This window comes from Anser brachyrhynchus (assembly GCF_964034855.1).
Source record: "Anser brachyrhynchus genome assembly, chromosome: 4".
Taxonomy (NCBI): Eukaryota; Metazoa; Chordata; class Aves; order Anseriformes; family Anatidae; genus Anser; species Anser brachyrhynchus.
In genome coordinates this window covers 75,928,175-76,000,056 of record NC_137698.1, presented here as the reverse complement: position 1 = coordinate 76,000,056, position 71,882 = coordinate 75,928,175, and the positions used below count along the sequence as shown (strand labels likewise).

Here is a 71,882-nt window from a genome sequence, read left to right as displayed (position 1 = left end):
AGCATAGTTTTATGATGTCTAAACAGTGGTTTTTTTTTCTTTTTCCAAAAATAAAAAATAGTTTGCAGGAAGAAGAGGACACGTGTTTAGCTGTTGCCTTATCTCCTTGCATTATCCATCTGTCTGGCCACTGGCCAAGGGCTCGAGCGAGGAGCGAAGTGATGAATGCGTCTGTTTTGGCATCTGTTGCCCCAGGAGAAGCATGCGTAGTCTCCTTGTGGTTTCCTACCACGCATCTGGGGTGGGAGTCACGTTGCTCAACTGCAGCTATTTAGGAGTGGGACGCCCACTTGATAAATGAGTTGCGGAGGCTCCTTCTAGGGTCAGCAGAGAGGGAAAAGGAGGGAAAGAAAAAAAACAACAACTCGTTAAGACGGTAAGCCAGCTCCTCCCAAGAGACAGTGGTCTGGAGAGGAGGTGCCTGCCCCCTCCAGCCTCAGCACCGAGGATGCCTTCCTGGCTGTGCTGGAGTCGGGAAGGGTCGCAGTGCGTCGGCTTTGGGATGCTTGTCCCCTGTTTTATCGCAGGAGCAAAACTCTTTTCGTGATGTTTCTGAGTTGCAGGAGTTGTGCTGCAAGGAAAGGCGAGCAGTGCTCTTGAATTGGAAGGAAGGAAAGGTGGAAAGTCTGTCCGGCTTCAGTCACTCGGCTTTTGCCAAGGGTTAGCCTCGAGGACCCAGAGCTGGGTTCCAGCAGCCCCAGCACAGTGGAAGCGGAGGAGAAAACGGAGTCCTTTGGGCTAAGAAACTGGAAAAGCCTCAGGACCGTTGCTTTCTCCTGTGGCTTCTTTATCCTGGGATATCCAAGAAAAGCTGCGATGCTGGTGGTCAGGGTTTCAAAGCTCCCTTCCGTGTGCAGACAACGTGATGATGGTGTCTGATTTTGCTAAATAGGCACATAAATAGGAAACCGCAATGGGATTCAAGCCACATTCAGAAGAAGTGTCCCAGGACCCTGGCTTTTAAGGAAGGGTTTTCTCTCCACACCTTATTTCTCCCAGGACCGTGTGCCTTTTAGCTCTGGGGTCTGGTGCTCGATGTTCACTGGTAAGGTGTGTGTGGGCAGATCAGTGAAGGAGGAGAGGTGAGGGATGAGGGATGAAGGCTGGGCTGAAGCGTCGCACCTCCCAGCGAGGTGCTTTTCATGCTCCCTTCAAACGAGGGCTTCTAATCCACATCTGCCGTCTTCTTCAGGAAAACCTAGCAGGGCGAGCCCACTTCGGCTCGTGTTTCTCCCCGAGACCCTAAATTTAGCAGCTGTTTACCAAGAGCCGCTTAAAATTAGCAGCCACTGCAGCAGCGAAGGCCGCCCTGCGGACGTGATGAGGAGAGGTGACCCTGCTCTCCCTTCTCCAGCCCCTGCAGCGTCCTGACTCCTGCTGTGTCCCCAAAACGCTCGTCAGTAGGGTGAAGGTTGGTGGGAAGAGGCTACGGGTGCCGCGATGGTGAGAGCCACCCAATTTCCTAGAAATAATTAATGAAAGCTCGTTCTGGTGGGGAAAGTGGATGGGGAAGGCAGCTTGTTGGGAGAGGTGTCTCAGCACCCTGATGGTGCCACGGGGACATGCGTGCCCGTCCCCGGCTGCCCATGTCCTGGCTGAGCCTTGCACTTGGTAGCAAGAAATATTTTAGATTGGGAATGGCTGGGAAAGATGAAACGAGTCCTCAAAGCTTCTCCTGCACCAGAAGGGTGGTGTTACGGCCAGCTCCTGGTTGGTGGCTTAGCATCATCCCTCCTGCAAGTCCCGATGTGCGGTGAGTGAGTGCACAACCCGGGTAGTGTCACTGGGGGGTTAGTGGTGCAACAGTGCAACCAGTGCAGTTTGGGGACCGGGAAACCACGCCGGTGCTGATTTGCACCGGCAAACACAGACCCAAAACCTCCGGGGAAAGGGGACTATGAGCCCCAGGGGAGATACGGAGGCTAAGAAGCAGGAATTAGGGGAGTGGACAAGAAGAAATAGTGAAGTGGGGAGAAGCCGGGAGTCCAAGCCCGGCTCGGAAGTCACCTTGGAGTTATTGCCCGAAAACTGGACAAATTCAGCAAACCAGGAGCGTGTTCAAGGGGTGGATGCCGAAACTGCAGATGGCTCGGGGATGACCAAGGCTCCCCCGGCTCTGCACCCTGGGGCTGGGTGTTTTCCTCCCGTGGCCATGCCTGGGGTCAGACCTCCGGGTTTTTGCACCCCTAAGGGTGGCCTCCTGCAACAGGAGGGCAAAGCGGCGAAATGTGGTTTTCTGCTGCCATCTTGTGGCCTAGAAAGACTTCCCGGGCCAGATTAAAAACCACCTGGTGTAAAGATTGCATGCACATACGTGCACCTAGGTGTGAATGATGGTAAATGGGAGGAAACACAGACGTGGGCGGAGGGGCCGGTTGCTTCTCGGTGGGCTCTGCTCCTGCTCCGTGCGGCTGAAGGGCTCCACAGCCCGAGATATCCTGGGGGTGCTGAGATTCCCCCGCGTCAGGCAGGAGCTGTGGAGCTGGGCGGAATAAGCTGGGCCGTTTCTCAGCCTCTCAGAGCCCACCCGTGTGAGGTTTTGGGCCACGCCGCAGGTCCCCTGGGGACCGGCTGCCTTTTCCGTGGTGTTTCGGGTGAGGGCGGCCCCCACCTGCTCGGCACAAACCCTCAGCATCGCGGCGTGGCCGCGGCAGCTGGCACACAGACTCCCTGGGGACTTTGGCTGTCCCCTTGCAGAAGTAATCGAAAAGTGACGCGAGTGCGAGAGCAGCAATAAAACGATTTTGTGTTGCTTTTCTCGCGGGCAGCGTGACCCCCCCCCGGCCAGGGCGGCTTCCAAGGGGCGGTTTGCGAAGCGTGCGGCAGACGAGCGGGGCCTAATGGAAAAGCGGCAGCGCAGGGAGTGATTCAGGGGCCGGAGGAATTGATTTACGGGGGGCAGAGATCGCCGAATAAATAAATTAGCGGAGCTGGCTGCAAGTGCCTCGCTCGGCTGGGCGGCGCTGCCGGGAGGGCGAGGGTGGGGAAGGGTTCGTGGCCCTCATGGGTGGCCCCGGGGGTGCAGGGGGGTGACGGCAGGGCCAGGGCAGGGGGCACGCGACAGGGACGTGCCAGCCGTCGGCGGTGCTCTGCTAAAAACCACCAGCTGAGGGCCGTAAATCTCCAGGAAAACTTTGGTTTGGGGAAATCGGTGCAAAAAAATTTCTCCTTCACGGTCCTTGTGTGGATGTGCTTGTGTACCGGCAAGCGAGCTTCAAAGTCCAAACTGGTGCATTCTCCCTGACCCGGGGATGTTCGTCCCCTCTGGATAACACTTGGATTTGCTTGTGCTCCTAAGTATGCCCAGCAATCATTGCTTATCCCACCCTGCATTTTCTTGGGTTTCCCAGGATAAAACACACCGGTTTCCTTCTTATCAGCAAGCCCCTTTGGTCTCATTTCATTACAAATATTTTATATCTCCTCGTATCTTGCAGCACAGCTCTGGCCTTCACACATACGCAGGTGGCACATGTCACCTGCGTCCTGAGCACAGCAGCCCTTCTGGATCCTAAAAATGCCCCCTCGCAACAAACTGGGGTTTGACCCAGCCCTCTAATTCCTGCCGCCCTTTCAATTAAAACACCAATTTAATTCCCGTGTAGCTGCCTTCTGATGGGACTGCTGGGCGATTTTCCGTGGCTGTTTCGTGATGCCAAGCCCAAGGAAACCTTCCTGCTCTGACTTTTAAACAGCAAAACTTTGCCATCCCCAAAGAATGGGAATATCAAGCCGCCTGCTGACACAATCGGCTCTAAATGGGCCAGGCTTTCAGCACAATCAGGACGGAGGAACGGTAACTTTTTCCTGTAATGCCTTTTCAGTCGAGGATTAATTTTAGGCTGCCTGGATCACCCTTCCAGACAACACGGCTGGCGTATTGTGTATGGCCCCCTCCTAAATCCGTCTTCTGCCCTGCACCTCACATCTGCCGATGGAAAAGCTGTGTTTGAAATAATGCCCATCCTTCTCAAAGCCCCACTTCACGGAAAGAAGTGCCGAGGTTTTCCCTCCTTCACAGCTCTCGGCTAACCTGTGCAGAAATGGGAAGCAGTGGGGTAAGAAGACAGCCAGAATGGGTAATGATGGGTCAGGCGCACGGGGTGGATTTGGATAAAAAGCCCCATAAATCATCTGGAGCGGGAGGCAGATTTCACCACAGCTGAATCACAGTTTTGTTTGCTTGAATTGAAAACTCTCGGTGTATATACACATAAATATATATATGTATATACGCACGCACTTTTGGTGAACACGCTCTTTATAAATACAGTTAGGGAGAGAATTACGACTGTCCCTCCCAGGGATCTCCTACGCAGACACTGCCGATGCAGTTGACTCTGCAGAGCAGCCGCACGACCCCGAGCTAATCCGCCTGGCTCTGAGCTCATTTCCCACCGAGATCCCTTCCCGAAGCTCTCCGGCCGTGCACTCTCCACCCTCCTTCCCGTCCCCTTGGCCCTTCGCAGTGTCATGTCCTTGCTATGCGCTGGCGTCACCGCAGCCACGCCTGCTGCTCCAGGACAAAGATTTCCGCTGGGAAACGCACGAGAGTGAAAGAAGGAGCCTTGCCGAGCCAAGCGAGGCTCCTCGCTGCTTACCCCTGCTCTGAGGACAGCTGGGATGTGTTCTTCGGGACCCAAAGCAACCCACCGCCGTCCCTCCTGGGATGGAGCTGGGTGCTGGAAGACGTGGGTTGGGGTGGATGCAGCCAGTCCATCGACCAGTCCTGGGGGCACAGAGAAGAGTTTTCCTCTGGGTAAGGAGAAAGAAAGAGAGACTAACAAGGTGGAGAAGGAGCAAAGACGTGATGCTGGGAGACGGATCTTCAAGAGAGAGATGCTCTGAAGATACTGGTTGTGGGATATAAATGACATCAGGAAATAATGCAAATTTTTATGCCCCTGGAAGTATTTGACGGGTCACTGCACTTCAAGTGAGACATGCTCAGTTTTTTTCTCTTCACCTGAAGGTGAAGCTGGCCGTGTCTTCTGCTCTGAAGAGTTTTCTTCTGCAGCATGTTCCTGACCCGGTGTTGGACGTACGGAGCCTTTTTGCTCGGGAAGATTGGTGTGTGGAGGAAGTTTTTTTATCAAGAAGTGGGATGGGGGGAGATACCCGAAGATACTTTGTTACTTTGGTTAAAAAATAATAATAACAAAAGGTGAACATCTCCATGTTTGTCCTGCTGCTGCATCCCAACGTGCTTTGCCTCCTGAGAGCAAGGGATGGCGTGGAGTTACCATGAACCAACATCCAGGGGAATTTTGTCTCCTGGGTTGGGACAGAGGAGAGCCTAGGGCTACTCAGAATATGTAGGGCTATTTATATGAGCAGGAAAATATCGAGTCTTGCAAGTTCAGCAGTCACAGGGAAGAGAGAATGACGGGCACGCTTGCTCTCATGTTCAGATGGGTCTTGTTTAGGGAGGATAAATTTCTGTAATGTTTAATCAGGCCCAAATACAATGTAAGCAAGGTAAACATGGGGTTTGCAGGGCTCTCTTCTTTTCTCCTTGGCTGAAATTTCTCCGCTATTTTTCAGGTCCCTTTGGGACCAGCACCTTGTGGCGTGACAGGTGGCTGGTCTCCACAACACCAGGACACAAAACCCTGATTTCCCTGCTCCCTTCTGCCCTCTCCCCATGCCTGCCACCACTGTGATCTTGCCCCTAACCCCTTGGTTGGATGCGGGTTGCTTCGGCCCATCTGGAAGGAGGGAAAGTCCAATGGAGCTGGAGGAGGAGAAGAGACAGAGGTGAGAACAAGAGCCCAGTATTAGGTGAAAATCCTCTGCAAGAAGATCTGCTGAAATTAAATTTATTTATTTATTTGTTTATTTTGGAGAGCAGATGGGTTTTGAGAGGTTCCCAGCAGCTCCTTCCCCTGGAGGCTTCTCCCTCCCCAGCTCTGCCCAGAGTCAAAGTGTCCCAGTGCTGGGCCAAGAGCACATCTGTAGGCAGGTGAGGAATGGCACGACATGAAACTGGGGACAGGAGGAGGGCAGGGACCGCTTAGAAACAGTAGTGAAATATTAAGGAATTTGGGAAGTTGACCAGCAAACTGGTACCATTGAGCAGAGTTGGCTGGGACTGATAACACCCCGAGCAGGGTGCCCAGCCTCACGTCCAGGCGGCTGCTGAAGCTCTCCAGGCTTTTCAACATCATGAGCAGCCAGATTTTGAATATCTAGGAGAGCCCTGCCAGTAATTTTAGGAAGAAGAGGTTAACCTCAGCCAAATCTGGATAGAGAGGGTGGGAGGCAGAAGGAAGGTTAAACGGTAGCGCAGTGGCACCGTGTTTCATGGCTATGGCACAAACTACAGCTTTGCTCCTGCAGTGCCCTCAAAAGTACATGCAAATGGGATGTTTTGTCTCCCGGGCTGGAGAATTCATGTCAGCTGGATGAGATACGAACGCCCTCACTTTCTGCAGTGGCCAGACGAGCCTGGCTGGCTGAGAGGCTCGGACGGCGCTTTGCTTGGGTCAAAGCAAGTGGTGACACATTGCTTTCTCTGCCCTCGCAAATGGTTTCAGACATCAGTCTTGGCTTTGGCTTCTCCTTGGCGTGCCGGGGAAGATTTGCATGATCACAGTTCATAGGTTGCTGTTGCTTAAAATCTCTTTGGAAACAAAACCAAGAAAAGAAGAATTAAAGATAAACTCACTGCCCACTACACAAAGTTTTTTAGATTTGTGTAAATCAGCGTGGATCCACCAAATTATACATAACTCTATCAGCTTTCCCCAGGTGTTGCCCGGAGGGAGAGTTTGAGTGTTGTGGACACACTCGTTGGGGTGCATTCACTGACACTCTAATGTACCACAACGTGCCTGAAAATGGGTAAAGCACTGAGGTTTTAATAGCTTTAAGAAAAACAAACAAACAAACAAGCAGGAAAATGTTGATGTTTTGCACTGGGACGCAAAGCAAAGAATCTGGGACTTCATCCAAAGCCCATTAATGATAAAAGAAGACTCATGGTGACATCAAGATATTGGAGGTAGCTGGTTGCCAATTGCTCTGCATCGTGTAGACACATAGGAGCTAATTTAGTGATTATCTGCCTTCTGTAATAAGGCACTATTTCCATCTCAGTCCAGCTGATTCTGATTTTTTACATATGTTCCATACAGCTTTATATAAAATGTTCCTTCTGCTTTACTTAGCCCTTCATATTTGCTGGGCAAAGACCCTATTGACACAAGGACATAGAAGATGAATTATTTATAGGGAGTACTTAAAGTTGAGCCCCAGATATAGAAATTGTTTCATTACAGAAGCTCACAGTAGTGCTCTTGATCCTGTTTCAGTATGGAAGGTGGAACACATAAAATACGAATATAAGCACATCAAAGACGTATATAAACTGAGAGGTTCCCCCCATGCTGAGGGTCCCTCTGAGGCAACTGAGAAGAGCAACTGGAGAGCACGTCTGTCTTAAAAATGGTTATGTGTTGGTGTGTGAGTGGGATGAGAAGGAAAACAACACTCAAAATGGTGCTTGCAGTCCCTTTCTAATCCCCCCCGAGGCACTATCAGCTGAAGTGCTGCCCCATGCTACTATTTCAGCATGATTGTCAGGCACGAGCTGCCTCACACTAGGGTCTCCCTCCCTGACAGACTTCGCAGTTTTGATTTTGGGGTAAAATATAGATGGGGCTGGCATGCCAGCCCTCTGGACCTCTAGACTTGCCTGCAGACCTCTGAAGAAAAACCCTGCCATGAACCTCAAATGTCCTTTGTCTTGTCTCAGAAGGCCTTTCCTGGGAGTCCAAAGCATCTTCTAAAGCGTTTGGAAGCAATTTAGATGAGGAGGCGACTGACTCATTAAGGACTGGGATATAGGGAAGAGGCTTCGCTTATATCCAAAAAGCCTTAAGGTGTGACTGGGGGAATCACAGGTCACCCCTCTTTACAGCTGTCCTGGGGAAATTAGTTTGAAGTGATGTTTATAAGCAGGATAATGACATGTCAGGGAGATAGCTTACGGCAGGAGAGCACGGACCCAACAGCTCATGGAGAAGAAAGACCCTCCTGAAGGAGCTATGGGGCCACAGGATTAGTGGGGAACTGTTGTTGTGGTCCTACAGCTGTCCTAGGAGAAAGCAGAAGGGGATTACATGGTCAGTTATGGCCAGAGGTCACAGTCTCATGCTTAGTCCCAGCCGTGGTGTGCTGGTTAATGGGCTGCTACATGGCTTGGAAATAGAGGCAGATGAATCCGCTGATGGCACAGAACTAATTTAGGTAGTCAAAAGCAAGGAGGAGCTCCAGAGATGCTGAAACAAGCCAAGGGAATTAGCAACAGCATAGCAGAGGAAATTAAGCACTGATAAAATGCAAGATAATGCAGAAGAGAGGAGAAAAAAATTGAGCAAACCCTGCTCTGGACAGGATTTTTGGATAATCTGTGCCCGCCTGAGAGTGACACCTCTGTATCAGGACAGACAGTTCAATACAAACCTCTTTTCACTCTATAATTGCAGTCAGGAAAGCAAACAAAACACCAAGATTTATAAATAGTGGGATGCTGACTAATACTGATAGCGCCTTCATATAAAAATCAATGTGCAGTCTTCAAAAAACCTAATGCCAAAGTCATGCAGGCGGTCGTGACTGGGACCCAGGACCTAGAGAAAGTTGAGTCACAGGGAGAGGCTAAAAACGTTTGTATTATTTACAGCTCAAATTAAGGGCAATTTTGCACAAGCATATGAAATAATATAGGCTGTTTCATGCCACGTGAGGCAGAAGACCACGGGTGTGTTGGGACTTGCTCTTCTGCAGGTTGGAAATACAAATTGTGTGCTCGTCACCCCAAAACATTGGGTGCACGTTGGTGGCGGCACCTCCCCGGCTCTCCGTGTTTGCTTTGACCAAACGAGCTTTTTAAGACGCTTCGTCATAAATGCTGGCCCTTTTCCAGAAAGTCAAAGCCCTGATAGCAGCAGCCATGTGACAAATTTGACAGCTTCCCTGCACATTTTGAGCCATTCGGAGAGGGGTAAATAGACACTTTGCTGGCTCTTTTTTACGCAGGCACTTGCTGGTAGGTCTGCTCTCATCTCAGTTTTGGCCATTTATGATTATTTGCCTTTCCTCACCTGTGAGTTTGGGCTCACGTGTATGACCAAAATGTTAATTTTGATGTAATCAAGTGTAATCTCTAATGTACTTGGCGGAGAAATCAACCCACTGGGGTGAGCTTGGCTCAGTCTGGTGGGTTTTTGTGTTGCCCGTGCCACATCAGGTATCCAGCAGGGCCTTCAGTGCCACGTCTACCCCGTAGGACAACATGGGTTGTGTGGGCTACAGTGCAAAGAGGGCTCCGAGTGTTATTCTTGTAGGTAATGATTTCCAGGTCATTAGTGTGGGTTTATTGGGCATATGGTAGCTAAAGCAGGTGTCCTTGCTGTGGTGGAGGTGAGGGTTAAATTGTGTGCAGGTGAAGAGGGTTTGGGAGGGAGGAGGTTTTAGAGGTTTTTTTGTTTTTTTTTTTTTTTTTTAGGGTATTCTGACCACAATCAAGATTTTTAAAGGGGGTAGAGAAAGAGAGATGCTGATGTGATTTGTAGCACTCCTTGTTCAGAAGGAGATCAGGGCCAGCCAGAACCATGAGATGCACAGCGTTAAGAGAGATCAGCGGCAGGATCAGCGGGCTTTAATAGGGGACTGCTTGTCGGCAACCCTCCCAGCAGATCAGAGTAACTCAAAGATTTATATCTATTTCCTTTCGAGTTGATTTTACCACCTCAGATCAGGGCATTTTGTGGTTAAAAGCCGCATTTTGGGCCTTTGTTGGAGTACAACTATTTCAGATCGGAGCAACACCCTTTCAGTAATTGCAACAATTTTCTTCTTCTTAGCTCAGTGTCATTAAGGAGGAGGATAAAGAGAAGGAGAAGAACACAGGGAATGAAGCCGAGCACCTCAGCTGTGCGAGGCAATCGGTGTCACACCGCTTGTGTCAGATTGTCACTCCAGGGAGAGGCAAATAATGGGAAACTAAACTCTGGCATCCCAAATCCCAGGTGAGGAGGGAACAGCCAAGGTGGCTGTGACACTGGAGCCCGCAGAAATGAGACAACTGATGGAAGGAGCAATATTTGCGAGTCAAGAGTGGCCCACGGGTCTGGAGCCAGCTCAGAGCATTGTGAAAGTGCAGCCCATTGTTAACGAGTTAGTACCACTAATGATATTATTTCTCAGGGCTGGGCTCGAACAGGGGCGAGGAAGGTGAAGGTGGTACCCAGGTGAGCTGTCCCCTGCCCTCATACAGCTGAGCAGATGATTTGTGTTCACCTTGCTTGAAAGCAGCACTTTGCAAAGAAAAAAGGCAGGGAGAATTTATGGAGGACTGAAAAGGAGAGGAAAAATAGGTTTTTCTAAATAGCTGTGTATGTACCTTTATGAGAGCTGGAGAATATGATAGCACTTTTATCATAAACTTCAGTTACAATAAATAGACCATTTTACGTATCCACCGGGGAGGCCTGATGAAGATGTATTAGCATAAAAGTGACTCAATCTCTCTAAGTCTAGGTTCTTTTGATTGCGCTCCATTTGTTTTCTGCTTTTAATGACAAACAACATTCAGTCATCAGCAATGTTAGCACACCATCTTTTTCCAGCTGATGATATTTACACGCCTTTTGTTTTTGGATGGGGTTTAGAGAAATCCAAACGAGACTGGTATTTTTTGGTTTAACTTTTGCCATTTTCTGGGCAAATTCTGTTTGTGGCCCCTGAAGGACCGCGGGTCCTGGCTCCCGGACCCTGCTGAGCTGGGATAGATGCTGGGGGAGATGTTATTGACCCCAAACATGTGGGCTCTCCTGGAGAAATGGGTCATAGCTAGCTCCTGTTGTGAGCTGCCGGTTCCCCTCTTCTGCCCTAGAATTCTCCATTTTGTGAGACTCAGCTAGCCAACACCGGGGTGTTAGGGTAGGAAGGCCCTTCCCTTGGACACGTATTGCGTGACCTCGCTGCCCTTGTTGTCACCAGCCCTCCTGATGACAGCGCAGATGTAATGAAGAGCTATGACCAGTCAGCACAAAGTCGGGTGATGAAAACCTAGGTCATTAGTGATTTAGCATCGCCGTCGGGGTTCGGGGTGTGCCGACCTTAGGAGTGCATCTGAACTGAAACAACAGGGACGCTGATTTCCCTTGATAGACACAAATCAAAAACAGCAGGGAAGGAGAGCATTTTTACTTTTTATTATGGATGTTTTTAATATTCTGGACAGCAGTCAATGTTTCTCGGTGCAGTATCTTCCAGAAATGTTCCTGGCCAACTCTGAGGCTGCCGGAGGAGTGTGATATGGCCACTCTGTAGCTTGACAGGAGCTGATTTTTCCAAGGCTTTTCGGAGCCTCTAAGCACGCCCTCCCATTGCTTCTCTCTGGAACAAAATGACTGCTGCAAAGTTCTGCACAAGGCGTTCGTGCAAAAAAGATGGCTTTTTGCACTGGAGCCTCAGAGGAGTTCAGCTCAACAGAAATGGCAGCCTACAGAAGAAGCCTCACCTAAAGGGAAGAGATAGATGTATGCACTCCATTTTCCAAAGAATTGTAGGCTTGAGGAATAAACGAGGTTGTGGGTCTCTATTTGAGACCCTGCTCGACCGTGGGATAGCCTCAAGGTCAGCTCAGGTTGCTCAGGGTCTTGTTCAGACCCTCTTTTCTCCAGCCTGGATGTACCCAGCTCCCATAACCTCTCCCTGTGTGCACGCTGCAAGCTCCTGACTGCTGCTGTGACCTCCTTGGGACCCACTCGTGAAGGTCCCTGTGCACAGCAGCCGGGTGTCTCGGCAAATCCACCCCCTCCCCAAAACGTCAAGTCCCAGGGGCACCGCCTGCAGCTCTGCTGATGCATCCTGATCAATACCAGACACCTCCCCACAGATTTCCTCCCTGCGTGGGGAAAGAGAATACTTAGTGAACTTTTCTTTTCTTTTCCTTGATTAATTATTTATGGTCTATGCAAATGTGAAGGCTGAATCTTTTTTTTTATTGTTTTTTACTTTTTTCCTCTTCAAACAGCTAGTGATGGTATTCTCACTGCTCTGTTTGATCTAAGGCTCTCAAAGCAGGAGGTTCATCCAGGTCCTCTTTCAACCTCCCTCACAGTGAGCCGCAGTGCACGAAGACTTTTCCTCCTTTGTTCTGCACTCAGCTGAGAGATTCCTAATTCATTTGAAGATATTTCCAAATCCTTCCTCGGTTCTTTTGATTTCTGATCCCTCCATTAGTTATTACCTCTCGAAGAGACCTAGGGGTTGGAATATTTTTAAGATACATTAGGTACTTGTTACCTAGTGCAGTTATGGATTTTTTTTATTTATTCTTATATTTACCTAAACCATTAATGGGAATAAAATTATTTATGCAAAGCCTGAGTTTTATCTGTTCACTGCCTGTGACTTTTGTTTCTCTGTTGCTAACAGTATTTTTAGGAATACATTGGCATAAGTACCGTTTCCTTGTTTAAAATAAATACGTGACCTTCTTACTTGGCAGTTGCCTGTCACATTGGCTTTGCTATAAGGCTGTCTGTTGCTCCCATGGAAAAAAGTATTTGATCTAGTGAAGCTGGCATGAGATGCACACTGTACGCAGTGTCCATACACTAGTGGCCTTTGCAAATTCCTCTGAAGTGGTGTCATCCAGCACTCTTCCCCTTCTCTTTCCCATAAGTCAATATTGTCGTCTTTCATGAAGGTTTCATAGTGTTTACGGTCCTGGGCATAATATTCAGCAGTCTACCTAACTTTTCTAGGCTGTCATAGGGTAAGATAAAAGGTCTTCTGCTTTAATAAATCATGGAATAAACAGAGAAGAAGAAGAAAAAATTATGATTAAATAGGCATCTTTCACAGTGGAGGAATTTTATTAGAAATTTCCTTAAGGTTGTGCTGGGACCCATACTAGTCAGTGTATTCCGAAAAGATCTGGGGAAAGATATAAATAGTTTGGTAGCAGTTTGCTGACAATGCTTCATTATACAGAGTAGTCAAAGTTAATTTTCAACACTTGTGGGAGAGGTTTCATGATATTGGATAGCCAGGTGATGAATTTGGTACTAATGAATGCAAAATAATGTAGATGAGGAAAAAACTATGCGTAAGTGGTCATGCACTTAAAAGTAGTCGTTAGCATTCAGGAGAGATGCTGGAACTTTGTGAACAGCTCAGCTCTGTGCCCAGCAAAGGTCAAAAGGGCCAATACAACGTTAGGAATTATTAGGAAAAGAACTGAGAATAAACGAAAAGTATCATCATGCCATGCGCATAATGATGTTATGCACTTAATGACATCCCTGGTGGAACTACAGCTGAAATAGTCATGTTAACTCTGGCCACAGATTCTGAAAAAAAAAAAATATAAAAGACCCAGAAAAGTTCAAGGGGAGAGAGAGAATTAATGATGAGAGTTTGGAAAAAGTTCATATTAAAATAGGATAAATAGGATAGGACTCCATTGGAAAACAGATGGTGAGGATGAACTGGATGGTCTATAAACCATAAGTGAAGTACACCCAACCACAGAAAGCAGAAAGGGAACAAATATTCATCTTGTGTCAGAGTTCAGAAGGTGGAAGCCCCAGGCAGCTTGGTGTAAAGAGAGGACAGAGAGATGCACCTCTCAGGCTGCCAGTCACTTTCCTTTCTCTTCTAATAAATCCCTCCAAAATAAATACCGAAATGAAAAAAATAAATAAAAAAAAAGGACTTGTCTAACTGTCTGGCCAATTTCCACCAGCTAAATATAGCTGCAGGGGCCCTTGATAGAAAAATGAAATGCAAAGAAAATGGTCACCAAAAATAAAGTAAGAAATAAACAAGTGCCTCGGCCTCTAAAGAGAAGGAGGAGAGGGGAAGGGAAGGGAAGGGGTCTTTGCACCCAGGTTCCTTTGGTCAGCAGCAGGAGGCTCGGCAGAATTTGTTTTCTCCTTTCACCAAAACAGGTGCAATCTTTTGGCAATATTTTAAACTCGGCAGGGCTTGCCAAGTCAGGCAGAAAAAACATTTTTAAAGCCAGACAGCATATTAAGACAATTTATCCTGACCTTCTGTATAGGAAGGGCAGGAGAGCAAATTTTTGCATCAAGCCCATTACTTCTTCCCGAGCTAGAGCATGCATTCTAAAATGATTTTCTTCTTCCCTCTCTCCAAAGCTTTGCATTTCAAAAACATCTCGCATCTTTGAGAGAATTTGCTCCAGTTTTTAATTACTCCCTGAGTTCACTTTGTTTTTCATTTGAATTTGCCTAACCCCAGGTTCCCGTCAGCAGCTTTATCAGTCTGTTACCTGCTGAATGGAAGAGTCCTGCTCTCCCAGACCATTGCTGTAGATGTGGTCTGCAGAGAGAGGAGCTCAGTTAAAGCACGTGTGTTTCTCAGGAATAGCGTTGTGCTAGAGGAAGGATGATTGTTTGGAGGCTTACAGGAGAAAGTGGAGACGGGAAAGGAAAGGGAAAACAGTAATTCTAGTAAATTAATCACCAGGAGAATGTTTATTCCTTTTACAGGCAACTTATTAGTGCAGTCCCTTGCTCGGTTTTGGCATCCTTGCAGGGGATTTCTGGGGACTGTTTGGTCCACACACACTTCCCCAGGCAGCCTGCGGCGAAGGCTGAGGGAGATTTTCACTGTTTCATTGCTGTCGTTGCATGTGGTCGGCCTCAGGACCAGGCCAAGTCCTAGGCACACACCAGTTGCTGGTACAGACATAGTCATAAAGGTAACAACTGATTTCAAATTGACATCAGGCAGATTTTTCTGGACCTTGCAAATTTTATCCACTGTGTGTTGTTGCTGGAGAACTTACTTTTTTTTTTTATTTTATTTTTTTTCTGGTATGGATTAATATCTTAGGCCCCAAAGTCCACTGACTTTGGCAACCCTTAGCAGAAGTCTTTACAAAGACAAACATCAGGCCTTCAGCTTTTTGTAAGTGCAGTTTCAAAGCAAGGAAAACTGAAGGAAGTAATCATATTCTTCCCACCAAAAGTGTTGAACTTTAAACTTATCATATCATGTCAAAGGGATCATATTTGTTTGAAGCCACTCCTTAAGTTTGCAAGGATCATTTGGATCCTGAATTTGAAACTAATCCTTTCCTCCATGAGCCATAAAATGTCTTCTACTTCATATTTTCTTTAATTTTCATAAACACGGTCTGTACTATATCATCTGTGACTTCCCTACGCAGAACCCAGATTTCCCTATAGAACCCAGATTTTAAAAAGTTGAGGTGGGGTTAATACCTGTAGAGCATTCTGCAGTGAATGACTGATTCACAAAATTAGAAAATATGTTTTTCTAGTTCCTTATATACGGGGTAGGGAGGAGAACATATGGAACAGCATCCACCATAGAACAATATGCCTCAAAGGGACCTCAGAAGGCTTAGATCGCCTCACCACCTGTAGCAGGATCCACCCTATCTAAAACATTGCCTAAGACAAATATTTGTCTAGAATCCAGTGATGCAGACTCCACATCCTTTCTGGGCAACTAATTTTAGTAATGGATTATTGAAAAACTCTTTACTCATTTTTGCATCACCTAAACGGTGGTTCAACAGCTGCTCTTTACGTACCATCTTTTGGGTAGTAGCTTTTGTCTTGTGACATGGGACACAGCCTGGGTTTGAAGCTAGTCATAGACAGAGGAGTGCTTTGGGCAAGAGAACGTGAATAAGTATTTGAAGTATAAAATATATAAATGTTCATATGTGTATCTAAGTAGACATATCTATTTAAACATATATAAATATATGCTGTCAAAACCCCCATACCCTAAAGCTTTGAGAAGCAACATTTACACTTGCAAGCCTAAAACAGGTTAGAAATGAAAGCGCAACAGCAGTCAAAGTTAAATTGGATTTGTGCTGTGAATCATTTGTTGAAAGCTGTAGTAATAAACATGCATAAAACAATGGCAATTTACTCACAGATTAGCATTAGCGCTGCCAAGGTAGCAAGCCTTTTAGACCCATAAAACTACCTTGCTGTGATCAAACACAGGGTTACCCAAGGGCATTCCCTTTTTCCAATAAATAGTTTAAAATTCCAATCTGTGCCAAGGCAACTGGTAAATGACAAAGAGCTCTTTGGATAACAATGTAACTGTAGTTTCCCTGTGCATGCGTGCATGCTCGAGTCAGTGTAATGCTGGTCTTTGGGCTTTTCAGGGTCTTTTTAAATTTTTTTTTTCTTCATTAATTTTAGGTTTTTGAAACACCTTTTGAGCTCTGGAAATGGAAACTCTCAATTTTACAAGGATAAACTCTCTTGTGATGGTATTCTTTGTGTAACCATGCCTTATGGCTCTGGACAGGACTAGGAACCTTCTCTTTCCAAAAACACCCTCCTGCCACAAAACAACTCAGATTTTTGGTCCATGGGCTTTACTGCGTGGCAACCACAGATCTGCTAGGAGACAGCAATGGGGTTTGAACAGGCAGTGCTGTATCTCTGAGCTGCTACTTAATTATGGTTAGATTTCAGTAAAATTTCAGAATCGATTATAATGTTTTGGGATTTTTATTTTTTATTATTTACTGATGTGATCCAGAAGATAGTAGCTGTGGAAGAAGTGTAAATATTGATCACAAAAGCTGGATTTGGCTTTTTTTTTTTTTTAATATCCAGATACTTTCTTTAAGGTCTCAGTAATATGTTAACAATGGTCATCTGAACCTACCATGGACTTTCTTCTGATTTTTTGAAGGTAAGGGTTATAAATCCAGCAATTCTCAAACTGTGTGAAATGTCCTGCTTGTGACTGCATTATGAAAATGAAATGGTAGAGCTGGGCATAATAAAAGGGAGATAATGTTTCCAGGAAAAGCACAAAAAATTATTTTTGATGCCTAGATCCCACCCTCCAAACCCCAAGACATCTATTATCCGCTGGGATTGCACAAAGGAAACCTTTAAAGTTAGATAAATATGGTTTATTGAACTGAATGGAACTGAACATTTTGCTCTAAGCCCTCTTTTTCTTGCCTCAAGGGACTTTTAGATAGGTTACTATCTCTGACTTCTTCCTACCCCCTCATAATTCTGCCTCCCAGGATGCCCAAGGGACTGGGCTGTGTGGTTCATCCTGCAAGTCAGAAGTTGGGCTAACTTTTGATAATACACTGAACCACAATAAATATCTTTGTCCTCTTTTCCCAAGGGAAAAGGGATCAGAACCTAACTTTCTGCCTTCTCTTTGCCCGACATCTACCCAGCTTAGAGATCGTTGACTTTTACTATGCCCCTCCATCAATTTTGCACAACAGGTTTTATGTCTTGTTTCCTAGCCATGTACAGATGTCTTAGATAGCCTCAGATGGTTCAAATGGCATGAAACACTTATCTTCAGACAACAGATTTTTTGCCCTAGTTCCCCATAATGGAATTTAATCATCTGGCTCATAAGTAGATGCCCTATTTTAATGGAGATGTCTTAATCCATGAGCAGAAGCTAGCTAGCTAGCTAAGTACAGAATATATACTTTTCCATGGTTTTATTGTCACTACATGTGGTCTGCATCTCCATGGAGGGATATTTAGATGTCCAAAACTGGAAAAGAAATGGAAACCATTGCACCAAATGGCTGAAATTTCTTTGGAAATATCTAGGTAACTCCCAGCCCCAGCTACAAGCCTGCCTTCTATGGGAAGGCCTTCAAAGTCAGTCTAGTCAGGGGCTGCTTTTTAATTTCTGAGTGGTATTCAGTAACAGAAATTTCCCAGTGGGAAACTGAACACAGGGATGGCAAAATAGTATGGCCTTGTTGACCTAATACACATTGAAGACTAACCTTGAGTTTTCAGTATATATGCCCATTTCAGCCTATTGGCAGAGAAATGAACAATTTAACCATGGGATGGGCTACCCAATGTCCAAATAAAGAATATTTACAAATTCCCGTACCAGTTCAGAGTCTGGGTCCTTCCATCTGAGTAGCTGCTTTCTAACGGTAGAAACTTCAGGAGGGATAGAGGGGAAGGAAAAGCCTTCAGTGATATCCCTTGAAATATTCTCCCAGCTGACAACAATCACTGCCTCGGGGACTTTTCAGCTCAGAGATTATATAAATGTTTCCAACAGCCCTTGATGGGCTTTTCTGTCATGGAGGCACCTAATTGCTCTTCTAACCCCTATACATTTTTGGCAGATGCAATATCTCGTGGTGATGAATTCTATGATTTAAGTATGTGCCATGTGAAGAATTACCTCGCTTTGTTCATTTTGATAATTGGATTTGATGTCATTTAGTTCTTGTATTATGAGAAACAGCAAACAATCATCTACTGTTTGTCTTCTCTCTGACACTCCTGATTTTATCGACCTCTACCATGTTACTCCTCAGTCATCTCTATTTTCCAGGAAAATGCACTTTGATTTAATTGTTCTTCATACAGAAACTACCCCATATCTTTGGTCATCTTTGTCAGCCTTTTCTGAACCTTTTCTAAATCCATTTTATTCTTTTTCAGTTGGGCTAATCAGAACAATAGGTGGTAGTCAAATTAGAGGTACATGATAGATTTATTCAGAGGTGCAAAGATGTTTTCCAAGTTATTTGCCATCTCTTTCCCAGAAAACCTTAACATTCAGTTTTCCCTGTTACTGCTATCAAATATTGACCCAATGAGATGAGATTGCTGAGCCAGACTGTGAGGGAAGCTGGACCAGCATCAGCCTGGCCCCTGACCCTCTCTTTGTTATGCAGGCCATACGATGTTCTCCATGGATTAAACTGGGGGTGAGGAAGGATGCCCACAGCAACGTGCCCAGGCTAGCACTGTTGTTCCAAAGGCTCATTCAGTGCTTGTGACCATGGCATGGGTCTTGCTTATCAAGCCCTAGAGAAAATGAACAGAGAAGCACCTAATTTTCCTCCTGGCATCCTAGCAGGGCAGCAGCCTGTCTTGTTAGTCCATTTAGAAAATTCTAAGTGGCATCAGTCAAGATCATCTTTTTCTGTGGGCTCACAAGAGGACACAGCATCCTCAGCATCAATCTGACTCAACCATGCACACACACAAAAAATACGTGGGGAGGCCAGGACAATCTTCTCCTGGAGCTGTGGAGCTGCAGTCAGTGACTGCTCACTTCTCCCCTGCCCAGAGCTGTCCCTGAAGAACAGACAGCCTTGGGCCACGTTCAGTCATTTGCACTGTAAAGAAATATTTCTGGGATACTGTAAAATGCTTTCAGAGCTCTGCTTCTCCCCTCATTGCATTTCAATCTCTGTTAGATGATGTTTCCCTAGGGTTCTGTGGGCTGGGTGTCTTGCCTTCTTTTCCTGTTGTCCCCTTTGGGCTTTCCAGCTCTGAGTTCTTGCCATGATCCCCAGCCCCGAGGCACCTCTGCCCGGTATCTAGATGTGCTGTCAGGCTGCGTTTTGGGAAATTGATTACCCGGAGTGAGCACAAGAAATGTTATTTCCATTTCACCATGGGTAGTATTTTTGTGATGATGGAATTTTGACTTTAGAAGAAAAATGATATTTTTTTCCATAGAAATCTTCAACAAATTAAAATTTCAGATTTCATTTAAAAATCCTACTCTGATGGAAATTCTTTCACTGGACCTGCTCCTGACCATAACTCACACAATAACCTTCCCTCCTCTTGCCCTTCTCCACTCCCGTGGCTCATGGCTGCATCCATATCCCTCCTGGTTGTATCTGGGAGAAGACACAGTTGGTGCAACCCCTTCACCCCTGTGTGGCATGAGGCAGAGAATATAATTTTCTGTTTTTTTTTTTTTTTTTTTGTCATAAATTATTGCACATGGGAATAATCCTTGTGTAATTAAAAAAAAAATCCTTTGAGAAAAACACAAGGGCTGATAATATGCAGGTTTTGCTTCCTCCCTCCCTCCCTCATCCCCTACAATCTCTGTTCAAAAAATCAGACACAGTTCATGGGAATGTTTTAGACGGGTTTGTGCATGTATTTGGTACAAATAAACAAAAATATGTGCATTCTGTTTCATAGAGCTTACATCAATCTGACATTACTTGAATCACAAAACAGAAATACTCCAGCTAATAAATACGTCTGTGGATGAAAAATAAAAATCTATACATAAAAAATTCCAATGTCTGCTAAAGGAAATGTACACTTATATACACACTGTAAACAATAGTAATGCAACCCAACTGCAGTCCAGCTCAGGCGGACGGGGACCTTCTTTCCTCCTCGGATGGGACTCGCGAGAGTCTCCTGGCATTGAAGCTGCTCTTCACCATCCTCAACACTCGGCTCGTCGAAGCAGCAAGGTCTGGCGATGCGATAGGGACACAAAGCCGGCGCGATGAGGTGAGAGCTGCTGGGTAACCAAGGGACGGGGGCTTTGGGAAATGGCCTGCTTGGTGAATTTGGAGAAATGGGGCCGTACCCTCCGTGGGTCACACACATAGCTGTCCAGAAAAGTCTACGGGGTCAGATCGAATTTGTTTCCTGAAGGTCTGAGCCTATTTTTCCAAAGTTGGGAGAGCTCAGAAATTATGGAATTCAGAGGGAAAAGCACAAGCTTAGATACTCAGGGTGTATTTCGTACAACACTGTCCTCCCCCTGCCAGCAAAGGCAGCCCCAATTCCCCTAAATGAAGCTCTGCATGTACAGATTCCAGTCCTGGCATGGACTCTTCAGATGCAAGGTGCTAAATGAAAGAAGGGCCCTGGCTTAGGTGAGAAGTAGGTATATAATATGCATGTGTGTGCTTAAACAGACTTTATCCTCATTTTCTCTCGTGTAGGTCTGTAAAGGATTGGGATGGAGAGGCAGAAAAACCCCGAACTAGTCTTTCTTTCCCTTCTTCATGATTTCAAGGGACTGGAGGTTGTAAATATAAATATTTCAAAATTGGAAAAAAGAAAGAAGGAAATTTAAAAGACCAGGGAGAAGTGTAAGAGGTAATTTCAGCTCATTCTTGGGAATGAGCGGCTTGCCAGCAATTGTTAAATTGAGCTGCCCTCTCCCCAGTGCCCAGTGCGGTGTAACCCATATGTCTTGGGGTTAACTGCTAGGAGGAAAATATTTGGACAAAATCTGTAGGTCTTTGTGCATCCAGTTCAGAGTCCATTGCACTGAGTAAAAGGCAGGAGGGTGTTATGGGTGCTGAGGTAGGGCCCACTCTGAATGTCTCAGCATGAAAGAAAGTAGAAAAGAAAAGAAGTATACATTTTCCTCGGTTTTGATTCCCTTTAAAACTAATGACCAGCAGAAAGAAAGTCACGTTCTCCATGCTGTGCCTAAGACCCTTCCATCTCCTTTGATAGCCACCCCTAAGAGGATTAGCTGGATGTGCAGTAGGCACATTCATGAATATGCCTAAGGGGCTTGGGGGACAGTGCTGGTGTGGACGAGTTTCCATCCAGGACATACTCAGCATCGTGTCTCCACCCTTGGGCTTCATGTTCCTATTCTTTATTTACCCTCAGACCCAGACCTCGCCTCCAACACCTGTGCATCTTGTTCCTCTGCCTGTGTCTAAATCTAATGAAAATTCTTTGTGGAAACTCTGGGGCTCATTGTCTGTCATTGATGGCAACTGTGCCCCAAACACGAGCCCAAGCATTGTTTGGGTGACCCGTTTTCTGAGCTGCAAAGCACGGGGGCTGTGAGCCTGGCTGGGGTGGGCTGTGCGGTCACAGCTCCAGCCTCCCTGCAGACCTGAGAGGAGGACACAATACTTTTTTAAGGGGACCCACACTTGGGGGCTGTGAGCAGGGAAAACAAACAGACAAAATTTATCAACACTGCTTTTGGTCACACTAACCAAGAGTAATTGCTGCTTGCCAACAAATGTGATTTGATGTGTCAGGAATGGGGGAAGCCACTTGGGAAAAGAGTTCTGAGTCTGGAATCACAGAATCCTTTAGGTTGGGGAAGAGCTTCAAGATCCTCCAGGCCAACCATCATCCTGACCTATTGAGTGCCATCACTAAACCACGTCCCTGAGTGCCACATCCACACGTCTCTTGAATGCCTCCAGGGATGGGGACCCCACCACTTCTTTGGGCAGCCCGTTCCAGTGCTTGATCACCCTCACTGTGAAGAAATTCCCCTTGATATCCAACCTAAACCTCCCCTGGTTCAATCTGAGACCGTTTCCTTGTGCCCTGGCTTGGCCCTGGCTGGGGAGAAGATGGATCCACTAGAGGGAGCGCCCACTGCACTTCAGCTCCGTTTAAGCTGTGGCTCTGTGAGTAATGGGAACAGGCCCAGCCTCACCCACCCCACCTTCCTCAGCCACAGCTAGGAATGCATCTTTTATTCCATGTTGTTTGAGAGAAACAGCAAGCGGGGATAAGAAGGGGAGAGAAAAAGACCGGGGATGGCCAACATCAAAAGGAGTTGCTGTGTCTCCACGTCACAGAGAGATGCAGGCCAAGAACAAGCTGGGTTGCAAATTTCTCACTGGAAAGTGAAATGAGAAACATGTCGCAGGTTGGAGTTAGAGAAGAGAGTCCTGCACACCCGTTGGCATCAGTGTATATGTCTGGACTGCTCTTCTGGCCTAAAACCAGGCTGCGTAGAAGTGGCAAAGCTGTGGGCACTGCAAACAGAATGGCTGAGAGCCGGGATCCCCCAGCTCTGCTCGGGAATACCACAGTCTGCTCACCCTTGAAAGCAAAGGCTTGGGCTACAGGTCCTGTTCAGCCCTGTAGCCCTACAAGCCCCCAGCCCACTGTCTAAAGGGTCAGCTGCCAGCTACTGCTCACAACATCCGTTCGGGATGCTGCCTCTGGGTGGAAATGTTATCATGTGTGCTAAGGCAGAGTTGGCACCTGTTGGGGTTCAATCCTTCCAGTAGCTTTTGTGGTGGTGTTTTTAAGGCAAAGGAGATGTCCTGGTTTCCCTTAACTGCACAGCTTCTTCCAAAGTCACAGAGAACCATCCCATGGGAGGAAACAGCTCTTTTCCTAAGGCCATATCCACCCCACACCTTCCCCTCTTGCCACAGCTCATTAAAATGGGATGTGCCATTGGCTCGTATTTGAGGAACCCATAACCCCATAGAAGGGGCTGACCTCCCCGTGGGGAAAGCTTGTACAACCTTTGGGCAACTGCATTTTATACCTGATTGCTGCTTCCAGTCTGCCTCACAGACCCACAGGTGGTATCCCTTCACGTTTCTGCTAGATACCGCTAAAGAAACCATTGAGAGCTGTCCCGGTGCCTTCAGATATCTGTCTCTCTCAGCCCACAGCAGTCTGTTAAGTCATAGGTTTGATAGTCAATGGTTTCCGTAAAGTCATGAGGGATCCCAATAGAGACAGACTCCACCTCCGTTTTGTAGGAGGCTGTCACCCCCCCTTTGCTGGAGCCGCCCCGGATTTTGTTAGAAAGGCTGTTCATCTTTTCCTTCAGCTGGGTGGACGCTGGCTTCTGGAAAGGAGTGAGCATTTTCCAGCCCTTGAAGCTGAGCGTTCGCCTCTTACCGGCCCTCTCCTGCAAGGAGGAGTTAAATAGGAATGAGCTGTGCAGGGTGCTGATCCTGGGCCTCAGGTCCGTCTCGGAGCCTCGCACGGAGCTGTTCATGGAGGCCCCTCGCCAGTGGTGGTCATAGACGCGCCAGATGGGACGTCTTCGCCGGTGGCATTGGCACTTGAGCAGCCTGATGAAGGCTCGCTTGAACTCCTTGCTGGAGCAGGGGTAGATGATGGGGTTCACGCAGCTGTTGAAGTATCCCAGCCAGAAGATGACCTTGAAGACCATTTCCGAGGGCTTCAGAGATGGGAAGAAAGAACCTTGGAAGAGATTAAAAGAAATAAGGTTAGAAGGGGGAGGACATGGTAGCACAGGGTAGCAAAGGTGGGGGAGAGCCCTGTCTGGAAGGCAGGCCCTGCAGAGAAGGCTGAAGGCATGATTTTATTAGGTCCTTGGCTTGCAATGCCATTGCGACCAGAGTGAAGATCTGGGCACTGCAGGACCGGAGAGCATGGAGCAAAAAAGATGGATAACACCATGCTCTTGGCAGGAGCATCCTAACCCCCCCACTTCAAAAGGGCTCAGAGCAACGGACCCAGCGCAGTTGTGAGCCATCAGGTCAAGCCCATAGAGCTTGGAGACAGGCTGTTAATTACGTTATGGAAGTAAACTATGTTATGAATGTTAATTATGTTAATTCCTGCTACTTGGAAAAGCTCTTTTGCCCACCCAAACCCCGATTTATACTTCTGTGCTGGAGGTTCCCGCTGGCTCTTGATGTAAAAGATGGGGAGTTTTTTTTTGCAGCCAGAAGATGTCAGTGTTGCTCCCACATGGCCCCATCACTTAGCATTCCTTACTCAGATCTGAAATAACTTTCTGACTCAGCCTTAATTTCTCTTAATTTTAGCTCTGGATGACAAATCATGCCACCATGTGACTGAGCGTTAATTTGTATTTTAGTAAATAACATTAGCTCTGGATATCATTATTATTTTCCCCATGCTCAAAAGCCTGGTGTCAAAACAGTAAAACAGGTGCCAGGAGCCAGAAATTCAGGACCGAGGCTCTGAACTTCTACAGACTGCATTAAAGCTCCCCAGTGTTTTTATTTTTTCCTTATTTTTTTTTTCCTTATTTATTTATTTATTTATTTGGAGAAAACCCATCATCCAGGAAACCCAAAGCTCTGATTTCAGCAAAGCTTTCCTACACCCGTTCCTAATCAGCCCAGAGTCTGCAGCCAGACTCAGTGTGTCAGGTACGTGGGCTACCCCATCGCAGACAGATCTCAGCATTTTCTGATGCTTAGGGAGGAAAAACACATATGCAGACGTGTGGCTTAAATATCTGCCGAAGGCCAACTCAAGTCAAAGGGCTGGAGCACATGCTGGTGTCAATATGTGCTGCAGGAGGCACTGAATAAGGACAGCCAGCAGGGCTGATGTCTCTGCATGGAAAAGACCCGGGGCCAGCACGGAGATGGATGGCGTTTGTGGAGTAATGAGCAGCCCCTGGTGTTGGAGCCCACAGTTTTGAACAGAGAAGTAGTGCCGGGGACATAGTGCCCCCGCTGTGGCTGTGTTTGCTTAAAGGGATTTATTCCTTCTGGGACAGGGCTCAGATTTATAGGTTGGTGCTAGGCTGCTTGAATCACCATGTTGAATTCCAACCACAGCAGAAACGCCACCCCCGAGTGTTTGGTTCGCCAGGAGCTAAAGACCCCAGGGGTGCTGGGGGCAATCTCCATTTCCTTAATGTCTCCTGTTCTCCACCCAGCCAAAGTTTTGAGACTTCTCCTTTCCTTGTGCAGCCCACAGCCCACCTCCAGGACACCCCCACACCATCCTGATACAATGTGGACCAGCGGTGGGTTCCTAGGACCAGCGGTGGGTTTCTAAGACCAGCATCAATTCCTCTTCTCAGTCTCAGGTCTCAGCAATAACAGCTGTGTGTGTTTTCCTGCCTGGGCTGCTCCATGCTCCATCCTAGTGGAAACCATCCTCCGAGGCCATGTGCTACCTGCAAGGGGCTCCCTGGCTCTCAGCTCCTCAGGGAGACCTTGTGTTGTCCTCAGTGTGAGCATCTGGGGCCAAGACAGGTGAAGGAGCCCATCAAGCATGTAATCCCACTCATACCTTTATTAGTGGAGAGGTTCTGTGCCTCAGTTTACCCACTGCAGAATGGGGTTTATTACCATCATCTCTTCTATGGTGTTGTTGTGGACCCTATTTGCAGTGCTTTTCGTTCCTAGAGGAGCTGTGGCTTTATGTAGCATGTATTTTAACTTGAGAGAGAGGAAAAGAAAAAGCTATGGTAACAAAGCAAATAAAAGAAGAAACTCTTTAGAAATGAAGCTAGTGATTACTGCTTGAGCCAGGCTACTTAAGAGATTGGTGCTTGCTTAAACAGCCTGTTGGCTGTTAAAATAATAATTTACATCTAGTGTTTAGTGCTTCATTGCACAATGCAGTTTCCGTACAACGTTCTTTGTTTTAGCATCCAGATAAAAAAGACATACTGGGAAAAAGCACAGCCATGACTTCCTTGAATTTCAGCTTTGGCTACATTTCACCCTCTAGAACCTCGTGTGCATCTGAAGACAAGGGGCTCATTACCATCCTCATTACCATGCAAATAAGCATGCCCCTTGGAAGAGACGTGTACGGAGTGCATCCATTGCTTCCTCATTCAATCACACTGGGATGAAAAAAGTGGGCAGGGAGTCCCCAGAATAGGTCACTGGCTGGTGACTTTGTACATGCTGGAACATCCAACTGTCTTGGTAGGCAATGGGAAGCAGATCTTAAGGGAGAGTTTGGGGGTCTTATTTAGGGAATGAGTAACGTATGAAAGGCATTAGCCCTTGCTTTCATACACACAAGCACACAATGACATTTTGATAGAGGGTTTATGAACTGGGTTATGTAGTGGTGATTCTGTAGGAACATGGATGATGTTGGGATGCCTGGAAGAAAGCACAGAGTAATGGGCACCTGAAGAGCTCAGGAAACAGATACTTCCAAGGTTCAGAAACAGAAAATGGGAATAAAACTTCAGATATAGAAATGGGGAGTGATACATCAGCACTTTAGCCTGATCAGTCAGTGTACGAGCACATTTTGATGATCCAGCCCGAAAAATATCAAAGACAGAACAGGGCATTATCAAAAGCAGAACACGGAGCCCAAATGTCATAGGACCTGTGCCACAGCACAGTTTTTGAAATCCCAGTTGTATCTTGGTGTAGGATGCTCCCAGGAAGAGCCTCATCTCTCATATTTGCCACTGCCTGGTCAAGAGAGGCTCTGGACACCCTGCTGAGAACTTTTCTTTCTCCTAATACATACATTTTTTATAACAATACTGCTGGGGGTTTAAAAGTTCTTTTTGAGATTTAGTCCATAGGGCATTTTATAAAAGGTCATTTCAAATCTTGCTGAGCCTTCATACTCATGTTGGAGATCTGAACAAGGACTGCAGGTCCTGCTCTAGCCCTTGGTAATTATCTGCAGGAGGATTAAGAAATTCAGAAAGATGAAGGTGAATTCTTAGGGAAAGCTTGTCCCTGCCATGCAAAGTGACCAGAGTCACAGTCTACATGTGATCAGATCAAATTTTACTTTTCTTTTTTTTTGGTGGTACAAAATTTGAGCCAATAAGGTATGCGCTGCGCTCTGAAGGCAAAAAATCAATTTATTTGGTTTTCTTACAGTGTATGTGTGCCTGTTTGCTGTGTATATGCCTACATATTTTTTTTTTCCTGTCACCCTGCTCATATCTGAGAAAAAAAACCATCTAACTACAAACCTCTGAGTCTGGGGCAAAAGTCCCCAAACCTGTAACAAGCTGACTAGTGGGTGCAATCTCCTCTTCATGCACCCAAACACATACCCCCCCTCCCCCCCTTTTTTTTTTTGGCTGTTTAAGCTAGCACAATCTCGTGATCTTTCCCTGTCTGCACTTCTCCACCCTGCCCTCTCCATGACTCAGTCGAAGGTGATATCACTGGATTGTTTGGAGAGTTGCTGGTCCCAGTGTTCTGCACACAAAAAAATAAAGCAAAACAAGAAAAAAAGACAAATGCACAAGTGAAAGTGGATCCAGTCCAATCTAAATTCTGGCCCTGGCTCCCAGTACGCAGCCAGAATCTGTGAGCAGGCTTGCTTTCTGCCGCAGTTGGCAGGAGCATCTTTGTTTTAAAAGGTCCCTGCTTTTACAGCATGTCCCGAATAGTCCAGGACACAAAACTGTTGCAGACGTGAGAGCAGGTGGGTGAGACAAAGAGCCAAAGAGATGCCCCAGTGCTCTGCCATCATGAATGGAAATTCAAGGACCAGCAGGAACACTCAGGCTGAGAAAGGGCCTTGCTGTTGCTTGGTGTGAACTTTGTATGAGGAATGGCTCTGGATACAAATAGCTTATGGAGAGTGCATGCATGTGTTAATAGAGAACTATTATTCACTACCTTTTCCGGTACAAGGGGTACCAATGAGGATGGAGGTTAGTGGGCAGTAGGCTGAAAATGAAGATAAGGGGGTGGTTCATCTCACAGCATGTTCCTGCAGCAGGAGGCTGTGGATGCTAAAAGCATTCGAAAAATGATTGGACAAACTCATGGTAAAGAAAAAAAAAAAATCTACCAAGGTGCAAACCCAACTATTCATGAGTTAGGAAGTTCCAGAAATTCATACATAGCATTAGGCCTGTGGGACAGCTGAATTTCTCCTGAATGTAGCCTCACAGTTCAGGAGGGAACTGAAATTCCCTCAGGATGTGTCAGAGCAGCAAGGCAAGAGAATTGCATCTGGTATAGAAAAAATAAAGGGTGGAAAGTAGTGTAGTTGCTGAAGCTCCTGGCCACAGAAACTGTCATAGCCTCTTGCTTATTTTCTTTCTGTCTCTCACAAAGTATATTAATTAAATTTCATCCAAAGCAACCATGAGCTGCCACTTTCCACCCATTACCCAGCTTGCACCCCACCTCGCCATCTCCTTGTTGGACCTCCATGAAGGATGCTATTTCTGACGTGGCTGCCAAGGGATGGGAAAAAGGGCTGGATATCAGCAAGGATTTCTGCCTACGTGTGGGACTGGGAGTCTCGATTTCTGGCCAGTTTTTCGTGACCTTCTCCTCCATCCACAATTGACAACTTCCTTTGGGCATCCGTGGGCAAGTCAGGGTCTCTAGAGGGTTAACGCCTCCCTGCAGCTAGCTGGTGGCATATCTTGGAGTGATGGGGGAGTTCACTGCCCTCCTAGGATGGATCCAAGAGCTGCTTGGCGTTGGGAGGAGGACAGCGTGTTCGCAGTGACTCCGGCATTTTCCCTGGAGGACGATGGCGCTGGGATATCGGGTGGAATTCCTCAGGCCTGCGAGCCTTCCAGCTGTGGCCCGACCCCATAAACAAGCTGCAGATAAGCCCCAGCTTCTGTCACGCCAACGAAAACCCTCCCGAGCTGCTTGTGTGCATCTCTGCATGTAGGCATGCCTGCTCGTACGAACTTCTGCACCCTGACCCTGCTGGGAAGAAAAGCACGGAGAAGCCACCCCTTCCCTGCCCACTGCTGCATTGCCTTGTCCCATGATGATGGTTAGCTCCTCCTGGAGAGCTCCAGCAACGCCAAAGCCCATGGTAGGGTGAATCTATCTGGTACCCAGTGTAAATGTGCTGGGGCCCAGGAAAGCATGGCATTAAGGCTGAGGACAGCTGGAAAGTTGCAAAGGCAGAAGATGCCAGCTTTGTGGGGGCTGAGGGCTCTGGAAAACATTGTTATTTTCAATAGCATCTCAAATTTGAGGACTGAGTGCAGTTTGCCCGTCAGCAAGAGAATCATAATGTGGCAGAGCCCTGTTCTGATATTTACTGGTCTAATTCACTAGTCCCCGAACATGCCCCCTAACCTCTTGGCAGTACAATCCTGGTGACGTCTCCATAGCTTTCCTCTAAATTACACCACATTGGTAGCAACTTGACTGAAATGTGCTTCATTCCCCTCAGTCTGCACTGGGGCTTTTCTCAAAACGGTGCTGTGAATCTGGACCACTAAGGGCCATCACCACCATGAGGATGTTTCCAAGGCATCAAATTGCCTGAAAATTGATTCATCTGACTAAGTTTAGTTATCTAAGCAGATAGTTTAGTTATCTAAGCAGGTCCCTGGTCTCTTCTTACACTCAGCGGCTTAGTCAGTACTGCCAATGGAAAGGATGAAGCAGTCCACTTCATCCTGAAGTGTAAACCCCTACTGGCCAGGTGAATCACACTCAGTCTCTGCTGTCTGGACCCAGACATCTGGTTCTTGGGAAGACACCATGTTATGGGCATACAACATTACTGTGGATGAATTTCACCCTTAATGCCACTGGAATCTGGTGGCCTCCTCCTGTTTTAGGAGGAGTCTTGAAATCTTTTCATGCGTCCCTCCTGTGCAGGATAGGGACTGCTTCATCAGTGAACCTCCCATGGTGGTGAAGGGTGGCACAGACAGTCACACAGGTACGTTGACATTGCTACCTCACAGAAACCCAACAAGCGTTTTCAAGTCTTAGATTGTGCAAAGTGCTAATTTGCTTAGCATGCTCCAGCTAGATCTGCCTGGACAAACTGTGTCCAGGGAACAGTTCACTCCAGGCACTGCTCTCAAAAGGCCACCAGGACTTGACTGTATATTCCCTGAACATTGCCCCAGCAGGTTCTGCACCCTTAATTACATTCATATGCCTTCGTGCCACATCACAGGGCATACAATGTAAAGCATCTCTTTAAGACTGAAGATCCACTCTGGTGAGCTGCCACACAACACCTCCTGCTCTACCAGAGACTCACAACTCCTGCAAGAGAGTAATTATTTTGTAGGACCACCGGGGCATTGCACGGGGCCAAGAGAGGCTTTGTGCCAGGGACTGTAAAGTACACAGTCTGCTCTAGTCTACGCTACAGCCCTTGCTCTGGGGGACCGTCGTCTGGGATTTGTAAACTTTTTTTAGCAGTGTGTCTGACTCCTGGTAGTTAGCTTTGTTCCTGAGAAAATTGTAGTGATTTGCTGGGAACCGTTGGGCAAACACCATGCAAAAAGCTTTGTTACCCTGAACTGAATATGCTGCTTTCCATCTTTTATTAAGGATCTATAAAGAAGAATGTCTTGCTCATAATAATGAAAAAATAATTAATTTACTATTAGGGACTGTAGACTGCCACTGAACAGTAGCTGACATACAGAGCCCTGGGTCTGTAGAAGATCCAAGAATGGATTCCCATGATTTCCAAATCTGTAGCCCTGTGGCATGATCATAAAGCCATCATTTTAAACCATGTTTGTTAGAAGGATGGGGACTGAGAGTTTTTCCCTGCTTCCTGATATTCAGGATGAGCTCTGTGGACCTGAATCAGGCAGGGCCAGGCAGAGCAAAGGGAGAGACACTTTGAAATAATAACTGGCCTTGAATACTGCAAACCAAGCTCACTGCTCCATATAACAAAGCTTTTGAAATTGTTAAGGTGATGATTTTGGAAGGGAATGAAGAGCAGGACTGAATACCTGACTTACACATTGGTGGAGACAAAGTTGGCCCGTTAGCTCTCCCATGCCTGCAGTGAAGCTTTAAGACTGCTGCTGACCATTAAGCCCGGGCCACCTGATAAACCTGTCATCACAAGGGCTTTGTTCACAATGTGCTGGAAAATATGGACAATTCAGTGTCTAAAATGTGTTGAAAATTCAGTGTCAAGATGGACGGCTTGGCCCGTCTGCTGAGAAGGAGAGAGACTGGGCAGCAGGGTCAGCGCCTCAGATAATGCTCAACTCAACAGAATCAGTAGGAGGATGGGCTTTAAAAATGAGTCACAAGAATAATAAGACAAAGTTGTAGGTTTTTTTTTTTTTATCTGGCACCTTGTACAGACTCCCTTAAAGGTAGTATTTTTTCAGTATGTCTTACGCCTGGGAAAGATAGATGTATATCCAACTGCCTATTCCTTAACAATTCACAGATAATAGCCTGGCTCCAACCCCAAAGGGGACTTTAAAACAAACCTTAAAATCATGAGACTCAGCAAAAGGACATAAATAAAATTAGGAAAATAATAATAAAAAAAAACAAACAACAAACCCACGTCTGGAAGACTGGCCAATTTGGCAAATCCAAAGGGAGATATCAGGAAGGTTCTTATTTGCCTGATACAAATGAGGAAAAATAGCAATAATAGGTCTCCTGAGAGAAGGAAAAAGTCAGGGTAACCAAGCTGCATGTCAAGAGCTCTTGCCTTTCTGTCTGAGCAGGAAGATGACTGGAATTTGCTTGCTGATGTTACAGTGAGCACAACAGAGACCGCAGTGAGATTCTTGCCCGCATGGTTGAAGAGAGGAAACAAGCCTGGAGCGGACTCTGAAAAGAAAATTTCCATCTGGCTCGGGGTCTGAATGAACAGAACAGCCGCTCGATGTTGCTAGGTTCCCTCTGGGGCAAGTCAAAAATCGGCGTGTCATTCAGCGAGGAGCGCTTCCGCGGCTCCTTTGTGCGAAGGACGGGTGTCCCCAGCACGAGGGTCTTGCTGTGGGAGTCCTGTGTGGGCTCACCAGTGACACAAACATGATGCTGGTCCATCAGATGTCTCAGGCATGGATAACGTTGTCCTTAACCGCTGGCTGGCATAAAACTCCCTTTTGGTTGGCCATAACTCTTAGGAGCACGGGGCTAATGGCCCGCCAGCTGTGTCCGTAGCTTGCTGATGCTTGCGTTGTTCTTCCACAGATGTGACTTGTTAAACATCGGAGCCCAGAGACATTTTAGACATTCTGGTGTATCTTTCTTGGCCTACTGCTAGTTGCTACCAATAGCTCCATGCTTTGTAGCCTCATGGCAGCTGGTTCAGGAACACAGCAGGTCATCACAACTACAACCAAACATCCTCCCCCCTTCCCCTCTCTGCTGTTCCTCACCCCGTGGCACAAAATTTGACTTGAATGCCCCCTTTTCAAGCAGCACAAGTAGGAGCAACCCATCCACACAGAGCATCACTGTCATCAGCACCTGCTGAGGGTTTCCGTTCCCTCCCAATGGACCACAGTCAAACAGAAATATACAGGAATGTAAATTCTCACATGGGATTTATGAGAAGTGGAGGCGAAGTTCAACATGGGGTTCATTAGGAATATAGACTTCATATTTCTATCTGTCCAACCCCCCTGCAAAAGGAGGTTGTGTGGGTTTTGGGGGAATTTCTGCTTCTTTGGGGTCCTGACCAGCTTCCATCAGTAATCCAATGAATCTGGTTTTTAGTCTTTGCTGGAAGAGGTTCCCAATAAACCTCACACTAGTGTGACATCTAATCAATGTTAGGAAATGTTGCATGACTTTTTCAACTAAAACAATGTTCCCTTCGTGCACTATTTTGAAGAAATCAACAAGAACTTTATGGTCATCAGCACTGTAATTTAGAGAGATGAAAGCACAGTGTCAAGAGAGCAGAGAATTTAGCTGAATACATATGGAACCAAGAAAGGTCCCCCATAATCAAGGAAGAGAGACAGCAAAAAGGATTCAGGAGGGATCTGTTGAAGATTCACCACAAGAAAGAACTTGAGAAAACCTGAGGTATTATGATGACAAACTTCCCAGCAAGGTGGGTAAGTTAGTAGAGTCGCTGCTATGATTTATCCCTCTGATAAATTGTTTGACACGTATATTTCATGGAATGTCATTAAAGCTCTTTTGCAAGAAGACTGAAGAAATGTTTCTTCAGCCCTTGCCACAAAGACCTCTGTGCTTCGATATCTATAAATAGTGAATGAACATAGCACAGGACTTTAGACCAGTTGTTCTCCAGCTTTTCGGAACCAAAGACTGTTAATCCTCATCAGTTTTTGCAGACTGTGTGGCTCCCTTATAATCTGTTTTCCATGATCCATTTACCAAGCCTTCATGAACCATCAAGGTCTGGAGGCCACAATTTGGGAACCACTGTTCTAGACCACTCGTTCTTGCATTTGTTGGCAAGTGCAATGGCACTTTGCGCTGAGCACTGCAGCTGGCTTCCTCTGTGCAACTCCTCTCAATAGCCCTAAGCACCTTCAGAAACTTTCCTCTGCAAATAACTGCTGACCCTCTGTGGCTACCATGAAAAGCCTGGCTTCAACCCATCTCCAAGATGAAATGTCCCTTTTCTATCAAGGTGTCACCTCCACTATTGTAAGAAATATTGAGAACGTATATTATTTTTTTTTCCCAACTAAATGGCAAGCTTGGGAAATCCCGGAGAAAAGGAATGGAGAGGAATGATTCCCAAGCAAGTCATCCGAGTCTTGGAAAAACCACTGTGTGTGCTGGGTCGGTCCCAAGACTACTCTTTGTTTTTCCAACTCAGAAGTTCTTTTCTCTGCACTTCGTTTTCTAAGAATGTGAACTCACCCGCCCTGTCCTGTTTACAAGCTCGTAAATATGTAGATCAGATTTGGCTGTGGGGTAGGCTTTGGAAGGGCTGAATCCTGCTGGGAACACATGGCATTTTATATACACTGAGGCCAGATCTGAACCGCACAAAGGAAAAAGGCAATTTTTCACTGGGCCCAACCCCACACAGGAAAAATTCTCCCCCAGAGCAAAATTCATGAGCCCTGATTTTAACTTACATTGTGGAACAAGAAGATCTCACCTTGGGTGGGCGAACGTCACCCGGCCACAAATAGAGACGGGACTATTGACCTAAAAGGGGGAAACCTGTTCTCAGCTGATTGCTGGCAAACCTCATGGAGAACTCGCTGGTGGCGGGACGCCAGTGCTCAGCAAACACGCTATCGGAGGAGGTGTGGGAGCTTCCTCAGTGCCTTTCCACCGTGCCGGTCCCAAGGACATTGTGTTTATATCAGAATCTAGCAGACAGCACGTCACCGGCCATGGAGCCTGGCACCGCATCGCTCGCAGCCCGTGCCCCATCCCGGGGCTGTGAAGGATGCTGAACAGCATCCTCGGGAGAGCTGCGCACTGTTACGCCATGGAGGAAAGGGTGGGGAAGAAAGGCTGGGGAAGGTCGGTACTTTCAGCCTTCGTCAAAAATCCGGACTGGCTGTGTAGGCTCGGGAGTGGTTATTCATGACCAGCCAGGCAATTGCGTGTTTCTTGTCAAGCCTGGTGCGGAAAATCCTCCGACACAAGCCCTGTTTCTGCACCAAGCTGCAAGGCACAGCCCTTCTGGGGTTGGTTTGCATGGCAAAATCTGCAGTTTCTCATCGCTTGCTTTTCTGACAAGAAGCAAAACTTTTAAAAAAAGTTTGTATTTCCTTCTCCCCAGCCTGAAGTTATTCAGATGAGACAGCAGAGAGCTGCTTTATATCTCCCCCAACCCTAAAGCTGCCTTTCAGCTGATACCAAGCTCTAAAAGCATTACACTCCCTAAAGAGTTTTTGTTTTGTTTTGTTATTTTTTTCACCCACCAGAAAACAATGGGTCACTGTAACAGGGCTCCAAAAATACAAGTGGAATACCGAGATAACAACATCCTCATCGCTCCCAACAGTTTCTGAAGCCCTTAAATCGAAGGGATAAGATCTCAGGCTTAGTGCTGCATCAGTCGCTGGCAAAGGACACCCCTCCTGATCCTCTAGCTCAGTCCTTGCCCCCGTCTCCGTGGTGCGGCTCATGTCAGCTGTCTGATGTGAGCGGCTGTGCATCCCTTATCTGTTTGTGCAGCAGCTGTACACTTAAACTGTATCTCTGGGTAAAGTGAGCAGGGACAGAGTAAGGGATCAGGCTGTGACTGAGGGGCACCCTGGCTGCTAGCAGGGACCCAGGCAAGATTTTGGCCGAAAATCTTTGGCCAAGATTTTTGGTGGGCAGCAGAGCCAAGAGATGTATGTGCATGCATATCTCTGTTTGGGAGGGTTTGGCTGTGGCAATGCCAAGAATATGGGTAATGAATTTACCCCTGATCCCTTTTGATAGCATTGACGTGACCATGGGACATCACTTTGTGCTTTGTGGGAAAACCAGTCCCCAGAGGGGTATTCGCTACCCAGTGCTGAGTGGGGCATTCCTGCACACCCGTGACACACACAAGGTTTGTAGGATGCCAGGACTCGTGATCCAGCAATACGTGGATGGGAGTGACTGTGGGCCACACCGCATCACGGGAGGGGAGAACTGGCCGTGCCCAGACCAGAGCAGTCTCCAGGAGAGCAGGTGGCACGGGATAACCATGCACAATGGTGTCCCAACGTGTCAGTGGGAAGAGGTGATAAGCCCAGAAAACCCAAGCCATCTTTTTTTTTTTTTTTTATTTCTTATCTGAGACATCCACCTGGATGTCATGGCTGAACAGAAAGTAAAATGACACAAGATGCAAAGAACTGGCTAGCTGGTTGTCCTAGCATCAGAGATGAACCCGGGACAAACAACGGAGATGCTGGGAAGAAAAGTGGCAGCAACCCCACCACCATCATGGTGGCTTTGTTCAAGCTTTACAGCCACCTGGAGTCTTATGGAGAAATCTGGGGAGAGAGAATACAAGAACCTTGCTGCAGTGCGTGGTTTAAATGCCTACAGAGGGCAACAGGATCTCTGCTGAGAAGAGATGAGTGTCTCAGAAAGCCTCATTACGGTGATGAGGCTCGTTCTCCACTGACATGCTTCCTGCTCCATCTCTGCCCTATCGCTGCTTCTTTTTTAATCTCTGATTCTGAAGGGAAAGGATGGAAATTTGCATTCAATCTTCATGGCAATTTGCGTGCATCCCCTGAGATATTTTCCTGCCTCTCTCTCGCCTTTTCACTGGGTAAACAAGCCTTTTTGCCTCCTCTGCTCTTCACTCACCGCTCAGAAGTAATAGCTGTGGGATCTGGGGTGCGCTCCCTGCCTTGATGTGTCCTTGACTCTTAATTGTCTCTTGGATATGCTAATTTTTCATATTCACTTCTTGTTCCAGGCAAATGACCCTAAAAGGACTTTTCACCCCTTCTTAGGAATGTGTTGCTCTTGTGGACAACCCCTGTCAAGACCGGTGTTCTCCCAGTTGATTATTACCTCCTCTTCTTCCACCATCACAAACTTATTTTTCATTTGCCACCTCCGCCTGAGGAGATTTTGATGGTTCCACGTGTCAGGGGAATAAAAAAACACGCCATGTATACCTTACTTTGCTTGTGCACTTCCAGTAGCAGTGCTGTCTAAAGGCAGGGAACCTGCAGATCCTGTGGGGAGCTCCCAGTGGGACCCCAAGGTCTCTTGGGCTGTGAAAAGAGGTCACCTGTGTGTCTTGTGCAATGAATCTGACCCTGGGTAGAGACTCTACATTTGTTCTGAGACAGGACACGGCTTCCCTACAATGCAGACCTGCTCTTTTCCTGCATCCAATATGTTAAATTGCCTGAATATAAGCAGAAACACAACACTGCCCCAGCTCCTCAAGCCCTTAGGACATAAGCTCTCAGGGCATAAGCCTTCAAGCCCTCTGCTCATCAGACCCTGAGCAGAGGCATAGACAGAAGCTTTCTGTAGCTCCAGATTCTTACTCTGCCCTTACAAACTGCCTCCAGATATTCAAAACACCGAAAAGAGCAATTTCTTTGGCAGCTGAAACCATCTGTCTCAGACAACACCAGTGACTTCAGGACTATCAACTTGCTTGTACCCAGAGACAAATAGCTTGTAATCGTGGGTGAAGCTAAGCCATCTGATGGTCCTAACATAAGTGTTATGGCACAGATTTTAAGAATATTTGCACGTTGAACTCTCATTAAACTCACAGGCATTTAGCATGAAAATTGCTCCTGAACAGGAGGACTTTTTTCCTCCTAGTATCAATCCCAGTGTTATGTACATTAGTAATATTGTCAGTTTTGGATGAGTGTGTGTGTGTCCCCTCCCCAAATAGCAGCACATGAGAACATTTTGGTGAAATGGTTCTTCAGAGAAATACATTTCTTTCCAGTAACAGTTGATGACTTGATATTTCAGCTGCCTCCCTCACAGAAAGGCTGTCAAGGCTGCTGGCAAAAAGACGTGTGATCCACCTAGGAGCAGTGATTCATGAAGTGTTGGTAATAATAATGAAAGCTCAGATAATAAACAAGCCAAGAAAAGGAACAGATGAACTGGACCAAGGAAGAGTGAAAAATGGAGGTAGCTCTTGTGGAAAACCATGTCCCAAGTTGTTGCCCACAACACGGAAGAGAAGCCAAGGAGATGAAAAATGTCCCAAGGAGCTCTACGAGACGATGCGAAGGTCTGGAAAACTTGACATAGAGCATGAGGTTAAAACAGCTTGATCTATTGGCATTATCCAAGAGAAACTGAAGCAACTTGCTCATGCATTGCGGTGACATACTGGGGAAGCCTTTTTTGATAGCAAAAGACTCTTTAATCCAGCCAAAAATGGTAGAAAAAACTTAATGGCTTGAAGTTATGGCTAGATAAATTTACACTGGAAAGAAAGCAGTCATTTTTAACAGCAAGGATATAAAGCTACTGGCAAAAACATGACTAGAGACGTGGGTTCTCCATTATTTGCAGTCCTGAGTTAATGCTGAATGTCTTTCTAAGAAAAAAAAAAAGCTGCTTTTGAGTAATGGGCTGAGTTGAAGAAGTTATTGAACAAGGCACTTCGGGTTGCAGTCATCAGTAAATCACAGCAGCTAGTCAGAGCTTTCCAGCTTTGCAAACTGTGACCACAATCAGCAAACTCCATTCCAAAATGAGGTGGGACCTGAATATAGAAGAGGTGTAAAAATTGCCATGCCACAGAGAGTCTCCAGGTATAAGAAGTGCAAGAACTGTTTGAGAAACAGTTGATCTGCTCCAGATACTGTTTTAATTGGAAATAGTGTTGGACTTAATTCCCCACTGCAAGGTTCTTCCCCGGGTTTGACACGCATATGCTGTGATGTCTGTATTTCCATGCATTTGCTCTAAATTAGAGGGGCTGACAATGAGTCAAGCATCTGTGTCAGGAGGTTTAATTGCATGTAATGAAGGTTTTGCTTCTTGGGGATCATGTCAACGTTAAATTAATTACAGAGAGCTGCAATATTGATGTTTGAAACCAGTTAGACTCCCTGCACTCTCACATCCAGAGGTAACATCCTTTGCTATGCTGGCAGTTGCCCGCACCAAACAAAGCTGGGAAGAACCAAGCACCACAGAGCACTCTCTGGGTCCTTCCTCTCAAAGCAAGCTGCTGCCACTTGCTGGCAATGTCTGTGTGGCCCTGTGGATGCCATGAGCAGAGAACAGAGCCAGCTTTGAACAGTCGTTCAGGTCCCAGCAGCATTAAAGCTGCATTTCTTGTGCTGCTGAAGAAATCATCGCATGATCTGCTAATACTGCTGTGCAGCTCTGGGGACGTGACACAGCTAGTGGGAGCAGCATGGGGTGTCCTTGTGATTTGCTGTTTGGTGCCTGACCTCATGCCCTGCTCTGGGGGCCCACCTGGGACAGGTTCTAAAGACCCCCAAGAGGAGATGAAGGAGCAGATGCGTTGATGTAACACTCAGTAAAGAGTTTATCTAATAATGTCCCTTTCTCTTCACCTGTGAACTCTCTACACTCACTCCAGCAGAAAACCTATAACTCAGATCAAGAGATGAAAAAAAAATCCTCAAACCACCAGAACAGTATGTTAAATAAATAAATAAATAATGATAATAAAAAAAACCCTTCCCATACCTAGTGCTTTCTTTGTGGAAACTGTACTAGCACCCCCACCGAAATACCCCCTGTTCCCTGTCGGTGCAAGCTTGATGCTCTCTCCCCTCCTCTCTGTGGTTGCGCCTCACTTTTGCAAGGAGAGGTGCCAAAGGACACACGCTTGTTCCTGGCCATGCCCAAATGAGGGAAATCAACCCCAGGGCAGCCCTGCCTCGTTCAAGCACTTGGCAAAATCCGCGGGTTGCTCAGAGGTGCTGCAGTCCTGCACAGCAGCACCACCAGGGCTTGGGAGGTTTTGTGTCCCAGCAAAAATTGATTGCTCCTTTTCCCACCTTATTTCCTTGGCCTTTTATACCCTGCTCAATGCATGCTGTCTGTGGCCTTTTCCTTTGCCATGCTGCTGCCACCCATAAGGGAGAGGTAAAATCTGCTGAGAGCCTCAGAAATGGAATAAACTTCACTAGAAACCAGCCTAAGTCTTCAAGGTAAGCCACAGGGACCAAAGCAAGCGGTGGGATGGCATCACAGCTTCTTTCCTATTTTCCCAGGAATATACTAGTTTCCCTCCAGGAGGCTTTTTCAACCCCATGTAGGCATGTCAGAAATAGGGGAAGATGTCCTCAGGGTGAGAGCATCTGTCCCTTGTGTGCCTGTCCACGTAAATCCATGCAAAAGGAGGTGTGCTGTGGATTTTTCTCTTTAGTTGAGTCCTTTGACCCCAGGTGTCAAATCCCATGATGGTCACCCATTTCTCAACACTCTAGAAATCTGACCTGTAGGTCCCTCTGGCACGCAGGACCTCCCTCTCACCACTGTGCCTATTTTTTTGGGAGGAGCAGGCACTTATGCTGAGGAGCCAGCTGCAGCTCCAAGAGGCTTTGCAGAATTACGCCAGAGCCTGGCTTGGTCTCGCTTCTCTCCTGCCTGCCAAGCAATCACTGCTGAGGAGTGCCTTAATAAATATGCTTTACTCCAAGTGTACCTTGGATGCTGAACGATGACACACGGAGTGACCTCCTGGCATTTGTCTCTAGAGGAACGCAGATAAATCTCCTGATCCCAGCTCTGTGCCAATGGCTGCTATCTCCCAATTATGTATCAGGCCATGGAACATCGCACGAATAGCCTGGTCGTTTCAGCATATGCATTTGAATTCTGCAGTATGTGACCCAAGATAGCAGGCAACAGGGCAGTAATTACTGCTTGTAGCCAGATAAAGTCTTTGACAAGTAAAAAAAAAATAGTTTTTCTAAGTGAACCATGCTCTTAAAACCAAATGGTCTTGGTGTGAGTGTGTTGGGAGGGGGATGAAGAAAAAAGTGTTAGGGCTGCTATGCTTGTATGGGGATCCCAAAAGGAGGCCTGGTGCTTCAGCCTCAGGTATCTGGAGGTGAAATCTTCCATAGCACCCCAGAGGGTTTTAGGTATGTCCTTTACACTCGGAGGGCTCAAATCCCTCCAACCTACAAAAGAATATTCCTTGAAAGCAGGGCTTATTTGGCTCCATACACTGCACATAACCATGTAGCTACCCAAGGGCTAACTCCTAAGTTTGAGCCTTTTCTGGTGTATTTTGTTTTTTCAAATATCCTCCAAGTCTGAAAACTCAGAATAGCTCAGCTGCACTTGCCCTAGTCTGATAACCTCTTTAGCACCCTCTAAAAACAACTTCAAAGCATTAATACACTACCATTGCTAACACCACCAAGTCCTATCCTGAGCAGAAAAGACAGAGCTCCCTGGAGTGGAGCCTGGGCTGATCTTGGATCCAGGCAAACCCATTTCAGATCTGCTGGCAGATCTCTGCACAAAGCATGCGGTGATGGGTAGGCAGAGGGTATCCGATTGTACTGGTGCAGGAAAAGATGACGGGACCGGGCTGAGGTGAGTCACAGGAGAAGAGACAACAGCAACAGCAAAGGCAATTAGTCAATCGGATTGCAGAAAGTGAGTTATAGATTTGTGTGCCTCCGTAACTCTGAAGATTGCCCGGAAGAGAAAAGGTCAGATTGCAATCGTTTCAAGTGGTTATGTCACTCAGCTTGTTTCTGGAAAGTGCAGTCCCCAAACCTGTGACGTTACCCCAAATTTCCTCTCTCATGAATTTCTCTCGTAGACCCAACCAGTAGCTCAGAGCCACTACAAGGCGTTTCCTTGCAGCCTCACCAGGCAGAGGGAAGGCTGTCCCATTAGGGCACTCAGGGTACGTCCTTCCCCAGCTGATTGCTAACAGGGAACGATGATTGGGTGGGCTCCTCCTGCATCCAGCTGAGTTTTATCCCTTTTGTGCCAGCAAAACAAACCTGAAGGAGCCAAAGATCACAATCTGCACCTCTCATCTCCAGCATATTTTTCACTGGTTTGAAATGTTGAGACACAGGTGGTCATCAGCTGTCCAGTGGTAAGGGGCTTAAGATTATGGAACAAAAAGCCAGGAGTGGAATAACTGAAGTACAACAAGCTGAATTGGTCAGAACCTATATTGATTTATACGGCTTTCCAAGTGCATCTGATTTCAGATACGCAGATTAAGTGAGTTTGGAAGGGATCTCTGAAGGTGTGTGGTCCAACCTCTACTTAAAACAGCACCAACAGATTTTTTCAGTGCAGACAGCAAAGAGAGCAGTGCTAATGCCTATCTCTTCCACTGGGCTCCAACTGTCTAGTCAGGAATTTGGAGATTTTTCTAAATCACTGAATCAAGCAAGGCATTGCAGAGCATGCCGTGGTTGAGGGTGACAAATTTTTAGCATCGACTGGAAGATATTACATTTTTAACAAATTCACAGTATTCACCAGGTGAACTAAAAATGCTATCAAATAAGCTTTTGCATTTAATCTATTTTAAAGATAAATAATTATTTATGAATAAAGTATATCATGTTTTCATGCATTTAACCCATACATGAGATAATGTGTACCCCTTTGGAAGTTCTGTTGCTTGGGAATATCTGCTGATAGAGCATCCTTTCAGCGAACTCACACCATGAGAAAATCACTCAGCCTCAGGGAAATGGTGCTCATGTGAATGTCATATGTAGGGGCATCCTAGGGTAAAAGGAACTGGTTACAAAGACTGGGGCAATGGAGCTACTGGGAAAGAGGGGACAAACTTTGCAAAGGTTGAAAATATTAAGTAGGATTTGAATTTAGAACTACTCTATTTCATACTCATTATATAGGCCAGATCCAGTTTCTCTGCCCTGAGGTCAAGGGTGGGACTAGATAATCTCTTAAGATCATTTCCAGCCCTGGCCATCTATATTTCTGTGAAGCCAGAATGAATCATGAACCCCAATGATTTTAATGTGAAGAGATGGAATTGTTAATGATCAGTGTTTGCAGAGTATGTCAGTATATGCTCAGGGACAGAAATCCAGATATCTGGTTTGTGGGAAATTTCACTTTGATATTTGCTTTCTTTCCAAAACAGAATGCAATAAAATTTAATGAAAATTTCTGAGGAACTATAAATTAAAAAAAATAAATAAATAAAATTCCAGGAACCTCCGATGCACACTGTTGTTTAAAAGCGATGTATCCCTGGAACCCTGAGAACCTCCCAGCTGAGGCAGAAATGGTTGTTAATCTGTGGAGACAACCATGCCAAGAGCCAGCCACCACTAGGTACATCTGCACCACTGGGCAGCTTCCCTCTTTTCAAGCCTCCCCAGCCACAGGGCAGAGAAGATATGAAGCCCTTTCCCAGCTACTTTCCCTAGGTTTTCCCTGGTTTGAGTAATACATGAGATCAGGGAGTGGAAATCATACAAATCTATGGAATTTTTGAATGTGGGAATGTGGAGTGTATCAAAGTCTCCAAAACTAACACATTTGCAGCAGGAAGTCTTGAAGCACTAGAAAACCCTCTCTAGAGCCAGGTCACTCAGGGCTTCCAGGTTCCTTGTGCTGGATCCAGGAGTCTTCCCTGGGTGAGCCCAGAACTGCCAAGGTTTTCAGCCCACTGGTCGCATGGTAAGAAAGCCATGGAAACTTGGCATGACAGGGCTGCCCCGGGGCTGTGAGTAGTGATTGAAGTAGAGGTTGTTAAACCTGGGACATTTCCGCTCTGTTTTCCAACTGGCGTTTCCCAATGAAATCCTCCTTCTCTGGCCGGCGTCCATATGCGCTACTGGGGAATCTCGTGAGTTCGGCATCTGCTTAAACGCTTCTCTTACTTTGGACCATTGCACCCAGGAGAATGACGTGTGCTTTGCAGGTGTGCAGGAGGCTGAACCCACACCCAAATATTACAACAAGAAGGTCAAAGGAGACTGGTTTGCTTTTGCTGCTGGCTCTGGACTGCCTTCTCTCATGGCTGCCTAAATGGAAGAGGAGGGGAGAGGCTGCACAGATGGATCTTTTCTCCATCTTCATTTTAACCTCTGCCTACTGGTTTTCTTTTCTCGTTTCTAACTCCTCCTTCCTCACTTATGCACCACACCATTTCCCAGCAATTTAATGCAAAAGATGCCAATCAATCACCCGCAGGCAGTAAAACTGCCAATTTTGTACCCGGAATAGCCATTTTCAGGTTTGCAAATGCAAATACATACGGATTTGCACAACATGCTTGTGCTTTGCAGCAGCATGGATGCCATCAGACATTTCGGCCCTGCACCCCTGACTGCTGTAAGAGCCAATACTTCCACCCCCAGCCATGCTGGGTTGGACACAGAATGAAGCCGTTGATTTGGAAGAAAAGAAATGACGCAAGCAATGAGGAACAGAGGTCTCTCACCCTTGATCTCTGATGAGAAAGGAGGGCAGAATGCTTCTGCTGAGGCAATTCTACTTTCTGTTTGAAGAAAGTCCTTCTGGTTGTTGGAGATGATCACAAAATGCCTTGACAAATGAACGTTGTCAATCAGATTTTCCCAGGGGATGTCTCCCCACTCGGAATCTCTGTTAAGGTAACTTTTGGTTCCCTCCAAAATTACAACACAGAGATATTCTGCTGAGTTGCAGAACATCGTACAGTGACCCCGGGGAGGGGGCAGGGAGAAGAGCATGGCTGTCCCTCTAAGCCACATTCTCCAGATGACTCCCGGTCACTGGGGTGACATCCTGCCCAGCCCTTGCACTAGGCTATTTAAACAAGAAGGGGAAGGACTTGGGTGACATGAGATATTCCCCCGGGTGCTGGGTGACAAATCAGTCCGGATTCCACTGATGAACTCTGTCTTCAGGGAGGGGGTGGCCATTGGACTCGCTGAGAGATTTCCCCCCCGAGGAGACCCCAGGGTGAAGGTGGTCTCTGCCCTCCTCGTTTTCTGGGACATCCATGTGATCCATGTCCCTTGGTCATTCCTTTTGACCTCCCTTGGCTTGGTTCCCTCAGAGACTTCCCTGAGGAACAGAGGCCTGGTATCAATTAGCTGTACAAGACAGATGGCTATAATCTCCGCTCTGATGCCTTGGCACGGAGAAATCCCTGGATGCTCACTTTGAGAGTGAGGAAATGGTGCAATCTATGGCCTGGAGCTGCAGACGAAGTCAGGGATCCCAGGGGATCCTGAGAACCTCTGGGACCATGAACCTGCCCTTGTTCCTCACCTCTCATGGTGTAGGTGTCCCCACTGTGGCTCACGTAAGGAGGTGTGGGGGAAGATGTCAATGCCCAGAGCCCCAGAGAAAGACTTTGAGGTAACAGCAGGAAGAATTGGCTGCAAGGCTGAGTGTGACCCAGTGCCATTGACCAACAACCAGCCATGATGTGAAGGCATGGTTCAGTGAGGTCAGATGCGTTTAGGAGCTGAAAATCCGCTCCCTCTTTGCATGGGATTTCTTTGGGGGTGCACTCCCAACCCTCCTTGAGTTTTCCTGTCCACAGGAGCATTGGAACTGGGTCATTTCTAAAACACAGAGCGCTCTGTAGACAGAATATGAAGTTTGAGCAAATTTATTGTAATGTGACAATGGGCATTGTCCCAAGGCACGGAAGGGGACGTGCTCCTTACTGCAGAGCATCTGTGCCCCAAACCATTCCTCCACCAGGGGCTCTAGCTCTTTGTCACTGGGAAACTTCTGTTTCCTCCCAGCAGCTTGCTTGTGCAACGTGCAAGCCAAGAAGGGCAGACGGACCCCTCCTGCCTGGGTTTTGGGAGAGCTCATGGGTGGCTGCATGGGTGGCTGGGTGACATCCTTTCTGGCTCTCTGCCACTAACAGTCCATGGGGCTCCTTTGAAAGAGGCCGCTTGTTGCCCTTGGAATAAACAGATCAACTAAGGTGTGTTTCAGCCTGGGACTTGTCCTCCAAAGGGAAATTGAAAATTGGGCACAATCAGGAAATGCCATGGTTGTTCACAGCAATACCATAAGCCCAGTTTGTTCTCCAACCTTAATCCCTTTATACGCAGAGATTCCCAAGAGCTTTCCAGGCTGTTCCAGGATATCTCTCCCGACACCATGCTCATGCAGCCTGACAGAAAAAAAGACATCTGATAATAGCAGGGCAAAAATATATTGGTTGGCCATTTCATTCCCTGAGAAGTGTGCAAATTAGAGGAGACAAATGCAAATTTTCACGTAGGGCAAACTCATTAAATTGTTTTGGCCAAAGCAGATGAGAGAGAGAGAGTAATCTGAAAAGCAAATGCAAAGCTTCAGTCCTGAAACTTTTCTAAACCAAACTTTTCTTTCAGGATCAGGGGGCGGGGATGCCAAAGTACTTTGTATTGGAATTTACTTATATTTATTTTTAGGAACCAAATCAAACATAATCAAAACACAAAATGAAATACTGCATTATGGATCAATTTGCAAAACAGAGTTTAATTTTCTTTTGTTGACCTAACGATTCTCTCTCTTCTTTCCCTAGATCCTAGACCTGCCAATGAAAGACCATTATCAACCTTCACGATCTCCCTTGGGTGTTTCAACAAACTCATTATCAAACTTTTCACTGAAAACGTGCACTTTTTTTTTCTTTTTTTTTTTTTTTTTTCCATGCATAATACTCTTCTATGCATCTGCTGTGAATCATATGTGAAAGTCCTACACCCTAAGGGTGGGCAGGGGTCAACACTTTGCACTGTTAAGGTCCCAAAACCAAGACAATAAATCCTCTGGAGTGAGGAATTATCCTTTTGATACAGGAGTCCCAGCTCCTACACGCATGCTCAGGGATGTAACCACAGTACAAATAGGCTTTTATTAGTAGGAATAATAAATGAATTGTTCCCAAATGATCACATTCTTGTATTCTCTCTTTTGTTTGTTTGTTTGTTTGTTCTTGGTTTTCCTATTTGTTAACGGCAACAAACAGCTTGGTTTGCTTTTCATTTGTAGGCTTTTCTGCGTGGTTTTGAAGGCATTCCCTAATTTAGTGGAAACATCTGCCTAGTGGGATGCTTTTTGCTCCTTGCCAGTGCCTGGGGTGGTAGAGGCACAGCTACTGCTTAGCACTGCTGTCAGCCTTGGTGGTTTCTGCCAGAGTCTGCAGGACCCAAACTCCAGTTTACCTATCCAAATCTGGAAAGGTGTTTCTGCTTTGTGTAGGGAATGAAAGAGAACAAAAGGAGATAAAGATAACCAAGGAGAAGATAAAACCAAGGGAAAACTTGTTAGCAATGAAACTTTTCTGAGTGGCAAGCCCAGCACCAGCAGAGTCGGACAAAAGAGTCATTAAAAATGGGATGGAGACCAACAGCCACTAAGTGAGGAAGCATTCTAGCTGGTGAAGGGAGGAAACGAGCTCTGGGTACAAGGATCAGCACAGGTCCCAGGGAGACATCAATGATGACTTCTGCTCACTGAAGAGGACTCTGGAGTGGCAGCTTTGTATCTCCAGTGTCAACTAGATCTGCCTCAACAGCAAGGGGGGTAGAGAGAGCTGACCCCAGAGCAGACACCTACACTCAGTGTCGTGCTCTGCAGGGCCATGAATAATGCTCATACCTTTGCCTGGATGCCTGCCAGATCTCTGAATGGGATTTTTTTTTTTTCCATTTTTGTGCCTGAGGGTCTGAGAGATGCTTGTGAAGACAGATGGATCCCAGGACACTTTTTGGACAGCATAGGGATAAGAGCAGGGGACAGTATGGCCAAGCATAAACACAGGGCATAACCAGAATGGAGATTCCTAAATTTTTCATCCAAGGGGAGCTTCTAACCCCAAGATCCTTTGCTTCCCACTGTGAGCAACGGTGTTCCCTTTCTCCTGGGTGCTGGTTGCTGGCGGAGGTATGCAGCACGACCACCTGTATCACAGAGAGTCTGCTTTAATGCAGCCCAGACTAAATCCCAGTGCCAGTTCACCTGGGAACTTTACTGATGGATTATTTGTTGGGAAAAGAGGGGGGAAACCAGGTCCTGACACCATGTGTGGCTGGCCCAGTCCCTCTCTCACTCCAGAAGTGATTTCTCCTGGACCGTCACACTTTTTTCAAATGTGTGCAGTGGAATTTCCTCCTTGGTGATTGCAGTTTGGGACAAAATAAACACTCTTGATCCTCTGCAAGCTGCTGTATCCCTGGAGTGCAGGTCACTCCTGGAGAGGGAGAAGGGTGAGAGGCAGTGATTTGGAAGTGACAAGAAATAAATAGGGGGGAAGAAAAATTGACTTTCCCAGATCATTTTTGACCCAGTCATCATGGTGACCATAAGTGTTCAAGAGGCAGAATGACTCACATCTGGCAGTGGAGCAGCATTTCTTAATCCACATTTCAGCACTGGCTGATGGGACCTTGTGGCTTTGAGACATGCCTCCTCCAGTGACCTGGGGAACTGTTTCCAGCTCAGTTTGACAGCAGGGTCCTTGGTGTAAGGAGAGCCCCTTACACCATGAAATGGCAGTGAACAAGACCAGCTCATGAAATGAACCATCTGGTACCATCCTGAGCACATACTTGGAGGTGGAAGGTGACATCTATTTGTTTAAGCAGTCTTCCTTGGAGATCTCTGTGGCATGACTCAGACAAGTCCAACCCCAATGTTGACTTAACAGTCAGAACATCAAGCACCATAGGTTCATGGTGCAGAGGACATTTTTCATTTTCATTTCAGACATTTCATTTCATAAATTTCAGAAATTCTCATTTTCATTTCAGAATTTTCATTTTCATTTCAGTTTTCATTTTTCATTTCAGAGGATGTGGTGCAATGGACATGGTTCATTACAGAGGACAGCCACCCATGGATGGCAGGTAGCTGCCTCCTTCTTTTTTTTTTTTTCCAGGTGGGAAGTGTGATCTGCCACTCCTGTTGCTAAAAGTAATTTCAGCATTACCACAAAGTACTGCTTGCCCTGAAATGTTTGGCTGATGCAGCTTCAAAAGATTGAATCTGAGGCTGATTGTGAGCACAGGGTTGGTCTCCTAAAGCATCAGTGATCTTCTAAATAAGAAGAAATACATCTGGATCAGTGGAAGAACATGGATGATAAAGGCAAAAGGAAGCCCATTAGGAGAGATGAATTTTATCTTGTTCAGTGCAGCAAAGCAGAGGCTATAAGGGAAGAAGACATCTGACCACCTATGTGCCAGAAGGATGAAATCCAAAGAGAGAATAGAAATGCTTAAGCAAAAAGGTGATGTGGTAAAACAAAAAATGATTACAATGAGGCATGGATATGTTTGTGCTGCAAAAAGTAAATTATCGTATAGATCCAGAATGGCCTCCCCAGAATGGCATAGGTAACAGAGACCAAGGACAGGGACACACATGAAAATCAATAGTTGATTTTGAATAGGATTGTGCAGTATAGTGATCTGCAGCAAGAGTCTCTGCTTTCACAGGATGGAAACAGCTGCCTGCAGTACGTACCCATCAGAGCCATAGAAGGGTGCAGACTGGGGGAGAACCAGTGAGCAGAAGAAGATGAAAAGCTATGAAGGGAGGAGGTACCTGAAGGACTGCCTTTGCACTTGAGGGATTGGTGGGCCTGATCACATTTCTGGCCACATGGCTCTCCAAAGGCTTGTCTGAATTCTGCTGTGAGTCAACTAGTTTTGCGTTGAGTGGTAAATGCCTATTTTTGGAGCAAATGATTTTTTGTTCTGTACATTAGGTTGTTAATTTAATCACCTGTGGTTTCTCTAAGTACACACTGATGGGTGTTCAGCAAGAGTGCAGAGAGTAAAGAAACAGACCTCTTCCAGCTGAACACGTGGAATCAAACCTGACATGCTGATGGTCACATTCAGCGTAAGCACCCTCCAGTGAACCCCCTACCCTAGTTTCCTTTAGTTCAGCCTCAGACACTGGGAAAATTCTGTTTTCATTGTAAATGTTTTCCCTTCTCCTGTCCTTGCAGCAGGATAATGAAACCACCCACGTCCCAATTCCCCTGGCCTTTTGGGGGAAGTTCACGGATCCATCCTGTAGGAGAGCAGTGGCCGTGCTGCCCGCTGGGGCTGTCAGGGGACACTAATGAAACCCAGGAGGAGCCTGCACGTTGTGTGTGCTCTTTGTGTGCTTCAGTTCTCATGTCTCAGCATTAGCAGGTGGGCAATGACTGAAAGCTGTGATGGGACAAGTTCTGTGTGCACCAAAGTATACTACAGCCTTACTATTGCTACATGTCCTAAATGGAGAGAGTAAACCCACCACTGCCAGGTAACCCCACAATCTCTATTTAAGTTGTCCAGCTGCGTCCTAGTTGCCCAGATACATGCCCAAGTGTTGGAGCTTACAGGACAAACAGGGACAGGACAGCCCAATAAAGTCACTTAGATATTTTTCTTCTCTATCTCTGCCAGTCAGCAAAGATTAAGCCCTTCTTTGAAAGACTTTTCTATATATTTTCTACTATTCCTGCACTGAAATATCAGGTGTGTTTTTTAATGCATGGCAGCAATGGAAAGGAAGGCAGCCCAACTCCTCATAGGCCACTCTTGGAGGGAAAGAGCAGCCCCCCATTCATTTTTAGTTTCAGGACACAGCTTCAGAGTTAATCTATGGGAGGGTCCATCTGAGGGGATCAAGCTGACACACCAAGATAGGGTACAACCTGCACTCCAGTTTATGGGAAACAGCAAGAAATATTTGCGTAGGCAGGTTACCAGAGGTACTTTCCATGAGGGTTTCTCTTGAATTTCTTGGGAAATGTCCCACAGGCAGTAAGGGGCACTGAGACATCCAGCTCACTTGCAGGCACCTACCCATAGATAGCTATACAAGAAGGCTTCACCTGTGAGTCTGGCCCTAACCCTAATCTCTTTGGTTATTTGCAAACCAGCAATAATTACGTTCCTTTCTTATCAGAGAGGCATGGATGAGAAGGGAAGCATTCAAGGAGGCATTCAAGGAAGGGGACTTGTAGGGAGCAGGATGGGCTGGGATGCGGTTGGATGCAATGTCAGAAGACATCTCTCAGCATCTACACAGCTATTTCATACCCTTTTGCCTGGGTGTGGGCAAAACATCAGAGTGCCTGCATGTTGATAGTACTGGGTGCTCTCTTGCCTGCACCATCCCTATGAATCCACCACTTAGAGCTCCTCTGGGCTAGAAATAATGTTAGCTTTTATACAGCACCTGACACTGGAAGGGCTGGAGCCTGTGACTAAAGCCCCTGTGCACTGCTAAGGAGCTAAGATCAGCCTTCAGAGAGCCCCAAGGTGCTGTAGCCATGTGCAGTCACTGAAGAAGAGGAACAATGTGATTTCTCCTAAATAACTCTGCTTCACCAGGGCACGAGGGCGAGAGGTGCAATATTTGGAAAACTCCCTGTGCCATGCTCCATCCTCCCATGCCTCTGCATGCTCAGCTCTTAGCAAGGACGACACTGAATGCGAATGCTGTGACGTGCAGTTGTTCTGTTTTCTTTCCCCAAATCCCCAGCCCGAGTGCAATATCGAGGGAGGCAGACAAGCCCGTGGCAGGCTGCCAGATCGCCTTCACAACACATCCTCGCCGCTTTCCAGATAATTCCTGTGGAAGGCACCCTGGGAACAGAAATAGCCCATGGCTGGAAAACTTTCCTGGTGTCGTTTGACAAGTCTCTCCTAGAGAATTAGGCTTTAAAGGCAGAGGTTCAAGAGCTGGCACTGCCTCTGAATCCAGGCCCTCTGCTGTCTGTGCTCAAACTAGGTCAGCGAGCAGCTGATGGGGTCTCCACTCTTGTGCTGATCATGTCTGTGTACACTGTGCCTTTCCAATTGCATTTCTGAAATCACTTTTAGGATGGATTTGGTTGTCAGGCCCTCCACCTGGGACTCAGATGAGGCAGTTCTCACCTAGGGCAAGAAATAGCACCATCACCATCTTCACCAGGTAGCCTAGGGGTCTGAAATTTGCTCAGAGTCCTTGGGTTTGAGGCCAGTGCCCTCTGTGATCCCTATTGTTACCCATCGGCGGTTTCTTAGTAATCTGGGAGGCTGATCCTAGGAGATCCAAAGCTGGAAAGCAACCAGGGAGGAGATGTGTCATCACCCTGTGGTGGTGACCTCCTCCCCTCCCAGTGCCCAGCTCCAGACCATCCTCCTGCTGCAGGGAGGGTGCTCATCCCTCATCCCTCATCCCTTTCCTGGCCACGTTGCCCTACATCCCTCTTGGTTCATTGCCATGGGGAAGCACCACCATACCATGAAGATGTCCCCATTCCTCACTGACTCTATACAGCCAATCACCCTTTTCTGACTTAGTTGTTATTTTCCCTCTAAAGTTTCTTTCTCTGTTAGCTTTCCCCCATCTAAATTATTTCACAAAAGTTGTAGAGTTTGTCCATGCTGGACCCAACTCCAGTGCACCCCCCTCTAGCACAGGTTGGGGCCACCTTCTTTTGTAGGGGGGGCTGCCCACTGCTCAAGCAGTCTTTGCATAATTAATCCTTACAGGGGAGAACTCTTGCAGAGCTTTCTCATGTATTTTTTCCCCATCATAGACATCTACTGGTGGATTTGCTGCATAGCTCTTGTTGGTGCTCTCTCATCACCTGAGACGTTGCGTTGCAAATTTTGCAGGAGTATTTGGGCCTCTTTTATCCAGGAGATCAGGCAAGTTAACCCCATCAGCCATGCTAAATATACAAACAAACTGTCGAGCACATGAGGGGAAGGGCTGATTGCAGGCCCTGAACCCAAAAGGCACTGAGCTGCTCACATCCAAGTTGCTGAAGGCTGGCTTCTAGGGCAGGTTTGTGCTGGAGAGCCTGGTTGGGGTCAGCTCAGTACTCGCTCTCTGCTCCTGATCCTCTTTCATTGAGTGTCATAAATGCACCCACTATTTAGCAATGGGAAACATGGCTTGGACTTGTTTGGGGCAGAGATTTCTCACTGCAGGAACCCCTCACAAGTTTATTTTTCTTTTTCCAGCTGAGGAAAAAATAAAAGTTGCATTTCAGGGGCCTTAATGACAGAATTGTGAATTACTTCACATCGGAAACTTCCTGGGAGGAGGAAATGCCCTCTCTTTAGCAAGTTGGCAGTTGGTTTTCTGCCACCAGACCTGGTGGTTCTCTGGCTGGGCTCCAAATGCATTAGCTAAGGAGCCCTCTTAGAGAAAGGCTATTCATTAGGAGCAGCTAAAAAGCCGGATCCTGTTCCAGCCACTCCAGTAAATCCATCCTTGGGCTAATCGCGCCCATAAATTACGGCGCAGGGAGAAGTACAGTCTTCTGTTTTAGCGTGACAATTTTTATGCAGCACTGGAACAGAGAAAGCAGGACGGGCAGAAGTAGCTGCCTGGTGTGTTAGCAATACTGGAGAGCTACCAAATGACTGTAGGTATGTAAGCAGTGCCTCAGTATCCCTAGCTCAAAATGATGATGAACAGTGCTGTCTCCTTCCCTAAGGCCATCTGTGCATGTTCCCCTTCTTCCTATTTAGTTCTTTGAACTTTACAGCTGCCATCACTGGGACAAGTTTGTCCCCAGCATACCTTGTGTGGAAAGATGTGAATTTTACCTCTGCCGCTCAGGCAGGTTTCCTCACCGGCCTGGAGAGCAGATGGTCGATGCAACTAATCAATACCCACTGGAGACATTATTTTTGCATTGTGGTGGCTGCGAGTGGCGTTGGAGGAAGCAGGATGAAGAGGGTATTTGGGGATGTGTGCTCAGCTGCAGGTGCAAAGGGCTCGGAGATCTCTGGATGGAAAGAGCTCGTAAAGATAAAGACCTCAGAAGGAAGAACTCATCACTCAGTGTCCCTAATGGCACTTTAAAGGAAATATTTACAGCACGTAACAGTGGCAATTAACGGCCAAATCAGAAAACATCTCTCCCGTGAAAGCAGCCAGCTGCTGAACTTTAATACTGAAGCAGTTCCTCGTGAACTACCCTTTCTTGCACAGCCCTAAACCGGCTCAGCCACAACCAAATTTGGAGGAGGTGGGTGAACAAAAACAAGACCATAAAGGACATTTGGAAGCACTCACATGGGTTTGAGCATTAGGAGGGAGAGGAGACAGTTCTGTTTGGGGGCTCAGCCAGCCCTCTGGCATGGGGACCCCTCAGGGAACCTCAAAGGCCTGCACATCGAGCCTGCTGGAGACCAGAAGGGCTGCCAGTCCTTTCCAGAACCTCACTACCCTCATGGCTAGGTCCAAAAAGGTAGTTATGTCTTAAAATATTTGGACCTTAAAGACGATCCAAAATAGTAGTTATGTCTTAAAGCCACTGTGAATGGAGCCTGGAGAAGACCTGGTGGCAGCATGGACATGCAAGTCTCCTCCAGAGAGGACTAGCCCTGAGCCAAGTGGTGTGAGTTCCTGCGCTGTTTGGCTGGGGAAAGGACAAGGTTTGCTTCTTGAAACAGGTGTATTGATGTAGCGGGCATAGGCATAGTGACAGTGATAACCCCAACATAGCACCTTGATGTGAAGAACTGAATACTACATCCTGAACTTTACAGGGTAGGCGAGCCTACCTTTTTACAAAAAAAGATTTTTTTTTTTTTTTTCTCATGCAGAGAGCAAATATTTTATTAGTTTGTCACGTTCTTTGCTTTACAATTATGTCCTGATAAAAAATTGTCTTAACTCCACTTCTCTAGTGAACACTGGTTTCCTCTGAACACATGAATGAATGGCTTCCAAACACTTTCTAGTATATCCTAGATAATAAAACTTCTAAACGAGTACTACTGAAGTTGCAAAGACTCAAAAGATAGAAAAAGTCAGTGAAAATTACATTTGAAAAAATTCCTACACTTAAAGAGCTAAATATCAGAATCATGCTCTATTGTCTCTGCAGTGTCCCTGCCAAGACAAGTGCAAGGAGAAGTGGGTGCTCGTTTGAGTGATAGCTGAACAGAGCTGTTCACTGTCTCCTCATGGGTCAGTACGTGGCTCTAGGCTTGGCAAAATTACCCTGCTCAGCCCTGCTCTGAGGACAGAATTATTTGTTTCCTCATGGATATCTGAAAGTACTTATCTCACTGAGGGGACAGATATTTTGCAAACATATATATTTTCCTTAACATAAATATCTTCCTTTTCCCAACTCTCTGAGAAGAGAAAGCTGCTTTAGAACCATTTAACCATCCTATCTACAAAGCAATGCCAAAATAAACCTGTATTTTGGGTGTGGGGTCCTGAGCCCTTGGCATTACAGGGCCAGTCATACCCTTAAAGCATAATACCCGTCAGATTCAGGTCCAGCTGAAAGTGTCAGACTTTGGCAAATCTGGCCCCGTATTTGCCTTCGCAGTGAGGTTCATCTCAACTAGTTCAGATGTGTGCACCTCAGAGCTGGTGGTTTTTGGTCACCCTGAGGAGACACTGGTGCTTTTGGGATGTAACTGGACTAGACAGCAGCATTAGGATGAGATGAACTGCATCCTCAAAATCCTTTTTCATTTTTGGCTACGTGGAAAGCCAAAGAGCAGTTTGCTGAGGGCCGTGCACTGTTGGCATCCAAAGCCAGGGACTGACCTGACGTTGGGAATGGGCAGTGCAGGAGACTGCAGAGGAGCTGAATTCCCCACCAGACCCTTTCGGGTCCTTGCTTTTAAAAACCCTGCAAGTTCCAGTCTTGCCAAAATGCTCTTCCCTGCCAACATCTCAGGAACGTGCTTTCTTCTAGCTGCATGTGGCTTCATAGAAACTGGATATATCCTGATTCCTGTCCTGTCATGACATTAAGCACCCCCTGACCTCAACAGAGTAAAATATCAACTTTCTGTTGTGACAACTGGTACCGCTAGAGCTTTTTAAACTCCAAGCTGTCCTTGTAACACTTCTTGCAGGAGGAACTGAACGCTGTGTTTTTCCCTGTCATCTTTCTCAGATATGGTTATCTCATTTTGCATCAGATTTGGCAGAACAAATTCAGCCTGTTACAAAGATATGGAATGAAAATCTTTACCTAATAAATAATATTTGGCACAAGAAAGTGGGACTTTATTCCAGAATGGTCCAGTAATCTTAGGAGGTACTATCAGCCCTGCCTAGAATATAGCACAATAATCCTATCAGGTGAAAATCCTGATTGATTGATCAGAAGATAATTTGGGTTGCTTCCCAAGGAAATACTTTCATTTTCTGAAGAGCCTTGAGCAAAAGTGATGTAGATATTCACTAAAGTGAGCACACCTCTAATTAAAGCCTACAGGTAGTACGAAGTTCTTACAGTGCTACTTCCTAACATGACACAGTTGCTAGTACCTAGTTAATACTGTTTGCTGTGGCAAAACCAATTAAAAACAAGCTGATTGCAGGAGCTTAAGAAACCACCTTGCATGATCATACCAAAGAGCGTCCCCACCCTTCCATTCAGTCTTCGTTACATCCCATTAACCAGATTATCAGAATTAATGAGTAAATATTTATCCAAATATGAATTAATGCAGATAGATCATGGTAATTAAGAGCTCCTTCCTGTAATATCCCGGACAAAGTTTTTTTTGTGTGCAAACATAATAAAACCTTCAGATGCAGCTTAATAAAGATGCATTTAATATTATATTGCACATTTTCGTATTAGTTCCAAAATTCCTGTTGAGAGATTTTATAACATCTTGCCCATTGAATCACAGTAGTTTTAAATTTTTCAATATCTTTTTTTTTTTTTTTTCCCCTGTTTGTGGTACATCTATTATAGCAACTGCCTCCAGATGCGTCAGGACTCAGCGATATAAAAACAGACGTTTGGCTTTAAATAGTTTTGTTTGGTGGAGCAGTGGGTGGAATAGAAGCAGAGTTATCCCATATATAGGTCATGGGAGATCTGGGTCCTGTTCCCAGTCCCTTCACTGAGTCACCACGCTACTTTGGCCAAGCAGCGGAAGAGCATATGTTCAAACTTGGGTGCCCAAATTACAATTTGAGGTCCTTATCACTGCATCTCTTGTAACAAGGAAGACAACAAAAGCTGTATTACAACCCTCCATCTGTCTCTGGCCTTTGACATAGGGTAATGGGTAGGAAGGGAACCATGCACTCAACTGGGCTCCAAATAATCTTTTTTTGCCATCTATTTCCAAACACACATAGACTGTTTCCCTGTTGTTCTGCACAAGGGCGCAAGGAGTGAATTAACACCGTCAAAAGCTTTGGCTGCCCAGTGTAGCCTCTGATTGTTGTCTGTGTGCCAGCTTGTAATTCCCTCCTAGGCCCTTCTGAAGGATCCCAGCATGTTCTCCCTGGAGGGGAACCCAGCTCACAAGCTGCTTTTCCATGGCATTATCTTTAGATAGATGCAATCAATGGGGATTACTCATAGCCATGTCCCCTGTGCCTGGGCTATTCCTCCAATGCTACCCCAGTGCTCTGCACCCACCCTGACTCTCCCACGTGTCCCTGTGCCTTGCCAACACCATGCATCCCAGCTATCATGCCCTACAAGTGACACTCTAGTAGGCTGCAACAAATCCCTAAAGTTATTGCAGACACTCTGAACTGGGGGAAAAAAAAAAGGCAGAAATCACATTTTCTTACTGATTAAACACCAGTATATTTTTTCAGGGAAAACAATGGTTTTGTCCTCATTACAATGCTTTAGGAGCAGGTCAGGAATGGTTTGGGGCCAAGTGATCTTTCCTGGAGAAAGGGAGATGGGCTGGAAGATCCATCCATCCCCCATGATTTAACTATTCTAATTTGCTATGAACCCATTTGATGGAAACATCCTGTGGTGGAAAGCAGATGAGAAGATTTTTGCCTCTTGGTTCGGTAATGTCCTGTAAATCAAATTGTAGCCTTCCACCAAGGAGCTTTTGAGACTCTGGGTCTGTGCCTTTGCTGGCATTTTTAAGGAATGTATGGTTCCCGTGGATCAGGATCAACAGGGAACACTTGACAGATGGAAGAGTTCATTGCCATTGCTCTGCTTCAGTTTGAACTCAGGCTTTGATTCCAGTTCAACCCAATATTCAGTCAAAACTCCTTCTCCAGGCCATAGGCAATTATCCCAAAACAGTTGTACATTGCTTTTTCCATGCCAATTCTGCCACTTTCACCACGACCCAAAAAATTTCAGGAGATACAAGAGACTACCCTGTCCAGCTAAGTATTTGAATGGTGTGTCTTTCATCCTCCTCTTAAGTCCCATTTTTGATCGGGTTCTCCTGTGCACAACAAAATTAAAGAAACTTGGTGTTAAGAGGAATTGTGTCTTGTGGTGGGTTTTTAGGGAGTATTTTCTGGGGTCTAACAAAGGGCTGAGCTCACTCTGCAATCTTCCATCAGTGGGGAAGGGTATGTTAGTTCCCACTCATTTGCCTATCTGCCCATTTTTATGAAACTTGTAGGAATTCGATATATTGGAGACCTTTAGCACTTTCTTGAAAGCAATTGAGATTGATGAAAGAGTTTAACAGATGGTGGGAAAGGGCTAGCATGCACACAGGCAAAGAGCAATGACATAAGCCCTTGTTCCCTTAGGAAAACATGGCAAATGCTCTTCTACCAGAATAGAATTAGATTCTCCTATCACAACACACTTGGTCTCATCTGAAATGTGCCTCTACCTACACAGCCCTCCCCATCATTCGTTTTACAAAAGACAGTTTCCAAAGTCTGAGCAATGCTATGTCTCTGTGAGCCCATCTTCTGCAGAATGTTTTGTGAAAGGACTCCTTCTGACCTGTGAGAAATAGTATCTACAAAAATAATTTTGTTTTGGCTTGAAAAAGACCTTTCTTAACCTGGTTTGTTTATCAGCTGCCTTTCCTTCAGGATGCAGGGAAAAAAAGCCAGGACACTATTTTTTTAAAATCATAACTGGAAATAAGCACCAGCTTCCACTGCAGACACTGGCAAGTCACTGCTCCAAGGCAAACGTAAGAGCAGCGTTTTGCTTGCAGTGAGGGATCTCTCGAGCTCTTCCTTGTCTGGGTAACCGCTGCTAGTTGGGGACAGGTTGGAGGGAGTCTTGTCTTGTGGGCTTCGCCCTTGTGTGGCACCAGCTGTGGGTGCTGCTGTGCCTCTCTCACACCAACCTGGGTTTCTGACCAAATTTGAAGGATAACAAATATGGGAGCCCACCACCTAGACTGGACTACACCCGCTAACAATCAAGAGCCATGGAGGGGTGTAAATCACCTTCCTGGGTACTGGCTGGTACACCCCAGGGGATATATTTTCCTCTTGGGTGCTGCTGGGGTAGTGATGAAGAGGAGCTTTGCCTCCACTTCTCAGGTGGTCCCATCTGGGGCCCCACACCCTCTTTGCATGCTCCTTGGGAACAGAAAATTGGATGGGGAGCAGAGCTCCATCCCTCCTCCTATTCTTACCTCCTCTTGCATCAGCTTGGAGGAAGGAGATAACTATTAAGGAGATAACTATATAACTAAGGAGATAACTATTTATGGGTGTTGTTGGGGGGGGGTCTGGTTCCTTGGCCCATTGCATAAATGTCTACTGAAAGGACAAATTCAGCCCCTAACTTTTAGCAGGATTTTCCATCAGCAGAATAGCCAGTGAAGCTCCTATAACTGTGCTTCTTAAAGGAGATGTCATGTGTAGATTCTCCAGTGTCAAATAAAAGATTGACCTGACACAGGGTTGAGCTTCTCCTCACCTGGCTGTCATGCTTCCATTGGACTTAAAAAAAATCCAGTCTAGGCTACCTCTTACATCTTTACATATACTTACAGGGTAGATACTGTCAGCCAGTTAGTTGTCCCTTTGAGGGTACTTTTGTACCCTCTTCCTCTCAAGAGGCAAATTAATACTATAATTCATCTTGTCCTGTGGAGGATGTCCAAAATAGTTCGGGGGAGTCACACCTTCAGGCACTTCCCTCAGAAAGATAAAGGGGGCTTTGGACGAATAATCCTGAATTACTTCATATTGGTGTTAACATTGCTCCAAAAAGGAGCTGGACCTTCAGAGGACCCTTCCAGCCAGCATCTCCATGATGCTATGGCTAGCTGAGATGGAGGTACTTATGCCTGAGACACCCAAAGTGAGATGAATTTTACCATAAAAAAATACCCTTAAACACCTGGCCAACATCTCTGAGAAGCCTCGTGATGTTCTCTTGATGGGTCTTTGCTAAGCAAAGAGGAACCCTGGCAAAAAAACACATCCACCAAGCAGCACTCCAGATGAAGCAGTTTAGCAGAGCTCTACTGCACACCCTGCAAAAGGCACAGCCCATTAGGGTTGTCCTGTAATTAGGATTTCATCTTTTGTTGAACAACCCAGCTGCTTAAAGAGTCTCATTAGCTACACAAACTGTTAATTGTGCTAAAACTCCTGGAGATGGCATCTTATGCTTGGAGACACGTATCCCAGACCCAAAAGCGAGCTGAATTATGCAGCTGATAAACAGCCTGTGGAAGGATTTGTTAATTTGAGCTGATTTAAAGAAGCATGTTTGCAGATTATTCCAGCACAGAGAAAAGACTGACAACATTCAGTGCATCCATAGGTCCTGTGGTCCTGCTATTTAATTTTTTTTTAGTTATTTCAGCTTCTCAGTGCAGATGCGATAAGTATTCCTTTTGTGTAGCCCAAGTGGAAGCTATTTTGCAGAAAGAGGCACAGATGTGTGCAGGCTGACGCCGACACCGGGTGACAGAGCCAGTGCAGACGCTCTGATTGCTAAGTCCACGCTAAGCAGAGCGGGCAGCCTTTTTTTCTTTTCAGTTGACAAATTTGCTTATCCCTAAAAAGCATATTCAGGCAACAGGCAGTCAGCAGGATAAGTCAGTCACTGATAACTTCTTACAAATTCATGACAAATAGAATGAACAAGAAAGTCAAAACATTTCATTTTGATATTTTCAGAATAAAATAGATCACATTCATTTCATTTTAATGTGACAGCTCATTTTGAAATATAGCTGAGAGTGCTCATTTTTAATAAACACTTATTCACCCTTTTCTTAAATTGAGACTATATGTTTCACTTAATTGAATTTTTGTTTCCAACCGGTGTTTCATTTCCATTAAGAATATTTATCAATACTATTTCCAGTAGACCTTAAATACTTTCTTACAAGTTAGTCTAACAAGCAAGTAAAAAGGCAGTTCTACATAACCATTTGCAAACTTCTTTCCAAGGAGAATTGGCCCCAGCCTATTTCAGTTTATGGATTTGTAATGAACTTTACTGATTTCACTCAGTTTCAGACCCATCTTATGAGCTGTAAAATCAGAGATTAGACCTTACAGAAGTTTCTGTTCTCTTCCTAGATAGCAATAAATGATTCGCAGGTTTGAATAGGAAATTGCAATTAATAAAAAGGAGGTGAAATCAGAGGCAGCATATTTTTTAGTCATAAAATAAATGAACTTTTGCTGTGTTTATATTATACGTATAATACAGCAGGAAGTAAAGATCAAAGCCATGTTTATAGAGAACTTGGCAAGTTGCACACTTGGAGGAAGCAAATGGGTTCACAGGAGGTACTTAAAGAATGAAGTTTGGATTTTTAGCTGGTGTAAATCATCATTTTCCTTTGACATAAGTGCAACAGTAGTGATTTACATCAGTGCAGGGGCTGGTTCAATGGCTTCAAGGGGGGACAGATGAGGTTAAAAAAAAGTATTTTTTTCTATGGAAAAGTATTTGCCTGGTGTTTGTTCTCCATTTACAAGTACTAGAAATAATTCAGAGGAATAGGATCCCCCGATTCCCAGCTTCATTAGCTGCAAGGTATAAAGGTGGCAATGAGGTTTGGAGATGGTTCCTGTAAAATTGCTCAGCCAAGGAGGCAAGTGCCTGGGGCTGCCCCGAGAGCTCAGCCTTCAGCCTGGCATCTCCCCAGACCCCACACTTCCAAAGCTCTCTGCAGGCTACAACAATCTCCCAAGCCACATGAAGTTTGAAAGGGAAACTGAGGCACAGTCAGATGGGATTAGTCACCTTGGGTCTTGTAACGAGAGAAGCTCACCACAGCCCTGCAGCTCCCTGCCTGAGTTAAACCACAGCCTCCTTGCTCACACAGGACAAAAACCCTTAAGAGATCTGAGATAAACTCCCCAGCCACCACGCTCAGCCAGAGAGTGCCCGAAGGAAAGAGATGCAAGAAGGTGCAGCAGCTTGGGGAGACCAGACACCTGACCCACCACCCCAGGGACACCTCAGCATCCAAGGCTGCTCTGGTGCTGGTGAATTATCCCTCCGGAGGGCAGGATGGTGCTGAGCAGGCTCAGCGAGGTGTCTAACAGCCCTGGGCTCCAGCTGCCCCTAGGGACAGAGCTGTGGGGCTGGAGGGAGACCCAAAGCTCAGCGGGTCAAAATAAGTCTTTTGGTCCTCATGCTCCGTTGTTATTGACTTGACTCGAGCAAGAGGGTTTGAAATATCTGAGAAAAAGTGCAGAACTAGCTTCAATGCCTCTCTGCTGGCTGGTGTACGTGGACCTAGTAGTATGGCGGGCTGTGGGACGTGCAGGTCCCACCCTGCAGATGGTGTCACAGACCTCCCTGCTTTGCTGAGCTCTGTGCAAAGGCCATCACCTACATTATAAAGTTATTTTCACACTTTTTTCCTTCTCCCCTGGTTTAGCTACATCACTCCAGAGGGTTAATCTGACGACTGTCATTATTTGAGGCCGTGATGAAGAGCTCTGTGTTCCCTGCACTTTTTTGGTCGCGAGTAGCTCTGGTGCTGGACGGGGACATTGCCTTGTGCATCACGTCCCATTCCCGCTATGCCTGCTCAGCTTTCTCTGCACATCGAGGGCTGCATCCTTCTCACTAAGGCAAACCGGTGTGCTGGAGCAGAGGTTGCTAAAACTTCAGAGCACAACCTGGCAGACGGCCCCAAATGAGCACTCATGGCATGGGCATCTTGGCAGGGTCAGGAGCTGAGGGCATGACTCCCATGGGAGGAGGAACAGCCCTGGGACATCACCAGGACCCTTTTAGGTAAGACCTGGTCCTGCTCCAGGTCCCAACACAACATCAGCAACCTGGAAAGTCAGCGGGACTTACATATCAGCCTCTGACATAGCTCTTGGAGGGGTTAAACCTCTCTTATCTCCAACATAATTGCAGCAGGGGTGGGAGCCCTGGGCACACGGAGGCAGACCCAGGTGCTCTCCCCAAAATTATGAGGATGGGAGGCCAGGGACAGGGACTGCAAGGCTGTTTGGGGACCTCTGTGTTGTAATTACACTCCTTTTGAAACAGAGCTGCTTCCTGCCTCCCCAGCCTGAACTTCATTAATTAAAGAGCTGAATGCAGAATAAATTCATTAAACCAATTTTTTTTTGTTGCTTTTTTATTCATTGGCTGCTTGCTTTGATTGATTATGTGACTCTGATTAATAAATATTGAACGAGCGTTAATTAATTGAATTCAGTCATTGCTGGTTTCTCCACCTATCCATTACCTATCCCTCACCTCCACGTGTGAATTGTGTCCTGAAAGGTGTCCCAAGGATCAGGTCCCCGGGGCTCTGCCACGGGGCTGGGCTGGGGACAGGATCACTTACCAAAAGGCAGGACGAAGAAGAAGGGGAACCAGCAGAGGATGAAAACGCCCACAACGATGGCGAGAGTCTTGGCCGCCTTTTTCTCACGGGAGAACTTGAGGAGCCGCACGGAGAGGGAGCTCCTGAAGTTGTGCCCCTTGCTCCGGGTGCTGGAGAGAGGCTCCTCCAGCACGCTGCGGCAGTGGATGCGCAGCACCACCTCCATGGATTTATTCCTCTCCTTCTTGACCCCCGCCTCCAAGCTCCGGGTTGTACGCCTGGCCACCACGTAGATCCTGAAGTACATCACCAGGATGACCATGAGGGGTAGGTAGAAGGAGAAAAGGGAGGAGAAGAGGGCATAGCCTGGCTCTTCTGTGATGCTACAGATGCTCTCGTCCGGTGGTGGCGGCTCCTTCCAGCCCAGCAGCGGCCCGATGGAGATGACCATGGAGGAGAGCCACACCACCACGAGGATGACCCCCGCCTTCCTCTCCGTCATGATGGTGGGGTACTTGAGCGAGTACTTGACCCCGATGTACCTGTCCACGGAGATGATGCAGAGGCTCATGATGGAGGCGGAGCAGCACAGCACGTCCACCGCTGCCCAGATGTTGCAGAAGATGCGGCCGAACACCCAGAAGCCCAGCACCTCCAGGGTGGCCGAGAAGGGCAGCACGGTGGTGCTGAGCAGCAGGTCGGCGATGGCCAGGTTGACGATGAAGTAGTTGGTGACCGTCTGCAGGTGCCGGTTGCAAGCCACCGAGAGGATGACCAGGATGTTCCCCACGATGGCCGAGAGGATGAAGGCGGCCAGGAAGACCCCGACGCCCACCGCCTGCACGTCCAAGGCGAAAGGCAGCGTGGTGCCGTTGCCCTGGGGGGGGTCGTCGCCTTGCAGCCCCCAGGACCGGTTGGCACCGCTCTGGCTGCCCTGCCCCGTCCTGTTCCCACTCAAGCTGCCATTGCTCAGCTCAGCGAAAGTCATTGTAGAAAAGGTCCGGGCTCCATGGAGGGCGAGGAGAAAGCGATGCCGAGGCGCAGCCCCCCCGGCATGATCCCCAAGGCCCCCTCCAAGACTCGCTCACCCCCCTCCCCCCCAAAAAAAAACCAAACAAACGAATTTTGGGGCAAAGCTCAGCCTTCCCCTAGGCGGGATGCCGGAGGGATGGAGGCTCAGCTCCGAGCCCCCAGCCCTCTTCAAGCCGGGTGGCAGCGCTGCCCCCCACCCCGGCAGGGCCCTCCGGGGGGGGCAGCCAGGACGGGGCCCCCCCGCTGCCCTCGCATACTCCGGGGCTGCGCTGGGCGAGCGGGCGGCAGCGCTCGGCGGCTCCGTTCGCCTCCCCGGGAGGGCTCCGGGAGGGGCGAGGGGAGGGATGGAGGGGTAAGGGGTGGGCCGGCCCGGGGGTGTCAGGTGGAGGAGGAGGAGGAGGAGGAGGAGGAAGAGGAGGAGGAGGAGGAAGAGGAGGAGGAGGGGACGGGACGAAGCGAGCCCTGGGGCAGGGCGAAGCCGGCTGCAGAGCCGGGAGCTTGCAGAGGACGGAGGAGAGATGTTTTGTTTTTTTTTTTTGGGGGGGGGCAGGGACACACTCGGGGGGATCGGGCACCCCTTGGGGGGTGCAGGCAGCACTGGGGGGGCAGGCACCCCAGGGAGGGGGGCAGGCACCCGGGAGCCCCCGTCCCGCCGCCCGCCGCCGCCAGGGAGCAGCAGAGCGCAGGGTTTGCCCGGCGGAGCGGTGGGTGCCCCCCCGGGGGCCCTTTTTTTGGGGGTGGGGGGGGAAGTTTGGGGGGTTTGGGGGAAAGGAGGGTCTGAACCTTCTCGCTGGAGACCCGCAGCCGCAGCTCCCGGCTTCTACGCCCCACCAGGCGGCTGCTCTGCAAGGCTGGAGGGTGTCCCCCCCATTGCCCCCCCATCCCCAGCATCCCAGCAGGAGGCTGCCCTGCAGGGCAGGTAGGTCTCCCCAAACCCAGCATCACACCGAGAGGGTGTCCTGCAGGGCTGGCAGCCCCCCTCTCAGCTTCAGCATCCCACCAAGAGGCTGCCCGGCAAGGTTGGAGAGTCCCTTTTGTGCCCGCCAGCCTTGCAGGGCTTCCAGCGAGCATCCTTTGCGTGCCAACCCTGGGCTCCCTGTCCCACGTCCCAGCACCCTGCCCGCTTTGCGAGCATGGGGTGCCCCTTGCCAGTCCCTCGGAAAAGCAGAAGGGATGATCAGTGCCTTGTGTTCAGCAACAACGTGTGATCGGCAGCTCCCTGTCTGCAACTTAACCCTCTTGCAAGACTTCGGAACGGCAGCGTGTGATTAAAACATATAGGCACATATTTCTGGGTAATTTAAACCCTTATTTTATTATTATTTTTTTCTTTTTCCCACTGATAAAGACAGATCCTGTTTACACTGATTTCCTCCCAGTGACCCCGCTCTTCTGCCTCCATACGTTGTGATGGGGACTGACCCCAGGGCTGAAATAGGGGCTCAGCTGCTTTCTACTGTACACAGGAAATATTTCCTTGGAGTGTGTTTACCCATGATTTTTCAACTTTTCTTTCTTAACAAAAAGAAAAAAAAAAAGAAAAAAAAAAGGCTTTAAAGGGCAGTCCAAGTAAACGCTGAGATGATTTAACTATTGCTCTAACAGAGCAGGCGAGGTACGTTAATTCACTGGATATGAGAGTGAACAACAAAAATAATACTACATATATTCCCTTATTTTCTTTGACAATCATTGCAGGAAATGACACATTTTTGATCTTCCTCATTTCTTCCATGCACTTTTCTGTCCCTTAAGATTTCACCCTTCTTTATAGAGCTGGGTTTTTGACCCTGCTGGGAACAAGCAAAGTAAAAGAACTGGAAAATACAAGCAATCGGGAACAATTATTATACAAGAAAAATGTTTAGAAGGATGGTTTTGGTGTTTGCTTAAAAAAAAAATAAAAATTAAAAAAAGAATAGCCCAAACACCCAGCACTCGAGGTCAAATTACTCATTTTCCTTATGTTTTGATGAAAACATGTCAACCAGCAAAATGAAGTATTGTTTCTTACTGGGGTGCTAAACTCAGCATGGGATGATCTCAACCCATGGAATTTTGATGCAGTATCTCTGTGGCTACACAGATTGATGTCTAGATAAATATATCTCATCTAATCTCTGTGGCATACAGAGATAAAGAAAATGTGCATTTCTCCGAAGTTAAGACTGGACTTCTCATGTAAAGCAGGACTTAAACCGCCTTTTTGGTTGGAAAAGAAAGTTTTTTCCCAGATGACCGGACAGCAAATGCTGTTAGGGTGAAGATTTTATCTGCCCTGCATCTTGCCCTCCTGGGTGAGCTCTGCTCCTCTCCTGCTCCTGCTGCTCTCGGGCAGCCAAAGACAACTTGCCCATGTTGCTGAGAGCTTGGAGCCGGCCAGGACCACAGGGCTTGAAAGGGATGCAGGGAGGGGAAGGCTGAGCTGAAGCAGTGCTTTTTGGTCAGGATATATGGGGTCACCTCGTGTGCTGTTTAGGGCTGAACCCAGCCATGCCTGAAGCCTCTGGGGTTGCTTTGGTGCCTTTCCCCTCCCAAGAAGGGAGGGCATGTCGTGCATCATCACCAAAGCTCAGCCAACGAGCATCAACTCATTAAGATCCAGTTACCTCATTCCTTTCCATCTGTCTCATTTCAGACTAAGCTGGGGCTATTAGAGTTAACTTAGCTAATGAGGAACAGGTTCATGCTGACGCACTCGAACCCAAATCAGAGTGTCCGTGTAGGGCTGCACGGAGGAACTGAAGTGCCCAAAGTGAGCAGGCACCGACCTTTGAGACCATCGGGCCAGGACGATCTGCTGGGTTGGAGCTGAAGGAGGTGCAGGTCTTTCCTCCCTCTTTTTTGCCCTCCTTCTGGGGACAAGCTTACCCTAGGACTTAAATTTCAGGCACGTATAGCTCCATGTAGTGCCGCGCACAGGGATTTTTATGTAAAGGACAGACATCCCAACCCAATGTACGTTCATCACTGTACACATTATGCCCGAATCTTGAAAAGGGAAGGTGATTTGTCAGTGCTAGAGACCACAGCTTACAGCATTTGGGTCCACATTTGCGTGTAGTCCAGATTTATACAGGCAGAGCCGTGCCCTTGGTGAACCTTTTCTCTGCAAAGGGAGATCAGCTGCCTGCAGCATCTCCTGGGTCCAGAGCTGGGAGAGAGGGATCCTGTTTGCATTGTGCTGAAGTGATGGTATTCAGGTGATTGTGAAGATGACCTTGCCTTGCCATGGCCGGCAATTCAATGCTCCTCTGGGGAACAGGGTCTGGTCTTTATTGTGTGTCCCTCTGAGTCTGTGTCCAGCTGGAGGCTGGTTAGCTCTGCTGGCTTCCTCCGTCCATCTGACCCCAGGTCTTCAAATTGAATAAAAAATGGGCTAGAAGTGACTGTGAGCAATGATTCAAACTTGTACTGCTGTCTTGTTTAAAAGGAAAAAAAAAATCCTAAAATTCACAGCTTGTCTCTCGTGGCATTGCTGCAATTTTATTTAAGCACGGTAAAAATCAGGCTACACCTTGAATGTTTATGTCTTAATTAATGAAGCGAGGAGGATAAGGAGAGGAAATAGATTTTATTAGCTGTCTGATAAAGGTAGAGAAAAGAAAATCAGACAACCCTTTGCGACACCTACCTAAAATTGCCCAGACGTGTATCACGCTGTCCCGTTCCTCTTGCCTTCCCTGTCCCCTGAACCATCCTGACCACTGTCACATCAACACCATTCCCATATTTACTGCATTTGCTAGTGTTCTTCTGTGTCTGTGTGAATGCCTCTGGTTTGTTGCTGTTGCTTGCTTGCTTTGCATGTATGTGTTTGTGGTTTATTTTTACCCTTTTGTTTTTCTTCTGCGGTTCTGGTGGCCATCAGTGGTCCCCAGACCACGGGTGGGAGGGACAATGGCCCAAGCCCCCATACTGCAGCTGGATTTCCTTCTTCCAAATCCACCCATCACTGTGGCTTTCTCCTCCTGTGGTGCCCCTTAATGCCTCCCTATCCTCTCCATTAGAGCCTCCCCTGGTTTTCCCTAAACTTTCTTTGCTGCTATTTCGAGTCTTGCTGCCAGCTGACATGGAGAGTGATTTATTATCTTCCTCTTCTGGGTTTTAATTTAACTTTTGGGCAACTGAATAGAAAAAGGTAAAATAAAGGGAAAAAGAGAGAAAAAAAGAAAGAAAGGAAAGGAAAAGGGTAACCAAGCACATTAACTCCTTCTTTCTGGTCACCCACTTAGTGCAATGAGGATGCTTGTACTGAGCCTGGCTGTAGTGGACCGTGAAGATTCTCAGAGGCAGAAACTGCTTTGGGTTCCTGGGTGCAAGGGCAATCCTTCACCCAAAATCTCAGACACACCCTAATACAGTGGACGGAAGCCAAGGGAAGAGGCGAGGCTCTTCAGTTTAAGCAGAAAAGCTTTGAATGCCATGCTAAGGCAGGTAGGATGGGTGGATAGAATAAGCAGACAAGTGCGGTTTAAAAAGCTGGTTGGAAATGTTTGTTATTTCAGTGGAAATGTTGATGTGTTCAAAATGAAGCATTCCTTGGGGATGTTCTCTTTTGTCTTTTGCTCTTTTAAGAAACATACAATAAAACTCTTTAATTCTGAGAAGAACATTTCAGATTTGCATTTCAAAACATTTTTTGGGGGGGGGAGAAATGAGCAAAATGTAAGGCCAATTACTTCAGAGATTGCCAACAGAAGTAAAAATTAACAGAATAATTGCTAATGACCAGTTTTAAAAGAACAGTTGCTGATGTATAGGAAAAAAATAAATAATAGGATAAAGATAAATCAAAGAAGAACTAAATATATAAATAAAAATGCTTCAAAAGGTCAAAATTGCAATGAAAGGTTTCTCTGTTATGACAGAAAAATATTTTTGTTGGCAGTTTGTTTCTCTTTGAGATATTTCCCTTCCCCCAAATGTCGGCATTTGTTTGCCATTGCTATAGATTTTTTCCAAGCAGCGAGAATTTCAGACCTTCAGCTGCCTCGCATGACAGGTATGGTAAAAAACCCAAACCCAAACCCCCCTGATCTGCAGAAGTCTGCCTCCCATGGCTGACTCCTTTGCTTATAAATAAAAGTCCTGAGAAGCAGCTTTTCAAAAAGGATGCCAAAATAGGACTTGGCCCACATGTAGAAGTTTTCTTGGTGTTATTCCATCCCAGCAACCATTTGATAACCGTAAGACTTGGGAAAGTCCTCGTCCCAACAGCTGCTGTTAAAGTAAATGAGGAATACAGGAGATGGATGGAGAAATGGGTCTTTGGGAAACTCTAGGAGGGGAGCAGTGTTAGCAAAGAGGATCCCAGGTGTTGGCTTGAGACTTCCCTGTGGCAATCAGGAACAGGGGACACTTGTAGTGTGTGGGTCCCTCTGGGCATGGAGAGCACACGGCGTATAACGTGAAGGCACCTTGGAGCCTTGTCCTGCCACAGCCCTGTCCATGCGTCCACCTGGGCACAAGGGCACAGAAAGGATGTGGCCAAGGGGACAGCAGGGATGGGGAAGGGGGAAGATGGTGTGAAACAGAGAAGAACCTGGGGCAGAGGGTGGCATGGGATGGTCATGGGGTTGCTCTGTCAGCAGACGACTGAGCTGAGCTGTCTGTGCTAGCCCAGGCCAGGGACATGCTTTGGAAACAAGATAGTGATCTTGGTTTCATTAAAGCCCCAAACCTCTCAGCAAATAAGTTTGCATGATAAATATAAATAAAAATAATAATAAAAACACATTTTATCTATAAATTCAAGTTACATTACCATTTTCCCAGTAGCTTGTTTGCTTTCTTAAATGAACACAAAGACCTCTCAGGCTTCCACCCTTTAATTTAGCACAAGTAAATACAAACAAATACAAATACATGGCATGAAAATGACTGGCAGAGGCTCAGGCTAAAATTAAACACCACAAACTGGGTTCTGCTCCTCAGCTTTGCCTTCAGGAAAGAATAACGAGAATTGCTTTGGCAGCTACTTTGTGACAAAAAAAAAATAAAAAATCTCTGGGTTCAATATGTGTTATTATTATTTTTGAATGTCACCTAAAGTATTAGAGAATGAGGAATAAACATTGGGCTCATTTATTTCTGTGGTATTAATCAGGTTCACAGCCTGCTCCTGGAAAATAAGTTCTCTTGCATTAATATCTTCAGTCATCAGCTTTGCTTGTTTCTTGCCATCTAGGCCCAATTTGGTGGGCTGTTTTTTCTTTGGTTTTCTTTATATTTAAATGCCATACCTATGACAGAGGTCAATATTTAAACAGTGGAAGTTGGGCTTGTACTTGCACATGGAAGTCTCGTCTCCATGAAATGATTGCAAAGCAAAGGGGGTGGAGGAAAAGAAAGCAATGCATCATTCCTTTCCCAGTGTTTAATACCGAAGCAAGTGGCAATGTCTAATGGAGGCTTGCTCCTGTGGCCTCTCTCAGCACGAGTAAGGGCACTCACCAGCAATCTGGGAACAAATTCTGACATCTTTCCTCCCACCAAAATAAAGGCACCATCCTGTTTTACATCTTCGGAGAAATCTGGCCCAACGTACCAATGTGCTGTCCAGCTGGCTTTCTCCTTCGTCCAGCACAAACAAAATCCCTCATGGCAGAGGTTTTTCTTGCCAGTTCTGGTGACACGCAACACCAGCCAGCCCAGGCTCTGTTTGCTCGTGGAGTGTCTCTCCTCCTGTTGTGGATGTTTTGGGAACTTTGGTTCTACCTGGGGGAGTGAAAAGGCTGGGCTGAGCCTGGCCACGTCTGTGCTTCAAAATCTCAAAGATTTTTTGAGTTTGTAGCATGGGTCCGAGAGACTCTATCTCTTCTCTATGCTTCTATTTTTCCTTCTGTTAAAATGTAACCCATCATAAAGTGGAAGCCTATGGCAGCACTGGCAGCAAGAGGAAGATGCCTTCTTATCCCTGTGCCAAGACCCAGCTGATCAGCTCAACCTGCCCTGGCCCTGCATGAAAGGTAAGAAGTACATTTCTGGGTCTTTTTGCTCAAATAGTTCTGTGGCTCATCTTGGCTCATGCCAATCCCCCTGTTAAACCAAAGAAGAGTGTTCCCATGAGTGATGCCAACCCAACAGTTTTCAAACCTGGGAATATCATCTTTGATAAAGAGATCACACCTGTACAAACACAGAAAGTTATTAAAAGAAGAGCATAATATCCCTAGCTGCTGGTCCAAATATTACAACTTGATGCAACCTACAGAGTTGAAAGCGGTGATGAATTTCACAACAGACATAGCAATGGGCATGCAAAAGCATTATTCAGATGTTTGCTTTTCACGTGTACAACAGGCTTGGTCTCTCCCCACCCCCTGGCTCTAAAGCTACCGCATGACTGCATTCTCATTTAGAGGCCAGAAGGGAACATCGCCTTTATCTTGGCTAGCAGAAGTGAGAAAACACTGCTGATAGCTCTGTCATATGGAGGTGAACTAGGTCAGAGTAGCCCCATTAAGAAAGGTTTTGCTAAAGGAATGACCTTACTGACCTGGCTGGGCTATTTGGATGGCAGCATTGGTTTCTTATTAGTTGTTTCCAAGTGGTTCTGTGGTCTTCGTCATTGCAGTCAGGGAACTTGGCTTCCCAGGGCAGGACTTTCTGCTACAAGGCAGAGCTGGGGAGAAGAATAGGTAGCGCTAGATAGAAATATGCCTGATACTCCAAAGCTTGAAATAGCGACTGCTTCAGGAGCCAGTGACCACAAGCAGATGCATTACCAGGTTAATGCCCATCCAAGGTTATAATACATGTGTGTTATAACTTAAATGAGATGCCTTGAATCAGATTTCCCTGTTGTTCACTGTATGGGTGTCTCTTCAGATGGGAAACAGCATGCAGCTGCAGTTCCCAAACTTCTTCACTCGTGGTTTTGCTATGGCTATGATTCTTATTTCTGCAAGTGAATTTACATCATGTTTTGAAACCACACAGACATGGTACAACTTTACCCATAACTGTGACACCTGGCTGCTCTTAAGAAGGGGACGTAGTTG

The 71,882-nt window shown here is 46.6% G+C and overlaps 1 protein-coding gene across 1 annotated transcript; it reads right to left on the bottom strand.

Annotated features, from left to right (window-relative positions):
* Positions 1-19,947: 19,947 nt before the first annotated feature.
* On the bottom strand, positions 19,948-63,832 carry ADRA1D (adrenoceptor alpha 1D; the record flags this gene model as incomplete). Its single annotated transcript, XM_080589984.1, has 2 exons — positions 19,948-23,774; positions 62,866-63,832. The coding sequence occupies 2 exons, from the start codon at positions 63,830-63,832 to the stop codon at positions 23,206-23,208; spliced, it is 1,536 nt and encodes a 511-aa protein (XP_080446110.1). The 3' UTR covers positions 19,948-23,205.
* Positions 63,833-71,882: the final 8,050 nt, after the last annotated feature.